Below are 72,089 nucleotides of genomic sequence, written 5' to 3' on the forward strand. Positions count from 1 at the left end.
GCATGCAACGTCTTCGCTGGGTTCCTGCGGACGGGAAGAAAGGAACGTTGACCAAGTGTGTATGCTCCATTTCTATTTATTGCCCCTACAAATAATACGCAGATTGCCGGATAGTTGTACACATCAAGGCTTTCCTTGGAAGTTGAAGCCCGCGTAAGAAGGAGTTCTGACTCCCCGGCTTGGGAGAAGTTTTCCGTCTTCAAAGAATGGTGGCAGAAATCTCCTGTGCGAGCGGCATTCTTTGGGAAAAACTATCCGACGGCATTTGCAGCTGGAAGCAGATAGGGCGTTCGGTACTTGCCGCTCGCTTCTCTGTCCCTTAACAAAATACGGGCTGACGTGAGCAAAAGATTTTCCCTCTGGCGCCGCAAAATTCCAGCCAGGCCTCTCACAGCGTCTGCAGCGGGCGGCTGCGAGAGATGACAGCACTCGTTACCGGCACAATCCACAAGACTCTTTGCCAGATTCCTCGTCGAATGAAAGGGTGCCGTTCCAGCCGCTGTTTTCGCTTCCGGTAAGGAAATGTTTTTACTTTCTCCAGGAAGGAAAACCCAAAAACCGCTTTGAACTCGTTTGCAACCCACAAGTTAGTTTCCCAACACCGCTTTTGGCAATACAACTATCTTCGCAAACTTTTATCGTATGTTTCCAACCGCACTTTCTTCTGATGAGCATGGCCGCGTTCATCAACATACATTTCTGTGCAAGTGAGTCCCAAGAAGATAGCTCAGGCGCTCGCGCATGGAAGCCAAAATTTGAGGGCGTGGCCACATCGACTTTCGCAGTGGTGCGGCACCAAGGGAGCTAAATTTGTTACAGACAAGAAGCAGGCGTAGGGAGCAACATCTAAACTCTGCGCCCCCGGGCTAGATAAAGAACCTTGTACCACTCGACACATTTTCGTGGCAGTTGCAAATGTGTTCGTGCTCACTGACGCGTTTCGCCTCTCATCTTACGTCTGCCTATTTATTCGCCTGCTGTACACGCAATACATGCAGCGTTGCAGATGTAGTTATGCATCGCCTGCGCTGAATATTTTGGGAAGCTCAGAGGAACTCTCACAATTTCCTTCGGGGCTTCAGGACTTCCAGCGATGGTGTTTACTAGAACCATGTTTCAATGCTTATTCGGTAACCCCTCTGTCAAATTTTGCCAATGTTTGTATTGCAGCACGTGTGGTAAAAAACACATCGGGGCGCAGAAGCAAAAAAAAAAAGCCTTGATGCGGAAGGTTTTGTTACAATGTTCTGTTGAGTATATGTTGCTGGTGCATCAGAAAGGTGTTTCGAATTATTCAGCGGCATTGAGGACGACAGCACTTCTTGTCATGAGGTGTATTGTATCTTAATATCCAGAGTCTTCATTTTGGTCATCACGCTTTTAGGATTGCTTGAAGTAGCGTTATCATGCTCCAGTGCCTCAAAATGCAACCTCTGTACCTCGTGCGGCCGGGTAGTCCATTTTATGTTTTGATACCGTGCGCGCTTGTTCCTATTTTTATTGGTTTTTATGCGGGCAACACGAGTTGGCATGAGCGAGCTGGCAGTCGTGAAGGCGCCATGTTGCTAGGTAAACGAGCATGTTGGAAGCAAGGCTCGTGGTTTTCGTCCTGCGACAGGCCAGCGAGGGGAGACTAGCGAGCGTCACGGGACAGCGAGATGTGCACGGACGATGGAACGAAGACCTGTCAGAAAAAGACAGAAGAAGTGCCTGTAAAAATGGCTTAGGCTCAATCGCGTGAGTTGTTGCCACGCGAGGAACAATGTTTCGTTTACAGCCGTTAGCGCTTTGGCCCTATCGCATGCCCTATTCGAGTCGCAGTGTATTTTGTCTTGCCGCAGTAAAGCCCTGACTCTTGTTCTGTTTTGTTCTTGGTCGCCCATAGTCGCGTGCTTTGACATCATGTTTTCAGCGCAGTGGTCCCTAGTGTTTTCGTTTTATTAACGCTTTCGTTTGTCCGGAATATACCGGTGTTTTAAGAGACTGAATGAAGGGGAGGCCTTCAAAATACTGTCACTTCCTTCGTCGCGTAAAGAAGTAATTAGTGGGATCAGCACATCATTAACGTTTTTATACTAACTACATATGTGTATGTGTGTGTGTGCTTCAAGGAGATGACCTCGAATTGCGCGGCAAGTTCAGTTGGAACTCAGCTACTGGTTGTGACAGAAGGTGGTGGCCATTTGGTACCCAGCTTTCCCCAGTTGAATCCAGGGTGCGGGTCGGTGTCATACGTAGCAAACAAAACAAGCTATATACACAGCAATAGACAATATAGAAGAATTCAGACTAACACCTAAAATCCACATACAAGATGTTCACAAAAAGGCAGCACAAAGTATGCAACTAAAGAGGCTTTCAATAGGCACAAAGGCTTCACAACACTAAACAATATACGAGAGATCCAAACAAACACCAAATTGTTCACCGAGCACTGACGGAGACCGAAGTCTCGATAGTCATAATGTGGCCGCCCTGCAGACGAGGGCCGCTCCTTCGCAGATCTTGCAGGCTTGCCGAACAGCTAGTTGACCCCGGCAACAGAACAGCGACGCGACCTCAATAAATATGGCGCGCCACGTGGAGCTGTTGCAAAGTGCCAAGGCTGGCGAGCATATAAACGACACTTTGGCTCTCTTAGCGTCCTCTCAACCTGCCATCGAGCCCCACATAGGCATTGGTTAGGCGATGTAGAACATTTTCGAGACAAACCCTTCTCTTTGGCCCGGGGAGTCAAAGTCGCCGCCGAGTGATGAGGAGGCGGGGATGACGCCGATGCGCACAAGGCTATATAGCCTCTCCTCGCATGGAGAGACATTTCTTCAATATTCTCGAACTGACCATACGACACAGCACTAACTGAATAGAAATGTGTGCCAATTTCGTGACACCAGTGCGCCAGACCTTTGTTCAAGTATATACATTTGGCGAATTCCTTCTTTGTTATGCTTTATATTGCGTCGATCGGGTTTCAATTTAAACTTAAGGAAGAGATTTTTCGAAGACATTCAATAGCACTTTATAATGTCTATTACAAGTTCTTATTTCGTATTCGATATGCAGTTGATATTTGGCGTCAAAAATACTTTATGCCACCAATCATCGCGAGAGCATCAACAGGCGACCTTAAACATTACAAATACAGTCACCGAGTTCTGGGCGTTTCCCTTCACCATATGAGGGGAAGATATGTTAAAAAATGGGCCATGAGCACACAACCAAATACTGAGGTCTGGGACGGAGTCTAGAAAGACTGCATTTAATGCGTTCGCGTTCTGAAGATCGTGACTCAACCATATCCTCGATCACGAGCTCACGCTATCTTCTTTCTTCCTCTCGCTGGCTCGGTATTTTCTTCCTCCTCGTTGGCTCGGTAAGAAGTACGGCGCTAAAGATTTAACAGATATGCGGGGATTTTATAGGTGCTGCAACATGCTCGTCCTGCAGCACAATCTATTTTGAGGTTCAGGTGCGTGGAAACCGTGGTGTATAATGATCGACATCTGACATTCAGCGTCCTAGAAATGTTTTCAGGTATGCAATGCGCGGGAGGCCCACAGACCGCAACAATAATTTGATCATTGAAGACAGGGTGCAGGGTATGCTTGAGACAGGAAACTCATTTTTTTTTATCTGAGGTAAACGTCTCCGCGGAAGTATCTTTCTCTGTGGGAATGGTTTTGGACGAAATAATAAAGATTTCCATGAACCTTACGCTTCCGCGCGCGAAATATTAGTGTCGGTAAAACACTTTTACTACACGAAGGTATACAAGTTTTGGCAGCACTCAAACAACAAAAACAGATATCAATTTTTCCCATTAAGGTGCAATAAAGGACATTTTTCTAACATTTCCCATCGCTTTGTTGCTTGGTTGGTCATTCTAGAAAGTGATAGAAGAAGAATAAATGTAGAGCAATGCATATTCGCTCAGACAAAGGAATAAAAGAAGGCACGGGCTTTTAGTAACACTATTACAAAAATTTATAATAAATCCCTGTGGTCAGTTTATAGTGTTTGTAAAAAACTAGTTGAAATTCTTACCTTTTGAATATATCCGTTACTGGCAATGCGCCATATTATAAGTATTAAATGTTTTCAAAGAAAAAGTTGTGACGGATATATTTTTGGAACAGTTGTGGTCATGATGAGTCCGTAAACTTATTCTGACTTCTTGCCCTCTTCTAGAGGTATTCCAGAGGGACAGAGTTCAATTAACAAAACGTATTTTTTTTAATTACGAGCATGTACATCCATTGTAAGAAAAATTTTAAAGATAAAAAGCCAAACGTTAAGACTGGTAGCTACCTATGATGTACTTTGGAAGCGTATGATATCTCTGATCTTCCATATAGGTCTATAATTTTATGCTTGAGCAAAGCATGGCCATTCCTCATCAGGGTTTGGCAGGAAACGAGGTAGCAGACGAAGCCACCCGCACGCTCTTTCACCGGACTGTTTTCTCCTGCCCAATCGATCAGGAACCCGACTTTAATCCAGTTTATAGCTTCAAAGATATCACGATGTACTACAAAAATTGTCATCGCCTTTACCCCAGCCCATGTAAAGGCTTCAAAAAGGCGGATGAGCGACTCTTTCTCCGCCTTTTCACCAATAAATTGCCGGGCCCGGCCGGCAGCCCTAAAACATTTTGACCCCTCCTTTAGTGGTAGCTCTCGGCACTGTGGAGCGGTGTCTTCTGACATGTATCACATGATGTGGGCCTGCCCCTCCAACCCGGTTATTCCCCCCATCCCCAGCCCAACCCGCGAGGACTGGGAGGCGATCCTGCTTGGCTGCCACGACTTACAGGCCCAAAAAGCCGTAGTCTGGTGCGCCAGGACGACGGCAACCGCCATCGGGGTTCCAAACTAGGGACCTCCGTCTAGTACTTGTAAACACCGGTCCCTTATGAGCTGATCCAAACATCCCTACTGGCCCTTGGGTATCCAATAAATGTTCTTACCACGACCTGCTTGCCATGACCTGCTGCCGTTGGTACCCTCACTATGCCCACATTTTCAATAAAGCGAACAAAACGAACCTGTGACCCCAACTAAATACTTCTCTGCCTCTTAGCTCCATCGCAATGTATGAAATTGTAGCGCGCGCCTCTCGCGCCGCGCTCTTATCTCAAGCCATGGCACGGCGCTGGACAAAGAAAAAGAGGTTGGCAAAGAAGTGTTGGCAACATTTTTACCAAGTGCACTTTTGCAGCGTAATAAGCTGTTTTAAATATTAATAATAATAATAATAATTGATTCACAGAAAAGGAAAGGCGCAGTATCTGCCACACTTGTTCTGTGGACGCCTGAACCGCGCCGTAAGGGAAGGGAGGAAGGTGGGAGTGAAATTGGAAAGAGGCAAATTGGAGCCGTAGGGAAGGGCTACGGAATAATTTCGACCCTCTGGAGATCTTAAACGTGCGCTGACATCACACAGCACACGGACGCTACTTCGTTTCGCGTCTATCAATACGCAGCCACGTAGTTTAGTTCGAACCCGGGAAATACGGCACAATAGTCGAGCGTCTTACCACTGCATCATCCGGCGAGGCCTGTTTTATTACGAAGATCAGATATTGGGAGACTCGCAAGGAAAGTATTTTTCGATAACATAGAAGAAAGGTCAGGTTAAGCAATAGAGAGCTGGTTGAACTTGCTGAAACGCAAAACTAGGATATTTGGGTATATATTTGGAAAAGTGTTGCGCGCTTCATGCAAGTGAAGTACAAAGGATGCCTCAGCTTTGGTAGGCGCTAACAGACAGCAGTGAAAGTGCTTATTTGTTAGGTGGTGCAGCGTAGAGAGAGACGAATGAGGATCGAAGGAAGGGATGATAACCAGAAAGGCCTCCGATTGGGTACAATACACTGGGGAAAAAGGATAAGAGGATTAAAGAGGGGAAGAGAAAAGGGACGTGGATCACTGTCAGAGTTTGTCACACATGCCGTTGGCTGTTAGAAAACGAAACAATGCCTTGTATGCCTAAAGGCTGTCGACTGCCGTGGCCATGGACCAAGGATCTAATCCGCCGTTAAGAGGTGAGGATCGAGGCGGTCCAGCACAAAACGCAGTTTGTCTTTCACTCACAACTGCAGGGCATTCACTTAAGAGATGTTCGATTGTCTCTTCACAACCACAATTTTCACAGGCTGGGCTATTGGACGTCCCAATCCTGAAAGCATACTTGTTGGTGAACGCAACATCGAGCCATAAACTGCACTGCTGCAGCGTAGCGAAATTATTAATGATGGGGATGATTGCTTTACTAGCAAACGCTGCAGACAATTGGTGAAATTAGTGCACCACCGTTGTGGAAGTTAGCCTTCGGGCTTTACGAAAATATCCGAAATATGTTAATTCTAGAAAGTCCACAGGATCAAGAAAACATGATTTCAGCCGCTTTTCAATTACAGGGTAATGTTACAAAGGCTCAAAGAAACATGACTACATCAAACTTTTCTTCTCAATGTCATTCTTTACAATGACGCTGCGTGCGTTGCTGTAAAGAAAAGATAGAGTTAATTTCATAGTTTTTCTACATTTGCCAGAAACATTGTTGTCGTACTTTTCATGACTCTGCCAGAACGGATATCAGATATCAGTTTCCAGGCTCCAGTTGGTTCATTCGAATTTTGAATTTTATATCACGAGCATTAGCGATGTTTATAAAGTTTTTCTTGATAGCTACACGTACTTCAGGTGAAATGCCCCTAGAAACAGCATAATCTTGTGTTTAGCTTCACGGCCAGTGGTACATATTTTATCTTTGTCTTTCAAGTAAGTGATTTCGTAAATAAATGGATGCCTTTTATTTACTACCGAGTGGCCTAACCTGTGTGAACGCGGTGAATACATCGTGGCTAAGTTCCCAGTTTCTTTAGAGAAGTCGACTGAGTTGATTGTTTGATTTTCAGACTCAAGGTTTGGTTTGGTTTGTGGGGTTTAACGTGCCAAAGCCACTCAGGCTATGAGAGGCGCCGTAGTGGAGGACTCCGGAAATTACGACCATCTAGGGTTCTTCAACGTGCACTGACATCGCACAGCACACGGGAGCCTTGCCTTTCGCCCCCAGCGAAAAGCTGCCGCCGAGGACGGGATTCGATCCCCTCACTCAAGGTTTCATTCCTTGCATCTAACGCATAAAAGATATGGTTACCAAGTAGCCTGTTCTCCGTACCGTCGACACGGACAGTCAAGACTGCTATTTGAGCCACGCAATCCTACCTAGTGGAATTTATACCATCAATCTGAGTCCTCAGTTTTGCAAAAAGGGCGAAGTGCTTAAATTTATATAGCCTATATTTTAATAACTAATCGTTTTTTTGTGTTAAGCTGTGCTCGATTCAATGGATTTCAGTTTGCAAAAAATGTTTGATTGTGCTCTCTCCAAAGATTTTACAGCCTTCAACACCCTATTCTTTGGATTGAATAAAATGGCCATGACTCGTTGCACATTCACACTCGTTGCAACGGTCTCCTTTTGAGTGATTACTTTGTAAACATAGCATGTGAGAAAGAAAACGTAAACGCACATTCCTGTCGAATGATCAATTTAGTTCTTAGTTTTAGGTGCAAATAAATGTTTTAATCATTTCAAGCCACCTGCCTGTGCTGTAGAAATGCAAGGGCATGTAGCACTCATTTAACTGTTTTAAAGATATGTTGTTTCTCATTGATTACGTGTGTATCTTACAAAATTAGCAAGCAGTAATAGTAATGGACATGATGTGATCGTTGCTAATAATTTCTTTCTGTATTGAACTGCTCGGGTTGCACTGTGTTTCAAGTTGAAATACATTGTGTTCTCTCAATGAGTGGTCGCAATGACCTAGAAAACACAACATACTTCCCGTTGACGTTTCACATTCTGAGCTTACACATTAACAGTTTACAAAAAAAAAAACCTTTGATTTTTCAAAACAAGAAAAAATAGCAGTTATTTATTGCACACTGCAGGCCGTGAGGCCCAATCAGGAGTGGATTAAAAAGAAATTATTACAGTGATCAGTGATGTAAAAATGCACAGAAAAACAGTGCACAAACCGCAGGAATGAAAAGCGATAATAGCAGAGCATGAAATAATGCTAAACATGGTCACTTATCAGGTCAAGAGACTAAAGGCCGGTGGCTGGCAAGTTGTTTCAATCACTAATGGTCTGGAGAAAGAGTGTTGAAATCAGCTAGTCTTTGCAAAGTAATGGGTCAGAGAAAGAGGATGGGAGTGTCGGGTTTGTCTAGTGTTCGACAGTATCTGGTACGGTGAAGAATTTATTCCAAGTCAATGATTAAATAATAAACATAAAAATTTCAATCGAAGAAATTTTCGCCGGGACTGAAGAGTAGGCATTGAATTTGATTGCATTAGTGCAGAGACAGAGACAGTCGGACTGCACTGCGAAAACATGAATAGGACAACTTTTCTTTGGATTCGCTCTAATGCGTTCATGTTGGTGATAGTATACGGGTTCCATAAAATACAGGCATACTCTAATTTAGTCTTTATAAAGGTATTATGTGCTAATCGTTTACCTTGCAGAGGTGCAGCCTTCAGTTCATGGCGCGACAAGCAAAGTTTTCGAAAAGCTTGCAAGCAAGCGTTAGAGATGTGTATGTTTAAGCCTAAATTAGTTGGTAACTTGACGCCAAGATGTTTATATTCGCTCAATTCAGCGATTGGACGTGAATCCAGAAAGAGAGAGCATTTTAATGGATAAAGGTTTCTTGTAACATGTAGCAAGACAGTCTTCTCAAAGTTTAGTTTCTTACCCCAACTACAACACCATGTAAGAATATTGTTAAGGATCGTGTTTAGTACTGCCGGATCGTCAGCTGACTGGATCTCACTAAAAATAATGCAGTCATCTGCATACATACGGATCTGCACAGGTTCATTAAGCACATCAACAATATCATATAATCTACCAAAAATAGCAGCGGTCCGAGCACACTACCCTGAGGGACACCAGATGTGACCGAAGAGCATAAGAGTCTTCTCCAATTAGTGTAACCTACTGTTTGTGTTGCATTAGATACATCGATACCGGGGCAACAAGAAAATTAGGCAACCCTATCATTTGAAGTTTCTCAATTACTTTGTTATGCGGCTCTAAGAACTAACGCTTTGCTGTAATCTAAGAAAATTAAATCTACTTGGCCGGTCCAATATGCTACGGAAGCAAGAAAGTGAAACAAGGTGACTAACATAGTAACTGCAGAAAACCCTTTCCCGAAGCCGTGCTGGTGTTGCGACAAAATGTTAGTATCTTAAAGAAATTTACGAATGTGGTTAGCTACGATGTGCTCCATAAATATGCAAAAAGAACATAATAAAGATATTGCGCGGTAGTTAAGCAAAAGCAGTGGGTCACCCCTCTTCGGGACGGGCACCACACGCGCGGCCTTCCAGTCATCAGGTATGGATGCAGTTATAATGGAAGCTCGAAATAGTAAAACGAGGAATTTGCATAGTGTTTCAGCAAAACGGCGAAGGAATGTGCCTGGTATATCATCAGGTCCTGGATAATATTTAACGTTTAGTCTAAACAGCATTTTCAATACCCCTTCATATGAAATCAAATCGGTAACATTGAGGAAATGCAAGGCGAAAGTTGAAAATGAAGGATCAACAGGCACGGAGAAAACGCTGTGAAAATATTGGTTAAAGGTTTGTGCAATAATCTTAGGATTATTTGATATTGCACCGTTATGGGATGTTCGTTGTACGCTCCTGTTCTTTTCTTTCATAAAATTCCAGAACCTTTGAGGATCCTCAGAAATAAAGTTCGGGAGAGTAGTGTTAAGATAAAAAGACTTTTCACGTACAATTACATCGGAAAGAGCTGCGCCAGCTTCGCTGAAAGCATCAGATGCTGTTCTTAGCTTTTGTAGGCGTTTGGCCTTGAGTTTTAATTATATTATGTGCATATTCATTGATCGTGTATATTCTCTCTTTGTTCTATCAGGCACAAAATTTCTCAAGCAAAAGTGACATATCTTCCAGAATTTGTTCTAAAGAACAGCAGCATCATCATTAGAGAAGTCAGCAAACTGAGCACCTAAGTAAGCTAAAATAGCATCATCATCGGCAAGCTCAAATTCCTTCACTGTTTTAACCATTGGATCATTTTTCACACAATCGGAAACAAGTTCCAAGCAAACAGATACCATTTTATGGTTGAATAAGCCGGAATCGACCGACATAACATAATCATCAATACAGTGAATAAGAAAAACCAAATCAAGGACAGAACTAGATGAACTGCCTACGCGTTAGGCACATTCACAATTTGACCGAGATTATTTTCAAACATGATATCAAACATATTATTGGAACCATTTGCTGAGTCGGCCCTGGAAATGAAGCGGTTCCAGTCAACGCACGGCAAGTTGAAATCACCTACAAATATCACCTTGTGTTTACTGTAATGCCTCATATGATCTGTGAGGTTTGTTAAAAGGGCGGAAATTGACTCTGGTGGTCTATATACTGCATACAATACTAGAGCATGCCCAAATAGGCTCATCTTTAAGCATACACATTCAACGTCTTTAACATCTCGAAGAAGAACGGTTTCTATGCCCGATTTGGTTATTACAGTTACAGCACCGCCCCTGGTTGGTCTGTGTTTACGATAAATTTTGAATGCTGACGGAATTAGATCGGAACTAGATAAAATGTCAGCTGAAAATCTGGCTTAAGGCTGTTGAAAAACACACACACAAACATTAAAGGAACACCAAGACCAAACCAGAAACTCAAAGCCGATTTTCCTGAGGGAAACGTGTTATTTTTTAGCTCTGCGTTCTTTTTCAAGCCTTTTTCTAAAACGAGGGCCGCGGACCGTACAGCAATTTCCTGAATCAGAGCTCCACGCAGTTTCATGTCGGTTGAACCTGTATCAATTACCGAGAAACCGGACGAACACGTCATTTCTGGAACTGATACCGGCCAGAGTATTTTCGCTTCTGAACACAAGCCGGGTCAATTGATGAAGCTTAACCAGAATTAGTATTCCAGACAAGCCAGAGCAATATATAAGTGTAAGTATGAATCAAACATATTATACAACTAATGCTTTCCTAACTTAGTCCTTTGTCGCCGGCGGAACCTCTGACTACATTTCCTTGCCGGCAATCTTATTATTGTCGTGACGTCTTTGGCTTCTATAGGACGAAGTTAAGAAAGCATAAAAAACTATGAAAAGGGGGAAACCAGCTGGAGAGGATCAGGTATCTATAGATTTCTTGAAGGGCGGGGGGATGATATCCTGCTAAAAATACTGGCCACCCTGTATCCGCAGTGCTGGTGTCACCGACGATACCGGAACAATGGAAGAACGCAAACATTATCTGAATTCATAAGAAAGGGGACGTTAAGGACTTGAAAACTTAGACTAGTCGCTTACTGTCTGTTATGTATGAGGTATTTAACAATGTAATCGCTAACAGAATCACGACAACGTAAGACTGCAATCACGTGAAATATCAAGCAGGTTTCAGAAAAGGATATTCTACTATCGATCATATCCATACCATCAACCAGGTGATAGAAAAATGCTCGGAATATAACCAGCAATTATACATAGCAATCATTGATTACGAAAAAGCATTTGACTCAGTGACTCAGATTTCGCAATGCCATGCTAGCATTGCGAAATCGGGGTGCCGAACATGCAGAACGTCAAGATAGTTCTGCATAAAGAAAGTAACAAAATTCATATAAAGAAAGGTGTTAGGCAAGGAGACACAATCTCCCCAGTACTATTCACAGCTTGTTTAGAGGAAGTATTCAGAGACTTGGAATGGGAGCAGTTAGGGATAAGGGTAGATAGAGAATGCCTCAGTAATTTGCAATTGGCTGATGACATTGCCTTGTTAAGTAACTCAGGGGATGAATTGCAAAGCATGATTGATGACCTAAGAGGAAAAGTAGAAAGGTAGGCTTGAAAATCGATATGCAGAAGACTAAGGTAATAATCAATAACTTGGGAAGGACCAGCAGTTCACGTTAGGTAGCGAAGCACTGGAAGTAGTAAGCGAATAGGTCTACTTAGGACCGGTAGAAACCACAGATCTTAACCATGAAAGGGAAATAAAAAGGAGAATAAGACTGGGATGGAGCGCATTTGGCAAGCACTCCCAGACTTTGACTAGCAGCTTACCGGTATCGCTCATGAGAAAAGTATACAACCATTGCATCTTATCTGTACTTACCTATGGGGTTGAAACGTGGAGGCTAACAAAGAGGGTTCATCAAGTTGAGGACAACACAGAGAGCTATGGAAAGAAAAATGATAAGGACAACGTTAAGAGACAGGAAATGTGCAGAGTTGGTCAGAAAAATAGCTCAAGTCACTGACATTCTAGTGGAAATCAAGAAGAATTGGGCATGGGCAGGACATGTAGCGCAAAGAAAGGATAACCAATGGTCACTTAGGGCAACAAACTGGATTCCAAGGGAAAGAAAGCGTAGCATGGAGGGGGCAGAGATTTAGATGGGCGGATAAGCTTAAGTAGTTCGCAGGGGTGAAGTCGATACAGCTAGCACAGTACCGGGTTAATTGGAAGAGTATGGGAGAGGGCTTCGCTCTGCAGTGGGCATGAGGATGAGGATCATGATGATGATTATACGACTATTCTGTATATACAGAGCACGCGTCATTTCACAAATGCCTCGAAAATATGAAACCATCGAAGTAGGCGCTAGCAAGTATTACACGCATCGCGTCGCTTTTGGGCATTCAACAGACACTGCAGCTCGTACGATCTTGCGGTGCGTCTTCATATCTGCGACTGAAGTTCTACCGCCTTCAAAGCAAAAGTGGGAGCGCGGACATATCGTTTCACTGCGATGAAAAAAATATGCGCGATAAAAAATAAAGGAACATCGCTGAGCATCGAAGAATGCACAGATTGCCGCACACCAGGTGACGCTTTCTCTAATGTTTACATATTGAAACCACTCAGTCGGAAGTGTATTCATTAACGTCGCTGCTCCGCTGGTAGCACGTGAAGCTAAAATGCGAAATATTACAAGTATTTGTGCACCGGATATCTCTGCAGCTATAAAAGCTTACAACCGTTCGTAGACGATAACAAGACACATCAGCACTATTAAACTATGGTATCTTGAGATTCGCCTTCAATAAAGCGACGCATTATAAAGATACGATACATTTGCGAACCCGCGTGATAGCCTGGAAAAAGAAAGATACCAGCGTGTTCAAAGAGCGATCCGTAAATTACGCCCACAAATTGTACAACCGAAGAAAATATACAAAGTACGAAACAGCAAAATTCGTTACATATTCTGAATCTAAACCACTCTAACCATAGCCCGCTTTGGAGTAGTGGTAAATCGTGCATCTCAAGGGCGTAAAGACCATGGTTCAAAGCCCGGCTTGTGACTAGAAGCCTGTTTTTTATTTTTATTTTTATCTTTAAATGACGTTTTGTATTGTATATTGTTGCATGTTTTTTCCAGCCTGGGGACGAGTTTTTTTCCGGAAACGAGGACCATCAACTATACAGAACATTCTCGTATCAGAGTTCCGTGCGGTTTCATTCCAGACTTTCTTGGATAGTACAGAAATTTCTGGAAATAGCCCACAATCCTGTATCCCAGATCATGTACAATAAACCTGTATACGATTTTGTATATGGATTTTAAACAGGATTTTTCAGTAGGAAATGCTTATGTCCGCCCTCGTTGCGCCAGTTAACAAAGCCAGCCTAGGATATTTAAATCGTTATATAAAACACGGCAATTGAGCAAGTTACAAAAATGGTAGTTCTTAATGGAAGTACTGAATATTCTTTTACGTAGATTGAGGGAGGTGAGTTCGCTGTTGTAAAATTCCTTCGTAGCCTCTTCAGAGTTTCGTGCAAAGGATTGTAAGGAAACTTTTTCTCAGTGAAGATAAGAGAGGAAAAATAAACGCAATAAATCAGAATTTCTACCATCAGGTAGAGGTCTTACGAAATAGGACTATAAGTGGATTCGATCATGAAGGGGCTTAAACTGTGCCTGCTAAGTGAAAGGAGTCGCTTTTAAAAAATGGACACTGGGGAAAATATCTATAGCACTGCGTCGAAAAGCTCGGCACTGAGTCTCACAAGGCATTTTCCAAAACGAATGAAGCTCGCAAATCCTATACTCGAGCTAATCGCATTGAAGCTGGATGCTTTCCGCTCGCGTATTAGATTAAGAGCAGATAGTTCCAATCATACTTAGGTTAACATTTTCAAGCCGGATAATGTACTTGGGGGAGGGCAGGCAGTGAAGAATTGTTCGTGGATGGACCCTAATAGTGACGCGCTAAAAGCATTTTCATTTTTCTTCCGGAGCAGCGTTCATTCGTTTGATGCGCTCAATAAATACCTAATCAAACTGCACTCCGCCTACGCGCTGTCTCGCAAAGAGCAGAGTGTAAAGAATGAAAATATGAACTCTGCTTCACATACACCAAAGCAAAAAGATGATTGGCAAATTTTATAAAATTCTATAAGTAATCAGCTGCGCTTTTATTCCTATATTATGGTGGTTTTACATTTATTAACTTTTAGCCACATTACATAGCAGTTCATACAAAAGCAAATGTTTTAATGCTGTCGTGGCATAGAGTAGTCAAAAAGTATGAAGTGCAATCAGGAGCGATAAGCTATGACGTATATAGTCTGAACAGCACTTTTTTTTTCTCTTTCAGCAGCATCATAAAAACATGATAACCAGAGCGAAAAAGTTTATCTGTTACCGTAAAAGATAAAGCAGTTTTCATTTGTGTTCAGAAGGCGGAAAATTAATTTCACACAGTACCTTTGTGCTGTTAAAATACACAACGCTCAGGAATGCTATTATACCAAATAGGGGCACAAATGTGCCTCTGCGAAAAGTCAATTTATATTCTTTCCAGATATAAATATGTATCCCAGAAACATGCTCTCAAAGAAGGTCAGTGGAGTTTCAATCATTGTTCTGCGCAATTTAAATGATAATATTTTAAATACTGGAACAAAATTCAAACTCAGTTTTCATCGCAGGACTCTGAAGGTTCGGTTCGGTTTGTAGGGCTTAACGTCCTGGAGCGACTTTCGCTTTGAGATGCCATAGTTGGAGGTCTTCTGACATTTGACCAGTTGGTGCCTTTAAGTTTCCCCGACATAGAACAGCAAGCAGGCGCCTCATTTATCTTCTTCATAGAAAAGAATTCACCTAGGGCGGGATTCGATTCCGCATCCTTGGGTGATGCAGTCTTCACCTCTAACCTCTCCACCACCAAGTTCAAGCAAGTTTGTGGAAGTTATAAAGCAGATTGTGTGCACCCCACAGTTTAAGCGTCCTTTTGTAATGGTTAGAAAATTTTTGCACCGAATACATCTACAAACATAGCAGAAAAATACCTTTGCACTGAATAAAGGGCGAAGAGTCCGAGGTCCTGGGAGCCAGAACACTAGGATTAGTGAAAAAACTAAATAAAAGAAAAATCACGGGATACTTCAGGTCCGCAATAAAAGCTGCGACGTGCTCAACACCTTTAACGGCTTATGTTTGTGGCTCCCCTTCCGTACTTCGTTCGTGTCGATACAAGTCCTTAATAAGTTACTAAATAATTCCTTAATTTATGGCTCTAGTACCTCCAGCACACGAGCAACGTGAGGTATTTGATGACGATACTTACTATCGTAGCCTAAACCATCCGTCGTATTCAATATAAGAAGGCGTGCAGCTCCTCATAGACTGGCGCCTTATTATTTACAGATCTTTCCCTCAATTGATACATTTCAAAGGCTGTGCACTATTCGCAGGTGGGCTGAAAATAAAACTTGGCATAGACAAAAACTATGATGACCTTCGTGCCTGCCGGCATGCTCAACGTCACATTCGAGGCTACCTGGATAAACTCAGTAGGCAACAATGGCAAGTCTTTTGTTCTACGGTGAATGTGCGCCAGTCAGTAAAAAAAATCTGGCTTCTCTTTCGTGGTCTAAGCACGCCGCTCCAACACCTCGACCCCTTTACGGCACTAACTCTGGATTAAAGCAAATAAACAAAAGAAATATTAGAAGAATGCTGCAGAATGCTTTACGTTTTGTCGGGGCCTTTGACACTCTACACAGATAGTCAGTCTGGCGTCGCCCAGGTGACCGTACAAGCGATGGACATACATTTCACATTACAAGCTTTATTCATAGATATCGCGTAATCAAACAGACCTACGTCTCCGTGTCATGATGTGCCCTACGAAGCCATGACAAGGTTGCCTTCTAACTTTAATCTTCGACGCCTGGAATATTGCAATTCTTTTTGGGTGTCTGGTAAGATTCCCACAGAATGGAAGCTGGCGAAAATTGCGCTTGTTTTGAAACCTTGGAAGCCTGCAACAAGTTACGCAACTTGCGGTTTATCGACACTGATCTGCATAGGTAAGCTTATAAAGCGAATGGCTTGCAAACGCATCACTTGGTTTCTCCAAAGTCGAAATGAGTATTAGTGACAAAATAACCGGATTAGCCAAAACAGATCTGCGACTTATAGTGCTATCGCCCTTTTCTAATCACTTGAAGATTGCCTTTACGCTGGTTGCATTCTGTGAGCAGTTTTACTTTACATCAAGGCCGCTTTATGCTCTCTTTTTCACCATTCAATTATCGACGTCTTGGCAAATCTAATCATCGGAATAAATCTGCACAAGTGGATAGACACTGTCTGCAAGAGCGGCGAATTTTTATGCGCACTCTAGACGGCTCAACTTTTTCAGCTGTGCACAATCCTCTTCAATTAAATATTGCCCTCACACACCTAACAAGAAACCTTCCGCGAGCAGTGCACATAATTTTTCGTCACCACATTGCAGGTGTGCGGATCAATTACAAGTTGACAATGTCCCAGTCGAATTGCTGAAAACTGCGCGAAGACAAAAGCTGCTGTCTTAGCTTAGGAAAAGACCGCAACTTGCGTGAGATAGATCAAATCGTCCCGACTCTGGGATGTATTTCAAGAACCCTAATTAAAGATTTTCTGCTAGACCCCTGTTGTCTAGAACTTATGCGTAGAAAGTTAGGATGCGGTGCATTTGATATAAATGTATAATTGGCCTCCACTGTATATGGTGGTCAAGAATGGCTGGTTATAATTGTAATAAAGACGCACGGCGTGCCCGAACTTATTTTCGGGAAAGCGTGGGAACCTCCACAGCGGCTCTCAAGAGTAGATTATTTCTGATGTATGCGTGAATATTAGTTTGATGAAGCCTGTTCTGTGCTGTCTGATCACATGCCTCCTGAGTAGGCATGACGCTGGTTTCCGACTGGAGAGGTAGCAGAGCAGCTAAGTGGTGGCTGCGAAGAACGGCCAGTGGATCAAGGGTGACGTACCCAACCGAACTCAACCAAACCTTGTTTCGGATGAGATGTGCTTATTCACAGATAATGAGAGCAGATGACGGGGAATTGATTCTAGGCACAACGCACAGTTGGCACCGTCCTTCGCACTTCGTTAGCCTCCTCTTCTAACCACACAGTCACTGTCACTTCTTTCACTTCAGTCGCTGTGTAGCACGTAACAATATTTTACCAGACCCGTTCAGCCTGGCGGAAGCAAAACTGCATCGCAAGAATTCCATGCCATAATCGCCATCTCTCTCCGTGAACCGCGCGCAAGTTGACGTGTGTTGGCGTTATATTCTTCCGGATTATTGCTTTATGAGCTAAGACTGAAAAACGTATGATTCTCATGACATGATAGAAGTCTTATGGGGAAAAACACACCTTAGCACTATCGTCTACTCTTGCTAGGCATAGCAGAATTACTGTTGAAAATAAATTATATTATCAATTGCTTCTCTAAAAGTCACCCGACACTAGTTAGACATATTACCAATTATTTGTACCTAGAGGAAATGGCATTAGACAAATTTATTTTCCAAAAGTAATGCATTTCGTATCAAATTACCTTCCAGTTATGCGTGCAAAGACTAAATGACATAACTTCAGCCTATCTCCAGGCGTCCAAACGCAAACATTCTTTCGTGTTTCCGCCAGTTTTTCTCAGAGAAGTCTACCCTTCATCTTAAACCCAACCCAAAGACAGAGCAGAGAACTGAAAGAAGGCCCAGCCGAGGTTTTTGCTGTTCTCCTAATGTGTTTCACTTCGCCTGGATTAAGATGGATGCGTACCAACTCGTCAAGTCGTCGAACAAATTTCAACTATTTCCCCCGCCTTCTTTCGTGCCGCGCTTCTTTACAAACATAAGGCAACCGCAACAAAACAATGAAAATGAAACGTAGTCAAAAACTCGTTAATATCACTGCATTCTAGACGCATACGAGCAGAGAACCCAGTGTCTTGTGGCTCATGAACATGTGTCTTCCTTTCGTAGTCATCGGAACAGATTACTTATTTTTTCTGTGGTTCCAGGAACCGATCTGAGAATCTTCCAGCCTATAATTTTTATCGGCCAGTGTGCCGGAGAGTGTAAGGAGGCCTCTGACCTTAGTCGACGTAGCGGATGGAGTGGCAGTGTGCTCTCCTGACTTTATTTTAACTCCTCTTGCGCCATCAGCCTTTACGTCCGTTCCTCGGCCCCGTTCATCTTACTGCTTGGGAAGCTGTTGTGACTATCATTTTCCTCTGAGTAGTGCAGTAATACTAAGATCACTACTGGCCGTTCATTCGTGCTGGCGTAGGTTTGACGCACATAGGTTTTGAGTGGGAGGTATAATGCCGGGTGTACATTTTTTCGCCTGCACAGAGGACGAGGGCGCATATAAAGTAAATTCATTTCAAGGAGAGTTAATTACTTAACCTGCAAAATTATCTGCCCTACGTTTTTCATTGCATTACTAAATTACGAGAACGGCAATTTATTTCAGCATATTACATAATATTACAATAAATAACTGACAGTTTTTACCGAGCCTTAAAGACTGTCCACGGCAATCACATAAGAAGAAACAGTTAGCAATGAGCATGTTTCCGTCGTCTTCCTTGCGAAATTTGAATGGCGTGAGAACTAAAGCCATGTAATATCTATGAGCGACTAAAATGATAACACCTGTTATAGAAATGATCTATAATAGAAACTTAGGGCGGCGTCTAATACGAATATGGAATGGAAAGAAGCGCGCACAATAGTGTGCGGACATTGGCGTGTTCAGCCCCGCTATGGCCACTATAGGACCCACTGCAGCATTGATTCGGCAGCTCTATTTGGCCTAGTGCTACATCTCGTGACAGGAGCCCGAATTTACGTTGTGTTAGCAATCATTCTTACCAAATCTGACGAACATTCGGAAGGTCGAGTTTCTAGCCCCGCTAAGGCAAACGTGGCACCTGCAGCAATAGCCCACTTCCTGTGGCACGTGCTTTCATATTCCCCACAAGGGACCTATTGTGGGGAATTTACAGCCCGAATTACAGCCGATGTGGGTTTTTTGTGGGCAGCCCCAGTTGGGCTGGGTTTTACTTTTGAACCTAGAGACCACTAGTTATTGCTCGTGCCTTCAAATGTCCTACGAGAGGCGATTTTAGAATTGTGCAGGCCTGCCCACTTTCTAGCCTCATCACGGCCGACGTGGGACCTAAGCGGTTTTGTGTGGGAACCCCCAACTGCGCTGGGTACTGGTTTTGAACAGAGATCGTTTGCTGTTGCACATGCCTTCAAATTCCTCCCAAGGGACCAATTTTGGTATCATTCGGGCGCGCCTAACTTCAAGCCCCATTACGGCCGATGGGGACCTAATGCGGATTCTTCGTTTGGGCTTCACCAGGCATTGGCAAACTGAGCTCACATTCAATTTCATCTGCCCTCAACTAACCTACAATGGGCTGACTGGGGCAGTATGTGGGCATACCGGATCTTTTGTTTCACTACGGCCGATGTAGGTCCCACAGATATTTATTGTGGGCTGACTCATTCTGATCTGTGAGGGTTCACCCATAAAAAGCCTTATTTAGGTTGGATCTTTCCTCAAATATCCGACAAGGGACCCTTGTGGTCTGGATGCATGAATGTGATCTGCACTAGCCCAAACAACGGCGCTATGGAGCCAATGTAGCAAGAATAGGGGCAAGCCTAAAAGAGGCCTGCCCACGTTTGCACTAGGGGACTGATGCATGTTTTAGGATGGTTGTACCAGCCCTACTTGCCTATATCGGACTTAATGGGGCCCCACGTTTTGTGCTACCTGTTTTGCACTTCTCCATATCCTCGCTACAGTCAAGGGGAACTCTGTGTTACTGCCGCTGATAAGCTTCAGCAATTCGGCCCTAGGCTTACACCTGGCATATGCGTGGTGACGTTCCCCCCTTTTTGCTCCTGACAAGTTGCCTCATTGGACCACGAACTTGTCCCGGCTTCTGCAGACCCTGCCCACGATCCTAATCCGACACGATCATGGTAATGATGCCCTCCGATTTACTCCCTGTACAATCTTGTCAGCAGCATGCGCTTCTTGAGTACTATTCGGCCATCTTGTACCTTCATATCAGCGCCTCCGAGCAAGCTCTTAACGTCACGCACAGCAGCAACGCTGGCGACGCTCCTCCTATATGCTGCCGACCATATCGGGTCTCTCATGCAGAGCGACAGGTAATCTAGGCGGAAGTCGCAACGATGCTGGAGAAGAACATTATTCAGCCCTGCCACAGTCCGTGGGCTTCGCCCGTCGTCCTGGTTAAGAAGGATGGTTCGTGGCTCTTGTGAGGGGATTACCGTCACCTGAACAAGATCACTACAAATATGTTCGTCCGCTTCCTCGAATCGACGATGCCTGGATTGGCTTTGTGGAGTCAAATTTTTCTCCATTGAACTACTGTCTGGCATTTGGCAAATTGTAGTGGATGACCAGGACCGTGAGAAGATGTCACTCCAGATCGGCTAAATAAGTTTAAGTTTATGCCTTTGAGCTTATGTAACGCCAATCCCACATTCGAATACATACACTTTGAATGCACTTTGCTGAAACATTTAAATAGTCCACTGGCCTGTGCTGCTTAGATGATGTCATTGTGTTTTCATCTACTATTTTCATTCCCCATGGCAGACCTCTCTTAAGTTCGGTCGCTTTCCGCCATGCCGGGATACAGCTCAACTCTTCAAAATGTCGTTTACCCCGTCGTCAGGTCAATGTCCTAAGTCATGTCGTACATGCTACGGGGGTTCGTCCCGATCCGGTCCAGATCCGCACAGTGAAGGACTTCCCAGTGTCCCGTTCGAGGAATGGCGTCCGAAGATTTTGTGTCTTTGTTCTTACTTTCTTAGCTTCATTCAAGATTTTGCCGACATTGCACAGCCGCTCACAGATAGATATTCTTAAAAAGGATATGATTTTTCTGGGCATCTTTCCATGTTTAAGCCTTTGCCCAGCTGATAAGAAAACTTACCAATGCTCCGGTCTTGGCCAAATTTGATGTGCCAGCTCCCACAGACATCCGCACTGATGCCAGTGGCCATGGAATCGGGGCCATCCTTTCCGAGCGCCAGTCCTGGACTCATCGTGCAATTGCCTATGCCAGGTGCATCCCTCGCCTTCAGAGAACTACTCCATTACCGAACGAGAGTTCTGGGCTCTCGTCTGGGCTGTTTGAAAATTTCGACAATACCTATATGGCAAGCCGTTCACAGTTGTCACCAATCATTACGCAAAGCGCTTGCTTTCTTCTCTGAAGGATCAGATTGGTCGCTTCGGGAGTTGAGAGCTAGGACTGCAACAATATGACTAAGCTCCTTTCCATCACTGATCGCTTAACGTCTCTGTCTGCCCAAACCGACCCTTCACGGAACCATGTTGCTCTAGTTTATGGCATTTTATACCGCAAGAATCTTCGGCCTACTTGTCTTGACCTTCGTCTAGTTGTCCCCGACCACTTACAACAGTCGTTCTCAACGAACGCCATGATCTCCCGAGAGCTGGCCATCTTGGCGTTACTCGCACGTACGACCGCATCTGTCATCGGTTCTTCATGCCAGTCCTTAACCGCTCAGTGCGGCGTTACGTTGGTGCTTGCGATGAAAGCCAGTGTCGGAATCGGACTGCATCTCCTTCCGCTGGCTTTTTCGGCCCATTGACATCGCTCAGGAATCGTTCTACTGTGTCAGCTTAGACTTTCTCGGCCCTTTCCTTAATCCATTTTTTGGCAATAGATGGGCTGCAGTCGCTACAGAATATGCCACATGGTACGTTCCCTCCGTACGTTTCCCTCCCATATGTTATATGTGTGTATGCCTCGTCCCATCACAGCACTGCCGGCGACTCTTCGTTTTACCCTTGTACGGCCGTGAGCCTTAGTTGCCGCTTGGCACATTGTTTCAAACATCTGGTTCCCCACACTCTGAACACGCCCATGAAGCCATTGCCCATGCTAACCATGCTCGTCAAGCTTCCCGTTCCCGCTTGCAAGCCTCCCAATCATCTAAGCAAGAGCACTGCAACTGCCGCCGCCTCGGCAGCTCTTTAACACTTGTCCTGTTCTATTGCTCTGGGTGCTTTCTCGCCGTTTTGGGCTCTCGGAAAAGCGTATTTCTCGCTATGTGGGCCCGTATTGTGCACTGCGTCGTCACAGCCATCACCTATGAGATTGAACCTTCCTTTCCCGAGTGCACTTCCCGTACCGTACACCTCGATAATGTCCACGTCTCGCGCTTTAAGCCCTACAATCTCCTTTGTTCTGACACTCGCTAAGCAGCCCCGCCACGGGGTTCTACGTCTGGGGGCCATGTTGAGGTCGAGTCATTTAAGATGAGGGAGACGAGGAGTGTGTGCATATGGCCTATGCTCTGGTCCCGAATTTTACTCAGCGATCTTCACCTTGTGCTTTGTCTGACTAGGTGTGAGTGTATCAGTGTTTTACATGGTGTGAACGCCTCCTCCCTCGTAGTATTATTCATACAACAATCCTTTTCGCCGGGCAGCCCCAGCGTAATTAGTATCTGGTTAGAAGGCTCTACTTTCGTGCCGCAACCTCTGATTCGACCCACACTACGAGAGCCGCTATTTCGTAGAGGCGAAAAGCAAAGCGCCTGTGAAATGACATTTAAAGTTAAAGAACGCCTGGTTTGTAATTATATGGAGGTCTGTTCTACGGAATCCACGTAGTCGGCGTCATATTAGTATTTTTTTTGTGTGTGTTTCGTCACTCAAAATGTCTCTGTCAAATGATCAATACACTTTAAGGTCGTTTATATAATTAAGTAATTATGTTCCGGTTTTGCGTACGCAACCGCCAGAATGAAGGACGTACACGGAGTCAAAGCTAAATGAACTTTGGCTATGAACGCCTTGCGTGCAGTGGTGGTGTGGGAGTCGAGTATGCGTCAAAGACATCGCCTCTAGAATACGCTACGCGTGACAGTGAGCGTACCAGGGAGTCGCATTTACTAGTAGCGTCTGACTGAAAACACTGGTGCATTCTAGCACCTATTTCATCCCGAGAGATTGCGGTACGAGCGGATAAGTATGGGATATAAAATAAAGGAATAGACGCATCGTAGTGACCCGTTCACTCCCGTATAGATTGGCCCTTTCTTCATTCTTGCTTTTAGCTAGTTGTCATGCCGCAGTAACTTACATTAAAGGATTTTACCAAATCAAACCTTGCTTAGCGCATATAAACGTGTGCTTGAGTTCAAATAGAACACAGTGCTAGAATTCACACATTATTTACCGTTATATACACACACACACACATATATATATATATATATATATATATATATATATTATGACTAGCAGCTTACCGGTATCGCTTAAGAGGAAAGTATACAACAGTTGCATCTTACCTGTACTCACCTATGGAGCTGAAACGTGGAGGCTAACCAAGAGGGTTCTACTTAAGTTGAGGTCAACGCAGAGGGCTATGGAACGAAAAATGGTAGGGGTAACATTAGGAGATAGGAAGCGTGAATAGTGGGTGAGAGAAATAACTCAAGTTGCTGACATTCTTAGTGGAAATTAAGAAGAAATGGGCATGGGCAGAACACGTAGTGCGAAGAGAGGATAACCGATGGTCGTTTAGGTTAGCAAACTGGATTCCAAGGGAAGGAAATCGTAGCAGGGGGCAGCAGGAAGTTAGGTGGGCGGATGAGGTTAAGAAGTTAGCAGGGGTCAAGTGGATGCAGCTAGCACAGAACCGGGTTAATTGGAGAAATATGGAAGAGGCCTTCGCTGTGCAGTGGGTATAGTCAGGCTGATGATGATGATGATGATGATGATGATGATGATGATGATGATATACCTGCGTATATTCTAAAGTGGAGCACCAACCTCAAATGTCGTTTTCCGAAATGTCCAAGCCATACAAATTCTAAAGCAAGCAAGGCAAGACAAGCACGTATTATATACAAAGTCACTTATACGGCACTTTGTTCACTACGGCGTTCCATTGAATTCGCTTCACCTGAAACTGAATTCCTTACATACACATTCCTTTTACGGTCAGTCATTGAATTCAACATAATATGCTAGTTTCGTCGCAAAAAAAAAATTGATTTCTAAACTGGGAGGAGTGCAACGCAACGCTATAAGGGGTTTTCGCCGCTCGATTCCCCACCTGAACTTCTAAGACGTTCTGGACATCCGACTATTCGTTTTCGCGCGAAACGTATCAGTCTAAGCTTTCATTACACTTTTTCTCCGGAGCACTAAACTTTGCCCTAACCAGTACGTATCGTTTTCGATAACAAAAAATGCTGGGACACGACATTTTAAGCACATAACCGAATGTCGAACACACAACGATAATTTTAAATTCCCTTTTTTCTGCGAGCAAATCGAGATTGGCATTCATTACCAGATAATATTGTAATTGCACATCTCTGAATTTCTTTACTTCACAGTTATCTAGCCTTGGCTGAAAACATAGCGCTCTTTTCTCTTCGTCATTGTTCTTTGCTCTGAATTTCTTTTGATTTGTTTGCTTGTGATAGGGCTATTGCGGCTTCTTTTATTCTTGTTAATTCATGTATACTGTGCATCCCTTATGAGGTTATTTTTCTTCGCCCAATCCTGCAACTTCCTCGTTGAAGCTAGCAGTATGTACTAAAATATAAAATAAATTTTTGTCGCCTATACTTTTTAGCGACCAGCATAGAGTCCACGAAGCAGTAACCAAAAGTCTGCTTTTTGTATTCCACAGTTATAGCAGCCGAATTCGTTTCTTGAGGCACTGCTTAGGTTTTATGCCCTCCGATCACATGGGGTAGATATAAAAGGTATTTATATCAAATACATGCCGGCTTGTCCAAGCCATCGATTTAACCCTCTTAATACCCAGAAATGTGGCGCAACAAACACAAACACATGCTAAGAGACACAACACACGCGCAAGTGCGCGTGTGTTGTACGTCTCTTCTCATGTGTTTGTGTTTGTTGCCCCACATTTCTGGGTATTATGCCGCACCAACTAGCCCCTCAAGCTGTCATTTTAATCCTCTTAACCTTCCTTTTCATACCCGTACATAGCGCTGTGGGTCTTAGTTTTAGTCTTCATGAAGAAACACTTAGAGTCGACTTTATAGAGCGCGTAATAAAACATACCCGTTGTAACAGCACCCATCAGCCTTTTAATTTAATCTTTTAATTCAATGAAAATGACAGTCTACAACACAAGACTCATGCTCGTGACACATGCTCCCTGCTTGTGTGATTTAACAAAAAATGGTAGAAACTAGTGCGTAGCAGCCTCGTTATTATTTCCATCACCTTCAAAAAACAAAAACTTAAGTCATATAAAAAATCTATTTTCCTTTTCCTCACTTGCACATAAAAAACAATCACTCGTATTTTTTTCCTAATTCCTCCCACATATGCGCAAGTATATTGATCAAGGCTCCCGTGAATACATGGCATATCATGCTTTACAGTCAACGAGAAAAGTTTAGCACCTGATACCAGTGGAAATTTCTATAGCCAATGTAGATACCCGAGAGTGTTTAGATTGCCCTGCTAATGTTTTTCGAACATTCAGTTTGCCTCAACCCTGTTTCCAGGATAAATATTGCACAAAACACTATGTGCCCCTATGTCCCTTTGGATGTCGCGAAGCCACCGACTGCGTTATGTGTAAAAGCACTGCAAGTCTGTGGTGTCACTGCACGAAATTGCGGCTTGGTATAATTATCATTTGTGCTGTTATATCTACGCTGAGTGACTACCATTCCTTCTAAAACATATGAGAAAAAAAAGGCCAAAGATGTCTTTTCAAATTGACACGTTAATTTATAGCCGACGGAGAACAAATGCTTAGAGAAACATCAAGATAAGAAAAAGTACTGAATTTAGGAGTTACCATCCCAACATTCAGGGAGAAATACGCGTCCATTATTGCTCAAGATATTTTCAAAAATGTCATATTACCAACTTGTTTGAAACATATAAAGAAAAATATATGTTTTGTTCACTACTATTTATGTACGAATTTTGATATTTTGATTTTTAAACAGCAATTCATAGTTAACAATTTTTTACTGCACAGGTTATATAAAGATTTATCGATCATTATTATAAATATATTGTGAGCACTGTGTGGCGCTTCATCTTCCACACTGCTGAACGTGCTGCTTCATCTTCATCCTGCTCCCTCTTGTAGATACCCATCGTCATCGCGGAGTGTGTTTGGCTGCAGTGTGCGACCAAGGCTTCAGGTCTGTAATAAAGCCTGATTCCCCAAGTCCGACCTTCGCGTTACCTTACACGTGGTGGAGGTGCGCCTTGATTTCCCCGCTGCTTCGTCACCTGCATCCACCTGGAGCTTCGTTCTGGCCGCCGTTTGACCCCGACCACCATCGTCATGACACAAGAAGGCCACTCCGCTATTCCGGCTGCTACCAACTCGACTCCAGCTCCCCTTGCCACTTGGACTGTCAGTAGCCGTCAGCGCGACCCGCAGATGTTCGCCGGTCTCCGCGGCGACGACGCTGATGACTGGCTCGACAGCTACGACCGGGTCAGTGCTTTCAACCGATGGGACGATTCTCTTAAATTAATTAATGTGTCCTTTTATTTGACGGATGTGGCCAAAACGTGGTTTCTAAATCATGAGTCGACGATTCCGGACTGGGCTACCTTTAAACAAAAGTTACGCCAGATTTTCTGCGCTCCTACTGTTCGCACGGAGTCCGCCAAGAAGAAGCTAGAAGCCCGACTTCAGCGGCCTAATGAGACCTACGCCTCTTATATAGAAGATGTACTTTCACTTTGTCGGCGCATCAATGACACAATGCCAGAGGCCGAGCGGGTTCGGCACGTCCTTAAAGGTATTGGGCCACTCGCCTACAACGCCCTGGCCGTGCAGAACCCTACCACAATCGATGCCATCATATCCACTTGTCAACGCCTTGACGAACTACAGTCAATACGCCTGCAGCCTGATCCCACTTCATTTGGTTTCACTGCCGAAGCTGACCTCCGTGTGCTTATTCGCGAATTAATTCGTGAAGAGCTCTCGGCTCAAGGTAATTTGTGCCGCCCTGCATCTGAGCCACATAATTCAAGTGCCGGCCTGCGTAGCATTGTTAAAGAAGAGCTGGCCTCAATGACCTATTCCCCGCCAACATCGGTCGCTCCTACCATTTGTCAGGTGCCAACGTACGCCCAGATCACGTCCTTGCCGCCCGCAGTTGGAGCGCCTACGCCACCGGCGCCTACCACTGCTCATGTCGCTGCATTGGCACCACCTGCCGCAGCGCCGACATACTACCCCAACTGGCGCCCAGCCCGCCCTGTGTGTTATTACTGCGGGTACCGAGGCCATATTTCCCGCTTCTGCCGTCGCAGGCTCCAGAATGAACGCCGCGGCTACGAATCATTTGAAGCAGACTACCCTCCTCGCTTTTCCGGCTCTAACCACCGTTCATTCCCCGATTATCCCCGACGTTCATCACCCCCGCCAGAAAGCCCCGCTCCGCCTGCTGGTTACAGGCCTTCAAGACGCCGTTCTCTTTCGCCTTTTCGCCGCTCAGCCTCGCCTCTCCGTCAAGCTTCTCTGACGACCCCCCGCCTGTCGGAAAACTGACCACTGCAGTTTTAGGAGGGAAAACTGCACTCTTCGGCCATCCCAAAAATCCTCCGGAACGTCCCTGGAATATTATTTTAGTGCGGGTTGAAGGATTATCTGTTGAAGCTTTGGTTGACACGGGCGCCGCTGTTTCTGTGATACACACTGACTTGTGCTCCCGCTTGCGAAAAGTGAAAACGCCTTATGATGGACCTGAACTCCGTGGAGCTAATGGTGCAATAATTCGGCCTTCTGCTAAGTGTACTGTGCGAGTTTTTGTTGACGGTGTCCGCCACCATGTACAATTTGCCGTGATGTCACCGTGCGCTCACCCAATTATTTTAGGCTGGGATTTTCTGTCTGCCGCATCAGCCAGCATTTCGTGTCGCGACAGGATCATTTACATGAACGAGAGCGATCCGTCTTCTGAACATCCCGAGCCCCGTTATCGCCTGCTTGCCGCTACTAACTCAGTGTTGCCCCCTGGATGCGAACAACTTGTCGCGCTTACTTCTGCTGACATTGATAACGGAGATGTGCTAATCGTGCCTTCTGATCGCCATCTGACCCGCGGAATCGCGCTACCACCAAGTCTTGTTCGGTTTGAGCATGGCACAGCGCTTGTCGCTGCTTCGAACACTTCCCCAGAGCCCATTGTGCTGACTAAAGGGACATGTTTTCCTTGTGTCCTGGACATTCACCCGGTGTCCCTCACCACCCTTACCGCCCCCTCTTCCTCACCAGCAGCTTCTTCCGATGCTTCTCTCTGTGTTCTCTTTGGCACCATCAATCCTGACCTTCCTGTGACTCACCGCCAAGCTTTGCAGGAATTACTTCGAAAACACCAAGCCTCCTTTGATGTCACTTCTCCGACCTTGTGCCGAACGTCTTCTGCACAGCACCGCATTATTACAGAAGGTACTTCTATTGTTAGCCGCCGCCCTTACCGTGTTTCCTTATCAGAACGTAAAATCATAGAAGATAATGTGAATGATATGCTCCGGCGAGACATTATTCGGCCATCAGCTAGCCCCTGGTCATCTCCGGTCGTCTTGGTCAAAAAAAAGGATGGGTCCGTGCGTTTTTGCGTTGATTACCGCGCACTTAACAAAGTCACTCGAAAAGATGTTTACCCTATGCCACGAATTGACGACTCCCTCGACTGTCTTCAGGGCGCCGAATATTTCTCCACTTTGGATTTGCGTTCCGGTTACTGGCAGATACCGATGCACGAAGCCGACAAAGAAAAAACAGCATTCGCTACTCCCGATGGGCTTTACGAATTCAATGTCATGCCTTTTGGACTTTGTAGTGCCCCCGCTACGTTTGAGCGCATGATTGACACTGTTCTTAGAGGACTTAAGTGGAAAACATGCTTGTGCTACCTGGACGACATAGTTATTTTCTCTGCGACTTTTTCTGATCATTTATGCCGCCTTGATCAAGTATTAACGTGCCTGGCATCCGCCGGTCTCCAGCTGAACACAAAAAAGTGTAATTTCGCCAAGAAAGAAATCAAGATCCTGGGCCACCTCGTCAGCCGCGATGGCATTCGACCCGACCCTGACAAGCTTGCTGCAGTTTTGAACTTTGCACGCCCTCAGCGGACTAAGGAACTACGCAGTTTCCTTGGCCTGTCTTCGTACTTTCGCCGTTTCATTCGAAATTTCGCTACCATTGCTGCACCGCTGCACCGCCTCCTTACAGACCGTACTACTTTCAATTGGTCCGAAGAATGCGAAAAAGCTTTCCAAACCCTAAAGAATGCCCTCACTTCGGACCCTGTTCTCGCTCACTTCGACGACACTGCTGCCACCATTCTTCACACCGATGCCAGCAGCCTCGGTATCGGCGCCATACTTCTGCAACGTGATACCGCTTCTCGGGAAAAGGTAATTGCGTTTGCCAGTCGAACTCTAACACTAGCGGAACGCAACTACACCATCACTGAGCAAGAGTGCCTAGCCGTCGTTTGGGCAGTTCAGAAATTCCGCCCCTACCTCTACGGCCGCCATTTCACGATCGTTACCGATCACCACGCTCTGTGCTGGTTATCAACCCTCAAAAATTTGACTGGACGCCTGGGCCGTTGGATTCTGCGTTTGCACGAGTACCACTTTGATGTCATATTCAAATCGGGACGCAAACATCGAGATGCCGATGCTCTTTCCCGCTGCCCGCTATCAGAATCGCCACCTAGTGCTTCCTCGAGCCTTCCTGCGTGCACCCTCGACGTCCCAATGTCGTCCAGAGCCCCAACCTTAACCTGTGCTACTCTTGCCGCTGCTCCAGATCGCTACGCCATTATTTCAAACCAGCGAGCAGATCCCTACTGTATTTCCCTGATCAACCTTCTCACCGGTGCTTCTCACCCTCCTACCGCTAGGATGCGCAGGCAACTCCAAAAGTTCAAACTTGACAACGGCGTGCTCTCCCGTTATATTTATTGCTCCGAAGGCACCCGTTGGGTCCCCGTTATTCCGAGAGCGCTTCGCACCCGTATCCTGGCGGCTTTCCACGATGATGCTACAGCCGGTCACTTAGGCTTTCATAAAACTTACCACCGCGTGAAAGCCCGTTTCTTCTGGCCAGGCCTCGCCTCAAGTGTGGCAAAATACGTCGCCTCTTGTCTGCCATGTCAGCGCCGCAAACGGCCCACTTCTCCTCCTGCTGGCCTACTACAGCCGCTACCTTGCCCTGCTACTCCTTTTGCCGTTGTTGGCATAGACTTATACGGGCCACTTCCATTGTCCGCACGAGGTAATCGCTGGATCGTCACCGCCGTCGACCACCTAACACGCTACGCTGAGACCGCTTCCCTGCCTAATGGCTCAGCACATGAGGTCGCGACCTTCTTTTTGGAATCGCTCGTACTGCGCCATGGGGCCCCTCAAGTGCTTCTCAGCGATCGTGGTCGGACATTTCTGTCGAAGATTGTAGCCGAAGTTATTGAAGCCTCAACCACACATCACAAATTGACCTCCAGCTATCACCCGCAGACCAATGGGTTGACTGAGCGGTTCCACCGCACGCTTTCTGACATGTTGTCTATGTATGTCGACCAGGACCACCGAAACTGCGACGTAATACTTCCTTTTGTTACGTTCGCCTACAATACGTCTGTACAGCGGACCACAGGTTACACCCCGTTTTTCCTCGTTTACGGCCGTTCTCCCGCTACCTTTCTTGACGCCTCTTTTCTTTCTACACATGCCAGTTCCTCATCCTCTCTTCCTGACCAGTTCCTTTCCCGAGTGGCCAAATCACGCCGGCTTGCTCGCGTCAACACGGAAGCTAGCCAGGAAGACCGCAAGTACCGCTATGATGCAACCCATCGCCAAGTTTCGTTCCGTCCCGGCGACGAGGTGTTACTTTGGACCCCATTACGCACTCCTGGCCTTTGTGACAAGTTACAGCACCGTTACATTGGTCCTTACACAGTTCTTGCAAAAACCTCCCCGGTCAACTATCGCGTCTCCCCTGTTTACCCTCCTCCGGACTGTCGTTACCGTGGCACTGAAGTTGTCCACGTTTCACGTATGAAACCTTTTGTTCGGCGCATTCCTGCGGACTAATTGCGGCCAGGCTGGCCGCTTGAACTGCGCGGGCGAAATAGTGTGAGCACTGTGTGGCGCTTCATCTTCCACACTGCTGAACGTGCTGCTTCATCTTCATCCTGCTCCCTCTTGTAGATACCCATCGTCATCGCGGAGTGTGTTTGGCTGCAGTGTGCGACCAAGGCTTCAGGTCTGTAATAAAGCCTGATTCCCCAAGTCCGACCTTCGCGTTACCTTACAATATATGGTTTAAGGGGCTGAACGTCACAAAGATACATGGATGATAAGGCGTGCACTAGTGGGAGCGATTTATATTATTTCCACCAGCTGGGTTTCTGTATTGAGCCAGGATCTCGACCAGTACACAAGCGGTTTTTCAATTCGCCATCATAAGAATGCGACTATCGCTGCTTGTAAGGAACCGCTAAGTGTCGGTGGGGAGTGTAGAAAGAAAATAAAAGATAAACATTTGAGTTAGCGTTTTTCGTCCTTTTCGTCATCATTTCCTCAGCGCAGAATCTAACTAGTTAAGCACTGAATAGCTAAGCTCATATCAGATGTCTCAAATGCGCTCGCGTCTAGTCGGATACAAGTCTTTTTTTATTTTACAAACTCCTTCGTAGGCATATCCTGTCTTGTGTTCCGGATGGCTATTCATTTTCATTTTTCGCAGAAATAGAAGATTAATGACTGTTTCAGGCTTCGGTGTCTATACAGACCCGTTCCGCCCTGCAGTGCAGTACAGAGTTTTTCAGTTTTTGTGGTTTTTGTATGGGTGTTCTCAAAATTGCTGCCGTCTTCTGAAGTTCCAGTTCACAGCGCTTCATTTTGAGAAGATGATTTTTATTATATGTACCTTCGTCGACATGGGGCGCGTGCTCTGTTTCACTTTAATTTTTTTTTTTTATTGTAACGAGAGATACATTCACCACAGTCTCGACATTTCGCCGTACCTTGGCTTGTTCGTGCCAGGCACAAACACGAACTTGCACAGTCAACTTGGTCTATGAATGTACTGAAAGACAACTTGCTGGAATCTTTGTTTTAACAAAAAGAGGGGTAAGAGCAGAGCAGCAAAAAGTAATTGAATACTATCTACCTTCTTTTGGAACCAGCTGCATATATTAAATTTTTTTTTAATTTTCGGAAACATTAGGAGACTATGAAGGAATTGTTGTTTTTTGCATAGAACAGTAGTTTATTGCAAAATATAAGAGACGTTTATTTGATGAAATGGTTCCTGTGATTAAATGGCCTAACACGGCTCTCTCTCTTGACGTGCAAATTTTAGCCAATGCACCATATATATTGGAAACATCACTGCTAGTGCGACCTGCTCTCTGTTAAGTAGGCGCCTATTTTTTAACACTCAGAGTAACTTGATCTTAGACTATGGAATTGGCATCTGTCTCTTGTGCAGGAGCTATATTAAATAAACACAGAATCTCAGCCCATAGATATGGACGAGAAAAACTATAACACCCTTCCATTGGCCCCTCTTTACATGACGATATTAGGGTGGAATTCAATCGTTGTCAGTTTAGCTCTTATTAAAAGTTAATAATCCAAGCTTTACTTGTAATCTTCTTAATAATCTTGGTAGTTGGTCGAGCTGCAGTTAGATAGTGGTGTGAGTAGCGTCAGATAAAAGGCTTTTGCGCAGCTCCATTATAGTCTGTCCTATGAAAACTATGAATGTCGAGAAGGTTAGCAGCTCCCGTCACATGTAGCTGAAAGTGCACATTTTCTACTGTCTGATTTATTGTTGCGTTAACTTTGCGAAGGAACAGAGAACAGTGTTTCAAACAAATTTGGAGCATCGAATAGCAGGCCGTGATCAGCTATTGTAGCTTTGTAAAATTATGAACGAGTTTCAGCAATGTAGATTGCAATTTCAATCCATCTAAGAGTACTATTGCAAATACAGGGCGAGAACCTCGAAGGCAAAAAGACGTGGGCTGACTATCAACAAGCTTTTAATTTCAAATTCAATTTCTTTTCTACGTATGCACGGTCAGAGTTGAAGAAAAAAGCCAGAAATAGTGGCTTGACATGCCACTCGGCTCCTACATTGTAGGGCAGCACGCAACATGCAAATTACTTACACAAGTAACATCGCGAAATGCAAACAACGTACGTGCATTAACGGCTGGCAGCATTAAAGAGAGGACAAAAAACAAGAAATAAAGCATACACATAAAATGATAACAAAACCCAACAAAAACACAATCCAGAGCACTTTGATTATTCAAAGCAGGTCAGTACTCTAAGGAACGAAAAAGATAAATAAGTAAAGAAAGCATGGTGAAATCTAAAAAGCAGCACATACATCCTGTATACCTTTGCGGCATGCTCGTGATATAACAACATTTGCAGCATGAAACTTGTTCAAAAGACACGGCAACGTTTTTGGAAGCTACATGTACCGTATGTTCTGCGGCATGTTGGAATATGCCACGGTTCGCCGTGTCTGCTAGGGTAAAATTGCACATTTAGCGAGAGGTGTGCCGTGTCACCCAAGTAATTGACATTTTGTTTTATATTCTTCTGATACCTTTCAGCCAGCCTAAAAGTATATATTTAAGATACTTTTACGGCATTGGAGTGGCGGAATAAATCGCCTGTGTTCATATTAGAATAGACATTTAGTATTGCACGGAGAGATTTCTTATGTAAGATGCATATAAAATGTTCTGTAAACGCATCTTTATTTTTCTTCATTCAATAAATGCATTATCATTATTGGTTAGTTATTTATTAAATTTACCAACACCGTGTGCCCAATTTTTTGTGATGCGATAACAATCTCGGTCACCCTCTCTTCACCTTTAAAATACTCTTGCCCTCAGCCTTAGTGAGTACCCCTTGCACATCAGTATGACATTATTCTTACGCTTCAACACTGCTGCTGTGCTCTGGGTCAATTTCGAATGTTTCTCTGCCGAAAACAATAACAAAGGTTCCCGAGGTAAAGCCCACTGCTCCACGTGAAAGGGTTGCTGAGCAAGTTTGTTTGCTGGGTAATTGAATTCGCATCATAACTTTTGAAAGCGTTGCGGTAGGCATACACGAGAGAAGTGGACAGGGCAAACGCTGCTTGCACGGTTGCGAATAGCGTTTGTCTGCAGACGGACCCCTGAAAGGCGCAGGACAGCCGCGATGGGACGCTTATCCGTACAGAACACGCTTCCCTATGAAGGGATGTAATACTTGATGAACGTTGTTATGTGCCTAAGGGGAGACTGCGGACGCCTGCAACGATCGCCAGTTTCTTGAAAGCTGCCATGACTTTTCCGCATTCAGAAAGAATGGTAAACGACAGATGAAGGAAGATCACCCGATGGCCAGGCGAAGCGGATTTCATGGGAGATAGCGACTTCAAAGAGAGCCGATCAATAGTGGAAGGCACCGACAGGAGACGCGCTTTGGAAGCCGATACGAGTGGCTCACTACGAAAAGTCATGCCCCAAATTATGTATAGTGAGCTTGCATGAAGCGATGCATGCTGGGTAATTCGCCATGATGTTGTCGTTGACTGCAGACGACGGAGCACGGCACTGCGACACCGCCTCGTTTACATGGCGGCGTAGGGCGCGCAGATGATGCTGGCTCGATCGAACAGGCCAATTGCGGGTTCTTCGCGTTTCCAAAAATATGTCAGCACGAAGGCGAGATAGCAAAGGAACCCTTCCCTCTGGCGACGCCTACGTGAATGGCTCGCACAGGCCAACACACCCCAGATCGACGCCAATCCGGGCAAAGTATCAAACTGCTCTCAAGAACTGAAATCATGAATGTCGGCAATGTAGACGGGCGGCCAGGTCATAGCCCAGTCAGTCGTTGGCTCTTGAAGAGGCGTAGTGTAAACAGGTCCGCGTCGAACTGCTTTGCATTTCTCCATAGCGCGCCCAATTCTTCGGGCACAGCTTCGTCGACGCGTACGTTTTTCGGGAATCTGCCAAAAATGCACGCACGTAAGCGCGGCGCACGAAAAGCCGTGTGTTTGCTTGGTGAACCGCCGAAAACGACAAGGCACTCGTTCACTTCAGCCTGGCTTCGCTGCCCGTCGTCTGCTGCCAGCGAAAACATCATGGCCGATTACATAGCATGCATCGCTGCATGTAAGCTCCCTACAGGTGGCTGTAAATAAGCTGTAGATATCCTGCGATTAGAGGGCGAGTCCATGTTTTTCGGGAAAAGAGTGACTTGCGAAAAAGAAGAAAAAAGAACCTGCTGTTGAATCTGATTTAATGTTATCCAATCCACAAAAACTGGCACACTTGCGTCAGAAAACCTGACATGTATCAAACCGATAATGAAATTTCCTTTACGGACAGAAGCTGATGAAATTGCGGAATAAGTAAATTCATGCGGGTTCGTAAAGCTTTCGTTTCTTTCATAATCCTGTGATTGCAGGCGTTCAAGCACATATACAGTTTGTCATCATCATCTTCATCAGCCTGAATATACCATCGCAAGGCGAAGGCCTCTCTCGTAGGTTTGCAATTAACAATCTGGCCATGTGGTAGCTGCACCAACTTGACACCTGCGAACTTCTTACCCGCATCCACCCTCTACCTTTCTGCCGCTTTCTGCTACACTTTCCTTCCCTTGGTGTCCAATTTTTTGCCATTAGCACCTATCGGTTATCCTCTCTTCGTCCTACATGTTCTGCCCATTCCATTTTTTTCTTGATTTTTTACCAATGATATTTTGATTCAGTACATGAATCAAGGTGGAACAGGCAACCGGCGTATGAAGACGCGTGACAGAGGCCTGTCCTCCTGAGCATCACAGGCAATTGGCAGAAGCGAAATCACAATGAACACGACATGAATATACAAAACGAAATTATCTACACGAGCCTGCCTATACATATATCATGTTAAAAGTAAGCAACAGAAAATCATTTATGTCTGAAATGCATCAAACAGAAAATAAGATTACAGATAAGTATACATAATTCAGGTCAGTTGCAGAATGATCATGTTGTGTGAAGTTTTCTTCTATTTTGGAACGGACGCATTTTTCAGCGCTAAAGAAAGAAGTCTTGGGTAACAGTTTAAAGTCTACTGCAATAGAAGAGACATCTGGGCGAGTTGGTATGGTGACATGATGGAAAAACACGTGTCGGGTGAAGCATGACTTTTCCTATGTTAAACGTAAAGTAGCAGTGATATATAAGATTCCGTTATCTTGTGATAAAGTATGTGGGTCAAACAGGGAGGTGTATCAATGTCCGGTTACGAGAGCACGAGAGATCATTAGAGATTGGTGGAGGATCTAATCTGGTTGTACGCTGTAAGGGGTGTGACGGCTGCCATTCTTCTCTAACACAGACAGTTATTTTAGATGCCCATCCGGCACAGATTAACCGGGAAATCATTGAGGCTAGGCATATCATTCGATTGGGTGAAAAATGTGTTAGTGAACTGTCAATCGCTTTAACAGATAATGAGGTCAAGTTTCTTGAACGCGGTGTGTGTGGGGGGTCATCATAATGTTTTTTTTGTTTAATGTGCGGTTTGGTGCTGCTTGGCTGGGTTATATATACTGTGTTTTTTCAATCAACTTCAGTCGCGAGTTCAGCGCCCGTCCTGTTTTTTCATTTTTTCATTTTCATTTTTTTCATTTTATTACCCTCAAGCGCATACGCATTACAGAGGGGAGTGGTACATCATATATGATAGAAAGCATAGAACACTAAATGAACAAAACATAACAAAGGCTAAACGAACAAGGGAATACAGAACAACGAAAACAATCTTACAATAAAGAAAGTTATACAAGCGGAATAAATTGAAAACAATCATAAGCGGTGAGAGAACAGCATTATACAGCGAAAAGAACAACAGCACTGGGAGCAAACAAGCATGAAAAACCAAAAACGGAAATAAGATAATAGTCAGGGGGGAAAAAGTGTCACGGATCAGCTTCAAGATATTGCATCAGTGATGAGCGAAATGAATCGTGATCTTGGATTAATGCGATATCGGGCGGAAGGCGATTCCACTCTACTGACGTACGAGGTAGAAAGGAATGAAAAAGGGCATTAGTATTGCAAGTTATGACATTTACTTTGTAAGCATGATCAACGCGGGAGGAGCGATACGATGGCTGCGAAATGAAAGTATGCCTCAATTCGTTATGATGATAAATTTTGTGAAAAAGGCTAAGACGTGAAATTTTCCTTCTAAGCTCGAGAGATGGCAAAGATAACGTTAGTTTCATTGAAGTTATGCTGCTAGTGCGACTGTAATTGGAAAGAATGAAACGCGCTGAATTATTTTGAACCATCTCAAGTGAGGATTTCAAGTTCGTGAAACCGGGATCCCAGATTGCAGAAGCATATTCAATCCTTGAACGTACCAATGCTTTGTACATAGTCATTTTAGTCGAAACAGGTGCCTTCGAAAAGTTACGGCGCAAATACCCAAGCATGCGGTTACTGTTGTTAATAATGTAATCAATATGTTGCTTCCAGCTGAGGTCATTAGTAATATGCACACCCAAATATTTGTACGAAGTTACAGTATCTAAAGGAGTGTTATTCAATGCATAGCAAGCAGGGGGGAAATTACTGCGCGACACTCGCATAGCTTTACATTTTTTAACATTTAGGTCCATACACCATGTGCTGCACCATTTAGTTATATTATTGAGGTCAGATTGTAGAGCAGAAACATCGGCGGGTTCAGCAATCTCGCGATAAATAACACAGTCATCGGCAAATAAGTGAATAGGGGAAGTCACACAGTTAGGAAGGTCATTAATATAAACTAAAAAAAGAAGAGGGCCCAAAACGGACCCTTGTGGTACACCTGACGTAACAGGTGTTGACGGTGAATTATTGTTGTTAGCAAAGACATGCTGTGATCGACCGATGAGGAAAACTTCGACCCAGGTAAGAAGATGTCTGTCAATATTAAGACACTTGAGTTTAAGTAGTAAAAGATGATGGTTGATTTTGTCAAAGGCCTTAGAAAAATCCAAGAAGATACAATCAGCCAAGGAACGGTTGTCAATAAGGGTTAGCATGGAGTTTGTGAAACAAAGTAGCTGTGTCTCGCATGAGTATGATTTCCTGAAGCCATGTTGCGCTGGATTGAAAAAAAAGGTTCGAGTCAAGAAAACTAGCTAGGTGTGAGCAAATGACGTGTTCAAGAATTTTACATGGTATGCTAGTAAGAGATATGGGGCGATAATTAAGGGAAGATTGCTTGTTACCGGATTTATGAAGTGGAATCACCTTCGCCTGCTTCCAATGTACAGGTTGTTCGTCACCTCCGTCCACGTCTGTTGCGCTGTTTTTTCCATCAAGTTTAAAGTCATTGTAATAAAATGTGTAAGATTTTGATGTCCATAATTGCTACGGGATTTCGGAACATGAAACTGTATACTTCAAAAATTATATTGTGAGCTTTACTAAATATGTGTTTTCAAAGTTCCCTTTATTCTATTTTAAGGGTTCTGATATATACTGCTAGTTCCTTTTTGTAGGCTAGTTCTATTTTAGGCATTTATATTGCTAAATGAGCTCTATAGTGCTATCAAGGTACGATAAGTTACCATTAGCTTGTACAGCTTTTTTCTGCATAGCATTTTTTTCTTTAATTGGCTCTGTGGTCGTGCCCCATACAAGCAAGCAGTATTGATTGCGCGATTAAACAAAAGAGTAATATAGCTTTAGCTTGTCTTTTAACAGTAAAAGAGTAAGCGTCTTGTTTAGAATACCAATAGAGGAAGAAATTCTTTTACATAATGTAGTCTCTTCATTCATTCTAATCAGAACTTCCGATAGATTGTCATTATTTTGAGTTATTTTCTGACCTTCTCTGGACGCTTTCTATCATTTAAGGTAACACCTACCATTTTTCGTTCCTTAGCTCTCTGCTTTGTCCTCAACTTAAGTATAACCCTTTACGTTATCCTCCACTTTTCAGCGTTATAGGTATGTACAGATAAGATGTCACAGCTATATACTTTCCTCTTGAGCGATACCGACAAGCTTCTCTTTATAATCAGCGAGTACTTGCCAAACGAACCCCACCCTAGTCACATTCTCCTAGTTATTTTCATTTCAGGAAATAGATCTGCGGTTATCATCTGTCCTAAGTAGACATAATCGCCGGCCACTCAAAGCCTTTACACCAAGCTTATATCAATTTGCAGATAGAACTAGTGCAGTTCCTAGTTTGGCTCTTTTGCCTTGTGCCCCAACTGAGGGGGGAGGGGGTGCACCAGATACGGTATGTGTTGTTGCGGCGGATCCTTGGGCCAGAGGTGCGCGTCTGGGACGGTATATAACGATGACTTGAGTACAGGTGTGCACTAACTGAGGGGGGGGGGGGGGGGGGGAGAGGGTGCACCAGATACAGTATGTGTTGTTGCGGCGGATCCTTGGGCCAGAGGTGCCCGTCGGGGACGGTATATAACGATGACTTGAGTACAGGTGTGCACCAACTGAGGGGGGGGGGGGGGGGAGGGGGTGCACCAGATACGGTATGTGTTGTTGCGGCGGATCCTTGGGCCAGAGGTGCCCGTCGGAGATGGTATATAACGATGACTTGAGTACAGGTGTGCACAAACTTAGGGGGGGGGGAGGAGGTGCACCAGATACGGTATGTGTTGTTGCGGCGAATCCTTGGGCCAGAGGTGGTGCCCGTCGGAGACGGTATATAATGATGACTTGAGTACAGGAGTTTGCGAGAAGATTAACTGAACAACGCTCACAATATATACAGTGAAGATTTACAACATTTACAACAAAGGTGGAACGTGGAAATGAATAACAAGGAAATGTTCCCACCTCGGCACAGCCGAAGATGAAGAGCATCTCCACCTAGCCCAGAATGCCGGACTGGGCCCTCGGGCTCGTTTTTACACCCCATGAGGTCCAGCCCTAAACTCCACAACGTCCAGTCACCACAAAGGTCAACAATATTTGTTCGTTGCGACGTACAACTCCCACTTCAACCTTAACAGGACTTGACCAAACCAAAGAAGCACACTCCGAAAATCACCAAATTGCTTACAGAAGAATGTCAACGGGAGTGAAAGCTAGCCAAGTTGATTGGGCTGCCGAATCACGCGTCCCGCTCGTGCCTTCGGCAGCGTGATTGAACCCTCTCTCACTGATAGAAAACAAGGGGAACGTAAACCTCCGATAATCACATCCTTCCTACATTCCATTGTACACCTAGCTGTTACAACGTTAGAGTCAGTGAGTAGATTTGCTACACCCGGCCGACAGCCGCCATTTCTAATCGCTCGCCTTCCGTGACTTGCAACCTTCACGACCCCTGAGCTCAAAAAAAAAAGGAAAACGCAGTCAGTGGTCCTACCAAAGCTCGCGTGTCGCCAATAGTGCACCGCTTTTGTTCAATACTCATCGTCCCACATCATAGGGCGCTTGCGTGAATGGGCGCCTCACCTGCGACTGCGGGTTCGATACTGCGCGCGCAAACCGGTGTACACAACGATGTCTGTCTCTCCTCGGGGACTCACTGACTGTAATTCGCTAGTAACGCTCGTCATCTTAAATGGATTTGCTCGCTCCGCCCGGCGTCTCACATCGCTCTCCTGTCAGTGCACCGCCAGCTTCAATTCATGCTACAGGACTGGCAAGAGACGCTGGGCTCATAGCCACACATTTTCCCCGACTTCTCGCGCTATTCTGTCTTCTTTCCGTCTTCTTTCCTTCTGTCTTTTTCTTGACGTTTTCTGAATCATCTTGCTTGCAGTCTTTTTATCCCCTTCTACTGGGCGCCTTCCGAAGCTTCTCGCTCAATTTGACTGGCTTCTTCTCCAAATAGAGGGGCTTACCACATGTAACCATTAGTAATGAAGCTTTTGCTCACGGTTTGATGAGCTAAACCATCAGCAGTTTTGCCTTGTGACTTAAAATTGTATAATCATGTGACGTATCGTTCATCCAAAGCCTCCTGGGTGCTCTGCTCCCTAACATTGCTCCCTAACATTTTCTTCCCTTGAGGCGAAATTTCTAGCATATATGACACTCTTGCTTTCGGTGCTGGAGTATCCTATCGTGGCATGGTTACCAAATATTAAAAAAATCTAGCTAAATTAGAAAACACTCAATGAAAGGAATTTGGATTCCTGTGCGATAAAAACAGTCGTTATGATTCGTCCACAGTCCTCATAATGAAAGAAGGCCTTTTAACATTCAGCAATACACATAAATTCTAGCGCCTTCACCTTCTTTCCTTTCTTCTGAACAATACAGTCACTAATTTGATGATGTCACTAAATATATCATCTCATCTCGGACTAGATACACAAGATTTGATCGCTCTAGACGCGTCTCAGAATACCGCTATAACACTGACGCTTATAAGTTTTGCTTTCTTCCACTTTGGCGTTAGAGACTGAAACACGCTTCCCCATGACATTAAAATAAGCAGCTCTCTTAATTAATTTCTCTCGCATTGCCGATCTCCTTCAGAGTTGGATGTTGTGGTACAAAGTGACAGTACATTATGTATGGGCAAACCGTTCGTGATTGGAAGCGTTAATTCTGACGGAATGTGCTCAACAAACAGCGTCATTTTCGTAACTGCCACTTTCTCTCACTTTGATGTGCTGTACCTCCCTAAGCTCGTGTGGATCGTTTTCTTTTTCTCTATTTCTCTTTTTTTTAAGCAATAAGCGACAAAGGGCTTATCCATTTTTGGATGAATTCTTCGGCATATGAAACCTAATTCCTCTTTTATGCATCGCATTTCTGAACGTCGCTGGGACTACGCGTCATTATGATCATTCTGTAACCAACGATGCGGGATAGAATTCCAGCCGTGGTGGCCAGTTTTGGGTGGAGGTGAAAAGTAATGCACGCATGTGCTCCGCGATGTCATGCACGTTTGGAATCCCAGGTAGTCGAACACTCTGGAGCTCTCCACTACGCCGTCTTTCATAGCCTGATCTCTTGAGGATGTCAAACCCCATAAGCCAACCAACCATCGCTTTTTGTTTCTCTGTCTGCATCGACATATATTCTAGCTCAAACCAACCCAAGAGCTTAAAAAAAAAGATTGAACATGTGGCCGGACCGTCTAGGCTGCCGTGCTCTGAGTCGCTGCTGCGGATAAGAGCACTGTTTTGAAACTAGACTGCCCTCTGCACTCGCATTCTATTGATCCGAGACTTCTACTGGTTTGTATACAATTCTGCGTCAAATTACAATCAGCTGGCGCTGATTGATTAGCTATGCCGGTAAGTTTAGCTTTAGTTTTTTTCTTTCAGATATTTTTGGGGGCAAGACAAAACCTCCGTTACCGGCCCCTAGTTTTTTAACATCGCACCCATGCAACTCTATAGCTTCCATTTCCTGCTTTGCTTTGATTGGTGACATTTGACCAACTCCGTCCTCGCGATGGAAGAAAATGCGTTCATTATGACAGCTCACAGCGTACTGATAAACACTCACAATGTAAAAGCAGATACTGCAGATGCTTGTTTAACATGGCAAAGCCACTCATGTTATGAAAGACAACGTGCTCTAGTCCTGCGATAATTTCCACCACGTGGAAATTTTAATGACCAGTGATACTGCACAATACAGAATCGCACTGATTTTCACCTCCAATGAAAAGCAGCAGCCCCTCAGGCGAGAAGCATACTGCCGCCGCGCATCACTCAGCGTTATCTCATTGATGTTTGCAACTGCAATGCCTGGAGTGGTAGAAGGCTCGGGGCCTATACTGGGATTGCGGAATCTGCACTTTTAATCTTTGCTGTTTCCTTAAACAGCAGCTGGGAGTAGCCCAAAGAGTCGATAGCGTGTCAATGCGGAACGGGTTTCCAAGTGAATGCGGCCACACGTTTAAGTTCAGCTTGCAAGTGCTCATGGAAAAACAAGCCTTTCCACAGCTACGATAATAAAGGACGGTCATTTTTCGGCAAAGGACGCTCAGGTTACATATCTCCCCGCTGAGGTTACATCTCTCCCCTGGAGCCGCAAAAGCCTGCGGCGCTTGCTTACAGCAACGCTCAAAATTACTGCATTAGCCAACAATGTCAGCTTGAACATTCTCACTAAATATGAACTAAACTTGGTGCATGCAGTGAAGTCACGTTTCGTCACGCTAACAGATATGGCGTACAACCTAAAAATAATTTTTCTTTGGGAATGCTTTCAATTCAGGCAAAAAGGAAAATTCATGTGGATTTTGAGGCACGAATTAATTATTGCAGTGACAATTACATAGTGGGACGCAAATGTTCAAACGTATTATATTTGCGAAACCTCCAAATAACTTCAAACAAAGAATTTTTAGTACCATAGTTTCTACCGAAAGGTTTATTGTGCAACCTTAAGCGACCTGGGTTGAGACTGTTCAACTCCCTGCTCCACTGCAGTCTTTCACGGCATATACTTTTGAGTAAAATGTTTCACGTAATGCGCGTACAACCACTGTATATCCCTGGATTGAAAAAACACGCCCAAAGCAACTCTAAAAATTTAAGTACAAACCAAAAATACAACCTACCGCTGGATATATGCGTTATTATATAGGATGGCGCTTTGAAAAGAACAAAGCAGACGTATAGCATTGAATTGTGTTCAATAGGTACCAGGTTCGAATACGACAGGTACGTCTGAGTGAAATTTTTAAGCGTACGAAAGGCTGTGGTGGTCCTTGATACGCGAGTGAACATGGCAGGAAACTAAACATTTGTTAGTTCCCGCATAATAAACTGCCTGGTATTCTTTCAAAGATCCACCAAGTATGAAGAAAGAAAATGCATAATTCAACAATTCCTGACAAATGTCGACAAGCTATCTAAATATCTGAATTAAAACTTCAGCAACGGCTGCTATAAAAGGAGTGCGATAAAACATAACCCAATTTCTGTATATTTCGAAACGCAAGAAAATGTCATATTTGCTGGAAATGTAGGATCAGTTATTTTAAATCTACAATTTGAAGTAGTAGGACGCTCATTTCCAAGAAAGAAATTTTCCTTATATAAAACCAGACCTGACAAACAGCACCTTTCATAGTGTTTTTGGTATTGATTTCCAGGTGTGTAATGATAGCGTCACGTGTGAGTAGAAGCCGTCGCATCTGGAACAGAAAGAAGAGACCATCCTAAAGATAAATGAAGAAAGTCTGAAAACGTAGCATACGAAGCAAGCACCACCATACGTGGGACCGGATTGAGGCAGATGGCGTAACATCCATGCGTACGCTCGCAAGCAATAGTTATTGAGGCGATGGATTTTGTAGAAAGCCAGAATGTTGTGGTTACACGAACGGTTGCTTGGCGGGCTAGTTGGTTCATATCTAACTTGTATTACAGCGCGAACCACGAGAAGGGACGACGACAGACAGAGTGAAAAGAGCGCAGTTTGTCACTTGCGACGAAGGTGTTGTATATCGCGTTCCGTTGTCCTGCGGACGCGAATACATTGGACAAACCGGCAGGTGTATAAATACCACATTGAAAGAACACAACAAGAATGTAAATGATGGTGACCAGGGCCATCTTAGCACGCACTGTCGTAATTGTGGCGATGAGTGTACACGTCGCCGCAGAAAACCTTGCGTGCCCGAGTTCCAAAAAAGCACAATCGTAGCTCGACACAATGATCAGTGTGTCAGGGAGATAATTGAGGCGGTGAACATTGCTCGTACAGAGGAAAGGTGTGTAAGCATGCTATCAGTCGCACTAACCAAGAAAGAGCTGCAGTTTCTGGATCGATGGTGATTAGGGCCTTGTCCTATCGCCTATGCCTTTCATGCTGATTGCTTTTCCTGCTCTTTCCTGCTGAAGCTTCAAATGTGTATAAATGAGTGGCATATCAGAATTATAAACAGTTGGAAGTCAGCGCTCTTTTCACTCTGTCTGTCGTCGTCCCTTCTTGTGGTTCGCGCTGTAATACAACTTAGTTGTGGTTACACGGTTACCCGGACCACGAGTTCCCGTCAACTCACGAAGTTCATGGCCGTGGAGATATATAGGCGCAATGGACCTCGAGGTGAGGAGGACGAAATAGGCTACGACACTTGCTGCCCGCCCCTGCCGCATGGCTAGAAAAAGCAACTAGAGCTTTGGAACTGGTGCGGGAAAACGATTATATGCCACCCTCGTAGACTGAAGCATCGCGTACCTGTCATTGGGATTGTCGAGACACACCTTCGGCTACACTTTGGAGTCCCTAACGAGACCACCTCGAGCGACATCCTTCATCAAAATTTCTAAGAAGAGTACCGAATGAAATATAATCTATTCCCACTGATTCCTTATCTTGAAGTACTCTAAAGACTCCAATTAAGATCATTTCTTATTATCGTAAAGCCCACCTTGCTCGTAGAATTGTTGGATGCGTGAATGACAATTGTTGCCATGTAAGACCCTTGGTTTTTATTATTATTTTCTTCATTGTCGTAAGCTTTGGTTTTTGTAATGTACACCTCTCTGTTTTTTTTTATGCTCGTGTTCTAGACAAGTGATAGTGATTTTAGCACGTGATTTAAGGCTGAGCCCAATGTAACCAACGAACAGAACATATGGTTGGTTTGGTTGGTTTGTGGGGTTTAACGTCCCAAAGCAACTCAGGCTATGAGAGACGCCGTAGTGGAGGACTCCGGAAATTTCGACCACCTGGGGTTCTTTAACGTGCACTGACATCGCACAGCACACGGACGCCTTGCTTTTCGCCTCCACCGAAAAGCGGCCGCCGAGGCCGGGATTCGATCCCGCGTCCTTGGGAACAGTAGTCGAGCGTCGTAACCACTGCGCCACCCCGGCGGGGTCGAACAGAACATATGATTGTCTTTAGACGTTGCCTGGAGTCTGAGTACTTGAAAGGGTAGGTGCGCCTTTGTTTAATATTCCTTTAATATTACTATGTATTCTTAGTAGATGATGCGAAATGGTCCTTCCCAAGCAGTCCGTGCCATTGGCCAAATATTCCAACCATGTGGGCCAAATCGGCACTAAGGTGGACCAATGTTTTGCCTACGTACTCCAATATTCGGCCGAAGATTTGTGATTACTGGGTTGGGCGGCGGAGTAAATGAAGTGTTACTCTGGCTGCTGAACGGCACAGGGTGTTACGCCTCACAGCTTGGGTTTTTTGAGGTTGTCTTAGGGCAAGAGGTAGGCTGGCCACACAATTGTAATGGAGTGTACGACACTTAATGCATGCCTTTCAATGAACTCGTGGCTGCTGCTTGCAATGAGACAGACGAGATGAAAGATCTGGTTGTCCTGGAGCTCTTTGGAGGTCTATAATGTGCCTTGCTCTCATGTCCCAATCAATGTGACGAACCAAGAGTCGATGTCATGGTACTGTTTTATCGCATGTTGTCCAGCATAACGATGATGGTTGGGATGCGGAGAAGGGGGCTGGGGTTTAAGACGAGGACACCAGATTTAAGTGACGCGGCGGGGAACCCTACAGCCTATTTTGAGCGGAAAGCGCTCGCAGCGAGTTCGAGATTGAGTTGACTGTGCCCAAACCAGTCTTTGCAATTCGAGAGTGAAGTCGGCCCGCGTGAATGACTTAGAGAATGAGATGTTGTAAAGGTCAATAACCTTATTCTTGGTATTTTCACAAAATCATAGGGAACGAATGTGTCATAGTGGTTAGAAGACCAAACTCAAAGAACTCAACGAACAATATGAATGGGTGGTACCTAGCTACTTCAACAACGGTTATTTCTATAACAATTTGAATTCTTTGTTACGTGGTCAATTTATATTTTTTTAGGAATCTCCATTTCTGTGACGAGGTATATAAACTGTCTAGTTTCTTGTACGCGACTTAGATTGGGACATCAGAAGCACTGTTAACTTTCTGATAGCTCTGGAAGTTTCTCCAACAGTGATTCAAAAGTATAGCGTTAAACAGACAGCCAGTACAACTGCCAGTCTGCCCAGACATTCCTAGAAGAAGTAAACTATTTCTCGTAAAGATTTGTTTAAAAATCTTTCACATAATATAAATATAGTGTAACAAGCAATATTAATTAAATACATTTCGGATATTTGGCAAGAAATTCATTTGTTTTTACACAATGATGTTTCAGATAATTCAAATATTTGTCCTGAATAATAGATTGCAAAATCCCCAAAAGAAAGTAAAGAATGACTTGTAAATTTAATTTCCTCTACATTAAAGTAAAGCTCACACCTTGTGGCACTTTTCCTCTCCTTCTCAGTCCCTGTTTAGAATATAAGCGCCGAATATTTCTAGGTTTCATTTGAAAGTAAAACTTAAAATCTTTATTCATTTTCCGTGATGCCCTAGTAAAGACAATATTTCGCATGCTAATATAAAACCATGTGCTGTTTTGACTCTGATATTATCGAAATCACGGTATCAAAGTTTATTAAACATAAACAACATTTTTCAGACCATTTGAAAACAACTTAGTGCACTTATGCATGTCGTAAAGGAAGAGCCAAATATTTTGACTGGTGCCTCCTGTACTTAATAGTTGCGAATGCTTGTTCTGACGGCGAGTTGCGCTTCGCAGAAAGTAAATGGAGCAGATCGCTACGGGGCACAGCGCCAGGCGTAATCAAAATTTCAAAGATTGCCCCCTTGGAGGAGTCCTGTCATCCTGACAGGGCCGCCCCACATGAGGCGTCTACCCTAATTATCACTTTCCGAGCTGGAGGAACAGGAGGTGTTGACAGGAGAAATGTGACACGTGTTGTAATGAAACGCTTCGCACCGCGCATGTTCTCTGCGAGAGATGGCCCCGGACAAAGAATGCCCGTGAGGATTGTTTGTCCGGCTTGTTGTTGCGTTTTTGCTTTTTACAATATGGCTGTACCGCTGCTTCGCACAGTTCAGCAGGTAGCTGGCCGGCGCCATGAATGCGCGTCGTCGAAGAACCTGCGCCTTCTTTTTGGAAATAAAATAATTATATGAAGGCTGGAACCCTAAGGGGCGTAGTTTATGCAACACTCGCACATGAGATTCTTAATTTCGGTGGAACAGTTGTTTCGAGACTCCTGTGCTTCCTCATAATCTCACCCATGAAATTCTGTCAGCTGCATTGCACACCCGGCCTTTTATACCACGTGGCTTCATTTGTTTGCCTTTATTCCGGCTGCTGCTTCTTCTCGCGCCTGTTTGGAGGCCAAGAGGGTATTTGCTGTTTATGACGACTTCGCCACATGTCGTTGAATTTCTGTTCACAAACCATTAATTGCTTTTTTAGTTGATTTTCACGGAAGAGCTTAAAAGGGCACGTTACGCAGAAAAACAGGTGTCGCTATAAACCTTGCAGGCGAAAAATAAGAAAATGGCGCTGGCAAGCGGTAGCTAGCACCCGAGCAATGTTTCTTGGATTGTTAGTGCCCCTTAATAACACCCCTACCCTAGCCTAAATGGAATAATTCACAAAATAGGAGCAGATTGAATTACCCAATCATTTTCATTTTACCGTTCTTTTCGAACTCTGCCTCCTTTCTTTTCGGTTGTCTGTTGTGGTGACCTCATGTCGAGGCAAGTAGGGCAAGGAGTTGTTAGAGGGCATTCGCTGCTGTCACTGCCTGGCAGCTGCTCTCGCAGCGTTCGTGTCTGTGCTTCATTCCTGTCGTCCCGTGGTGTCGTGCTGTTTTTTTATAACGTCCATTTCCATTTTGGAAAAAGCATCTTTAAATATTAATCTAAAGTACTGTTTCATTCCCCTGCGTTATGTATTGTAATATTTAATATACTGATACGAATATTCACATCAACGATGAAAACATTTAAAGCAGTAAAATTCAAATCTATTTTAAAATAGTTACCTTAAAAAACTGCTTATTCATATATACTGGATATTTATTTCATTTTCGAAGTTTAAGTAATCCACCTATAGCCCTATTAGATAGCATAAAGGACTCTGTAAAACATATCAAAAATAATTCTAGCTTTAGTTCCCTAGCCATAATACGGCACAGCGCAGGGCCACAAAGGGCGACATAATACTCTCTGAAAACAATAGGCTATTGTTTAACTTCGTTGGCGTAATTCAGTACATAAAGCAATATCAAAAGAAAGGAAGCAAAAGGATAAAAGTGAAAACTGGAAAAAAGGGGAAACAATGCTGTTATATCTTTGATGATGGGTTGATTATAGGTTATTTCAGATTGAAACTCCAATCATCTGGCAAACATGAAGTAATATCACCTTCAAAGCTCCAGACCTCCCAAGAACAAGAGAAATAAAAACCTCCAGCACCATCCACCACTTCGAACATGGTCTGAAAAAAAGCTCTTTAGGGTAATAATATTATTTAGGATCATGTTATTCAAGAAACAATAGGAAGCAATATCAATGAGACAACAAAGACATCAACTGAAAATTAATATCTCTTTTTGGCAAGCAAGCAAAGCGTTAAACATGTAAACAACAAAACAATAAAGAATAATTTGCCAACATTTAGCTTACTTCCTAATGCGAAATTTTAGCGCAGCTCATCAGCTTTTCACATTTTTCGATAGACTGAGGCAAATATTTTGAGCAATACATGTAACTAAATTGCAGACTTTTTAATTTTTCACATAAATTCCTTCAAGAAACACTCCACTAACAGTTCTTGACTGTCATGAAGGAAGCTTTGTAGACGGAGAAATGAAGAGAACAAACAAGTTATCGGGAGTCGCGGCGAATAAATAACAGCGACGGACTGATGCCGCTGACGTCGATAGCGACTCAGAAAAACGTAGCTTAGCGCTCGGGCTTGCCATGCATCCACCGTGATCCGCTGATAGCGAGCTGGCGCTTCGACAACCGGAGAAAAAAAATTGGTCTGGCTTAGCGTATGGTTGAGCCTAGGATGTGAAGCATACTAGCCTAAAAAATTAAACATTACCTGGCTATACCTGGTTAGCCATTCATAGAGAAGACATTACCTGCCTATACCTGGTTAGCCATTTCATAGACGAGAACAACTCATGTGTTACTCTGCTTCTTCCTTTATTGTTCTCAAACCAATGCACTCTGATGATCAGTCTTCAGCACGCATTTTCCGTTTGGTAGCATTTCGTCTCTCGAACCGATTAGAAGTACTCGAAGCTTCATCCTTCACCTCGGCATCGGTTGTCGAACGCTGCCGTCTAGCTGCATACTGTGCACGTCGCCTGGCAAGCAGTACTTCTCGTTCTTCTCCCGTTTCCGTGGCTGTTTGTAACTTGCGCTTCGCGGTCTGACGAGCCGCCCTCTCCCTGGCTGACATCTCGCTGCTCAACTGACTCAACGAGTGCGTCGCCTTTTATACAACTGCGTGACGTCAGTATCTCCTAGCGGTAGGAGCGGGAGTTAGGCTACCGGCGGAGGCTGCGCGTCCGCAAGCGAGCGCACGAGTTGAGCCCCAGCTTTCACAGCTGTTGTGACGTCATATCACGTGGGGCGCCGATGTAGGTCAAGTGGTAGCTACGCGGCCGCGCGCGGCGCAGCAAGGAAGAGCTCGGTTGTGCGGCTAGTATGCTTCGCATAAAAACTGATTGATATATGGGAAGGGAAAGGCGCGGTAACTAACTTATTTTCTGTGGACACCTCAACCACACTGTAAGGGAAAGAGAAGAAGGAGGGAATGAAAATAGAAAGAGAGAAAGAGGAGCCGTAGTGAAGGGCGAAGGAGTAATTTCGACCACCTGGGGATCGTTAACGTGCGCTGATATCGCACAGCACACGGACGCCTCTTGGATTTGCCTCCATCGAAATGCAGCCGCCGAGGTCGGGTTCGAACCCGGGTACTCCGGCACTGTAGTCTGGCCTCTTACTACTGCACCACCCCGGCGGGGCTCGACAACGGGACCAGAGAATTATTAATTGGTTCACAGGAAAGGAAAGGCGCTGTATCTGTCACACTTGGGGGCGTAGGAGCACGTGGTGCCCCGGCTGCGGAGCGATTTGCGAGGGAAAACGTCGAAGGCGACGGCGACGGTTGGAAATGCGGGAACTGGCGCCGAAACGCTGCGCTCTAAAAAAACCTAGGTAAGAAAGGAAGGCTACAAACGGTCCTTGCTTCGGCTCCGGATTCACCGGTGATAGACAACGTAGTTTTTTAACGTTATTTTTTGCCCCATAGCAAAATATTTTATTTGGAATTGGTTACTTGACTGATATATGTATGTGATGTAGACAAAGGCTGTTCCTATATATATATATATATATATATATATATATATATATATATATATATATATATATATATATATATATATATATATATATATATATCGTGGAAGAAGGCCAGGTCGAGACGGCAAGGCAAGGGATGCCGTGTCTGGCGTTTATTCCGATGGACAAACCCCAAGCGCGTGCCGGAGCCGGCGCCGCGGGATGATGATGATCGTATGTACAAGAGGAAGAAGAAGATCATGGTATGTACAAATGAAATAAGATCCGTGGAGGGCTCACAATATATATATATATATATATATATATATATATTTATATGTATATATATTGATTTATGTAGTGGCCTCACAATGATAAAAAGATCATAATCAGAAAGTTATAGGAAGCTGTCCGGGTTGCTCATTCGATGTCAGAACGTTGAAATATAATCAACCTTCCAGTGTCCTTGAATGCCACGTGAGAAAAGCTATCATTAGATTACGCAGGCACGTTCATACGCCTTGCTTAACACGATGGCTTTATACATCTAGCATAGCCTATGCTATCGAGTAATACACTTAAGGGTGGAGCTAAAGCATTCCCCCTAATTTGCCAACCCTCTTTCGCAACACAATATTTCTCATGGTGAGATAATAATGATGCACTGTTTAATGCACTCATCTTATCAATTGTTGGGGATTTCTTCCTCCATTGTAGTCTAACCAAGCGTGTGTAAATATTCAATGTTTCGTACAATAAACTTCTATTTAGATCCGGATGTCAACAATTTCGCACGACGTGAAACACAAGTAAAAATGACGTCTGCTTTCTGAATTGTTTTGTCATTACAGATGATGTGCCAGTGGAGTGCCTGAAGTTGACCACTCCGACGCATGCCACTACGTATACGGGGGCTGTAGATGAAGCGTGAGGATGCGCCGACACCATGAACATTGCCAGAGCCGAGCCAACGGCACTGCAGGCGCAAAACCCGGCCCCAATATTGAACACGAAAAGTACCATCAAAAGTCTTTCTCCGCTGCAACAATGCTGACACCCACTTATCAGCTTAGTCGGCCCGGTGTTAGTTGGTTTAGCCTTAGTACTTGTGCCAAGCATAAAGAATTAACGATGGGTTTTATACCCTCTGCAAATTCACCTCTGTAGCTAATAGTCTGCAGAGCGCGAAGTGTCGTGGGGGTTATTTCTGTTGTCTGGCAACGGCTCTGGCCACTACTGAGGACAAAAATTGGCTGTGGTTTCACCAAAGGCCATCCCGAGTAGAATTGCTGAAGCACGCTTCTCGTTGTTCCGATGTCGCCGTTCCAAGCTCGGCTTATCTCTTGTCTAGCTTTCTCCCATCTACTGCCCTTTGCCAGGCTGCGACTTCTGGATCTGACGAATTGCGAAGATTTGCTTGTCTAAGGCGCTCAGTCTCTGACCGGCTCAACTTCCCTATGGCTGACTGTTCCGGTACCGGCCCGATGCCACATACATACAATCGCTTCGGCGCATCGGAAGAGAAATGACGTTACCTCGCATGTGCCGCGAGGCAATCGCAGCGGTGGCGGCGGCCCCTTTGAGTCACTCGCGTACCGGAGGAGTTGGCGGTGGCCCCATCTTTTGCCTCTTATCGGTGTTTGTTGCAGTGGTACAAATATTTATAATTGGTTTAAAGGAAAGGAACGGCGCAGTATCTTCACACTGTCTTCGGCAAGTTTGTTTGGACGGTACACTGCGGCTCCTGTCGCGTGGCATTCCTTGGACGCGTGCAAGTCTTCTCCGGAATGCAGACAGCGCCCCAGACTGCAGCGCTCCGTTTGGCCCTAGCGGCTGTCACGCTCGAAGGGCCAACCCTCTTCATGGAAAGCGCATCGCATTCATCACATCTGTCGTTCTAGCCACCCTACCATGGTGGAGGGCTTCGGAGCAATTTCGACCACCTGGGGACATTTTACGTGCACAGACGTCGCACAGCACACGGACATGTCTCCATTCTGCCTCCATCGAAATGCAGCCGCCGGCGGTCGGGTTCGAGCCCGGGTACTCTGCCTAGAACGTTGATGAACTTTGATGCGTTGAACGGAACGCTGGTTACACTCGATCTAACGCTGGATCGCCTGAAGCAATAACTTTCGCTCCACATTCGGTTCAGCAGCGTTTACACTCCCAAATGCACAGCTGCGCAGTGGCGACGGCATCTCGGAGTCACCTGCGCAGCGGAGGAGTTGGCGGCGGCTCCACGCTGCTCTCCAGACGTGCGTTATGTGACTTCACTCGCTCCTCGAGTATGCGTAGTTGGCGCCCTCCGGGGCTCAGCGAAATCGCTCAGACCTATCGTAGTGTCGCATCTTGAGGCAACGGAGGCGAGAGCTAATTATTAAATATATCACGACCGGCCCACTGCCAGAGACTTCGGGTGTTTGCAAAGTAAACATATTCACACGTAATGGAAGAAAAAAAGGCTAGACACATAAGGTAGGCAACTCAGGCGATATGTAAAATAAATCTGTGAGGAAGTTCACAGAGAAGGTTCCAGGCGGTTTACGTTTTTAGACATGAAGTGATAGCGCACTGTGCATACTACCAGCACATGCACACTGCTGGAGCCCGTTTCTAAGAACAACGCGAAAAAACTAGTCCTAGGCAATCACTATTCACGTTTGTTCGCGCCTGTAGTTTCTATTGCATCCAAAGGTTGTGCCACTTAACGATTCATCTTCTGTCTGTTTTGACATCTCTCCACATCGTTCCAACCCTTCTTGCATGTTAAAGTTTTGCCCAGATACGTCCTATTAGCATCTATTTTCTTGCATATCAAGCACTCACTAGTCATTTAGTATTCTTACACCTGTCTAACAGATATCTAAAAGCTTTTATTACTTCATGTGGCATCAAAGTGAGAAGTCTCGCCCATTTTTCTTTATGTGTTTTCTTCTCAGCCACAACTTCATTTCTTAAGCGCACGATGGTTTTAATGTTCACGGTGGCAACTGTTTTGCTCAAAATACTAGGCAGCATCGAGACATTCCCTCAAAGGGTAGAAAAGTTTAGTGGTATTCTCATGAATCTTCCATGCACTCCACGTCATCTCCGTTCGTTGTGTGCTCGTCGCCACAGCAGAGGCAGCAGATACCGCGCGGGCGGCGGCATCTGCTGCCTCATTTCCTCCTAGCCCAGAATGGGCCGGAGCCTAGACTATGAATCGGCGGGATGGACTTTCCACGTACGAGCTGTTTTGCAGAACAGTCGATGGATACTTGAACGGCATTGTAAGAGAAGGGGTTTGTAAAGCAAGAGAGAAACAAAGATGTCATTGTGGAGTGCAGACGAATTATTTTGACCCCTAGGGATCTTTAGCGTCCACTGATATTGCTCAGCACGCAAACTCCCTCCTGTTTCGTCTGTATTGAGACGGAGCAACGCGGTCGGAACGTACTGCAGTACCAAGTACAAATTTGGTGTCCTAAGCCCGCAACACTTCTCCGACGGAAACACTATTGCTATATGAATCTCCAGTTTATTAATTCATTTAGAGGCTTCGTCGTGTTATAATTACGAGGCAGTGCACGCTTTATTTAAAGAAACTTTTTATATTATTTCCACACTGAACACTCTCTACCAATCAGAGAAGACAGTTTCCTATGTGGCGGCTGCTGTCAGGTAGTGCCTCTTTAATTTCCTTCGCGGACACGCTTAAGGTAAAATCGATAAAACTCCAAACATTTTCTGTTTTCCAGGTGTCACGTCTGCTCCTGTTTAAGTAGCTGTTTCGTATGTCTTCAACTGAGCGCTCTCCTATTACGCCGAATTTCTTCAGCTTCCCTGAGCAGACACCTTGAGCAGTTAAACGCAATATGGAGTTAGATCCTGCTTTTAATAGCTAAAGCTGTCTGCTCATAGCAGCTGGAGAAATGCGACATAATAGGAGAGCGCTCAGGAGAAGACATAATAAATAGCCACTTAAACAGGAGCAGACGTGACACCTGGAAAACAGAAAATGTTTGGCGTTAGATCGACATTGCCTTAAGCGTGTCCGCGGAGTAAATTAAAGAGGCACTACCAGACAGCAGCCGCCACATAGAAAACTGTCTTCTCTGATTGGCAGACAGTGGTTAGTAGGGAAATAAAAAAGAACCGGCGAGACTGCTTTCAGAGAGCGCTTCGTTCCTTGACAACCTTTGCTCATGTTACGAGGGCGATCTGTTAAGTTCTTCTGGTATATATATATGAAGCGAAGTGTACGCTTCATTTGACGAAACATTTTATTGGACTCGACGTTTCGATCGACGTTTCGAAGAGAGCCGTCCCCCGACCAAAACGTCGATCGAAACGTCGAGTCCAATAAAATGCTTCTTTCAATGAAGCGTACACTTCGCTCTCTCTCTCTCTCGCTCTCTCTCTCTCTCTCGCTATATATATATATATATATATATCGAGACAGAGAGAGAGAGAGAGAAAAAATTATCACTGATCGCAAGGAAGACCCAAGTCTCTTCATCTTAAACGTGTACAGCACCCCCCAGCAGAGAAAGGTACGTTTCCGCGCCCATTTCCGCAAAGTGATCAAAACAGCAGGAAACAATACTCTTATAATTCTAGGAGACTTCAATGCCGCCCACCAAGAATGGGGCTACAATGGACATGACCGCAAGAGTAGGCAACTGTGGGAGGACGTACATGAGCTCGGCCTCACCCTCCTGACGGAACCTAGCTGTCCGTGCAGGATGGGAAACAGCGTCTGTGCAGACACCATCCCGGACCTCACCCTAGGAAAAAGCACGGGAGAGGCAGTCTGGAAAAACACAGCTCAAAAATTAGGCAGCGACCACTTTGTTCTGCCTCTCACCCTCAGCAAGGGAGTCAAAACGCGTCGCTTCAAAAAGCCCAAAATCACCGATTGGGACAGGTTTAGGCAAATCAGAGAAACCAGCGATCGGGAAATGGAATCCAAAACATAGAGCAATGGGCAGAGACGCTTAACAAACAAGTAGAGACAGCAACCACGACCCTACGGGAGGACGATGCGCCGGTGACGGTTGACAGCAAACTCCTTCATATGTGGGAAGCGAAATGCGGCATGGAGAGGCGTCTCCGGTTGCAAAGATGGAACAGAAACCTTAGGCGAAGGATAGCAAGATATAACAAAGAGATTGAAGATTACGCAGTAAACCTTTGCGCACAAAACTGGCTTAGTAGGTGTGACGAGATTGAAGGGAACGTAATACGTAATACGTAGAGCCTACTTAGACACCTACTTGATACTGACAATTCGAAAACTCAATCGGGCATAACACTGACGGAAGCCAGACACGCGTTCGAGGGCACGGACGGGGAACTCATGGCGAAACTAATTAACATGTACGTAGGCGACACAAACCTTACTCCTGCCGGATTACGAAAGACCCTTAAACAAGGCCCTAGACGCGCCGATCACGGAGGTGGAGGTTCGCGCCGAAATATTAGGCCTAAAAACAAAATCGGCTCCGAGCCCACAGAATCACAAACAAGGTTCACGATAATTCTATCCGCACACTCACAAAATACATGAGAATCGTATGGGACAGAGGCCGCCTCCCACAACAGTGGAAGACGGCAAACGTAATTTTGATACCGAAGCCAGGCAAACCCCCAAAACTAGAGAACTTACGACCAATCTCTCTAACATCCTGTATAGGGAAATTGGTGGAACGTGTAGTTCAAACGCGACTAACGCGTTTCATGGTGCTTAACAACCTGTGGCCGCACGAAATGGTTGGGTGCCGGCCCGGCCTGTGCACACAGGACGTGATGCTCCGCTTGAGACACGACATCATAGAAAGCGAAACTAGGGACGCGAGGGTACCACTAGGTCTAGAATGACAAAAGCGTTCGATAAAGTAAAACACGCGGCAATTTGTTTTGGCCTCCAAGAATTGGGGGTCGGAAAGAAAACGTACGACTACGTAAAAAACTTCCTGTCAGGTAGAACGATCAAGTTTCAAGACATTGAATCCTCCACCGTCAAACTAGGGTAGCAAGGGTACGCCACAGGGCTCGGTGCTGTCCCCGTTCCTCTTTAATGTTGCCATGTGAAACCTCCCGGCAGAACTGCGGAAAGTGGAAAACTTGAAATTCAGCATGTACGCGGACGACGTAAACCTGTGGGAAACCCAGGGGAGTGACGCGAGCATCTAGGAGCGCTTGCAAGGGGCGGCGGACACCGTGGTGTCCTTCGTGGTGTCCTACGTAAGGGGCCTCTCGTGCTCTCCACAAAAATGGGAACTGTTTATCTGCAACCAGAAGGCGCTCAGGTGCAAACGCCAAACATCAGCGTAACAGTAGACGGCCAAACAGTGCCAAAAGTCGAACAAATTAGGATCCTGGGGCAGTTTCTGCAAGCAGATGGGTAGAACGATACAACGGTAAAGAAACTGAACGCGTACGCCACACAAGTCACGGGTCTGTTCAGGAGAATCGCACTCAAGGGTCGGGGCCTCAAGAAACGAAGCCTCCTGAAACTAATGCAGGCTTACATCACTAGCCGCATATGTTACGCCACACCATTCTTAAACATCAGATCAGACGAAAAGCAGAGAATAGACGCACTCATCAGACGATGCGCGAAGAGGGCTCTGGGACTACCCGTCTCGACCTCGACTGAACGCCTCCTCGAAATGGGGGTGCACAACAGTTGGACGAAACTAGCGGAGGCTGTGCGCATGGCTCAACTAGAAAGATTGAGCAGAACCACCACAGGCAGAACACACTCTCCGCTTGGTGGGACTGCAGTCAGAGTGCACTCAGATAGAGGAACAAGCCACAAAGTAGACATGCCACGAAAGTGTCGCGAATATATAATAGTGCCCCCCCCCCCCCCCCTACCTAAAACATGCACCCTACGTAAAACAAGGGGAGGAGACAAAAGAGGGCCGAGACTCTCGCAAAGAAAGCGGGGGAAATGAAGCCCGGGGAGGTCGCCTACGTGGACGTGGCTAGCGGGAAGTCGGGGGCGGCGGTGGCTGCGGTCGTCAACGGCCGCGGCGTACCCGCCGCCGCCGTGTCTGTTAGAAGCCGAAATGTAGACACGGCTGAAGATGTTGCACTAGCGCTCGCTTGCGTTGGAACGGAAGCCAGCATAGTTATTAGTGACAACAATACAGCTGTCTGGAACTTTGGAAAAGGGAGGGCCTCGAAGAAGGCAGCCAACATTTTAGAGAAAGGAAAACTTGAAAGAAGGATTCGAATTATTTGGACCCCCGCGCACGAGTCCGTCCCCGGCAACGAGGCGGCGCACGATCTAGCCAGAGCTCTCTACTTCCGGGCAGTCGTAGAGCCGCCTGACTGCGATGGGATGGACGAGAGGATGGAAACGTATAAGGAAATTTTAGAACACTACAGACTTAGCAGAAGGCCCCTGCCACCACCGGACTGAACGCTAACTAACAAGGAGGCTGTCGCTTGGCGGCGCCTGCAAGCTGGGAATTTTCCAAGTCCCGTCTGGCTTTTCCACACGCAAGTGGAGGAAAAGGCAGACGATAAATGCGAAACCTGCGGAGAAAGGGGTACTCTGGATCACATAATCCGGCAATGCCTTGATTCCTCTGGCACCAAGGAAAACATAAATAATAGAGAAGCCTGGGAACTGCTACTGCGGAGCGAGTCCCCCGCCAACCGGCAGCAAGTTATCTGCCTGGCGGCTGAAGCCGCGAAGAAACACTGTCGCTTCGCCTGTCTTTAGTCGCGGAAGCCCCGGCCTCCATCCCATAGGAACTTTATTTTCCCTCCGTCGGAGGGAAAACACTTTCATAACAACAACAACAACAACATAAATGGGTCTCGGCTCATCGCAGTAGTCGGGGCGCCGCCGCCAAACAAGGCGCAGCCAAGAGTATTTTGCAATCTTCCAAGGGCTTTCGCAATCTTCCAGGCTTAACCAAGGTAAGCCTTCAACCAACTTTTTTGTTCCTTCTTTTTTCTTCTTTCGTCCTCTAAATCCTGGCCGAGCTCTCGGTTTATACCACGTGACAGTCGCTATGCAACGGTCACATGGCACGGAGCCATTTTGCGACGCTGAGGGCTTGAAAATCTAGCGCAGTGTAGGTTTCGCTACAAAATATTTTGTCAAATGTTTCGCACCGATCTGCAGTTATTTGGAAATCCTTACCATTACAGTTTTCGATATACTTTCAATAAAACGAACTTCCAGTTTAAGGGGTTCAGATAGTAAGGAATTCTAAAATATTTTGTCTCTAACTTAAATGCAACTCAAGACCTTAAAAAATTATTTACAAATCTATACCTTCCTGTGCAATCATTTAGATTAGATTGTCCATATGAATATTTTCAATACCAATAAAAATGGTAATTATTAACCCTGAAAGAGTTTCTTTGCCATGCGCAATCACATCGGAATGAGTGTTATGAGTTGAGCAGTCGTTAAGGAGTTCAAGGCGTTTCGTCAGAACGCTTTACTGAGGTCGGACGTGATATACCTGATATACGCCAAGTCAACAAAAACATGGACAAACCATTAAACAAAACAATCGGAAATGTACAACTACGCGGAACCCATATGCATGAGCGTAAGACATCAGCTCAGCTAGTGTCGCTGCTATATCTACAAACTTGGCACGCTTTTGCTATTATCAAACTTCTTCGCAACAGGATAGCATGTCGTTTTGTCGTTCCGAGATCTCGCTTTTCTGCCTCGAACAGCGGCGTACTCTGTCTTTATCGAGTGGCTTACTGCCGAGCGGCATCCGTTGGATGACCGTAACCGACCGGCCGCTTGAGCGGAAGCGAACGCATAGACGGCACAGCCGCCGCACCAATCATAGCAAGAATGGAAGCTGCGCTATTTCCGACGTTTTATGTGCGCGGCCCTGAGAGAATTGCGGTCAAACATGTTAGGTTGGCAATGCCGCGTGAGGCATAAATTTGTCCCCCCATGCTGTAGCCACGCAGAAGAAGGAAAGGCTGCGCTCGACGACTAGCTGCGCGCATGCGCAGAACTGCATTCGTCCGGCACGGCACCTGTCGTGAGTTAAACGAAACAATACCCCAGCGGAGAACGTTCTGTTTTCCTAGCGAGCTCAAGCTCGCGGCAACGGAGATGATTGACCTTGGGAGACTCGAAATGTTTTCATCCATGCTCGCAGGTAAAGCTTAACAACAAATATTTGGCTTATTTGGTATTCAGAGCTTCACGGTGGTAGCAAAGCGCCATAGAGGTTCAAATGAAGCGCTGTGTTAACACAAAGCGCTTGTGTCGTCTCCTGTTCCTTTTAGTCTTGTGTTTTCGTGCTGCTTTAAAATGAGTGTTAACTCTTGTGGTGCTGTCAACCTTATCACACGAAAACCTACTAGACAGAGAATAAAAATTTATTCCTGATCTTCGCAAATTTGAGCGACTGGGATGACATCAGCTAATCCTTGTATAATAAAAGGGTGAATCCATGTAAGATCGAACAAGGCATGGCAGGTCGATCTTTTAGAATAATTCGAATATTTTTTATATTGTTGCCAGATGACTGGAAAAAAGAGATTTGCAATTTGTTTTCTGCAAAAGTGTTTTTCGATGACGAAAAGATGAGTATAGCGCTTGTCTTCTCTGCTGTTTATGGCCAAATTTGGTTATGAATGCACAAAATATAATAACGTTCGGTAGCTGAAAATTCTTCGAGTAAACAAAGGTGTATTTTTATTTTTATTCAGTTGCTTTCGTCCCTTCTGGGCAGTGTCGATAATTTTATAAAATTTCTCGAATTCGGCCCAGGAGACAATATTTTGCCTAATTATCAGCTGTTTAGTAAAGGTTTGTGGCAGATGGGCAATGATTACGTAGTATGTTCTCAGCATAATTATATTTCAAACTGCCAATGCTTATAAAACGTTTCTAAACAGATATACGATCACGCAAATTTTAAAAATACAGCAAAAAAGGAAAATTTCAACAGACTATCAAAAACATTTTAATCTTTTTTAAACCTTCGCCCACCTGCTCTACTCTACTTAAGCTTTCGAAATTATTCATAACATATTCATAATATTGACGCACTAGTGGTGATGTCCAATGGAATAAGACCCTTACAGAAGCACTAGCAATTGTTGCGGATTACACTTCTTGCCCGCTAAGTGCATACATTAGAAGCATGACTAGATTAGATGTTTCTAATGAAACCCAGCAGTGCCGAAAAGATTTTGGCGGCACTGACGATGCTAATTTCGAGCCGACTTATTTGACCGGGAAAGTCGTGAGCACGGGAGTGCATCGAGCTGGCGCAGCAGTGAAAGCTTGTTTTCGCGTCCTCGGACCGATAGAGTTCGAAACAGTAGCACCTCGCGGGTAGCTCTTCAATGCATGGGCACTGGAACTATTATACCCACCTTTCGGTCTAATCGCAACGAGACGCTGATAACACGGCTGGGAAGAAAGCGATATCAAGCTACCTTCGCGGAGCTTTGAACACCCGCTTCACACGTGTGGGCGACAGACGCTGCGGCATGAGAAACTGTGCGGCGCCAGATGCGATCGGTGACAAGAATGAACCTTACTTTACAATAAAAATGCAAGGTTTCGAAATTAAAAACGACTAAAAAAGAAAAGCAAAACTTTGGATAACCGGATGCCCTCGCCTTTCTATGATTACGGCATCCGGGCTGAAATGGGCATTTTGCCGTGCGTTCAATCAACTGTTCACACTAGAGAAACTTGATATCGTGGAGGAATTTACTATCACAGAAGAGTAAGAAATATTGCTAGCGACGTCGGAGTGAGGCGACCTTATGAAGAAAGTTTTGGAAGTTAGCAATTTTTCGGAATCATCTTCGGTGTTAGTGACAAAATGGATCGTGCAAAACCAGGACAAACATTGCACGCAGCGTGGGAGCATTGCATTGCACTTTGATTTTGCCGAAAACAAATCTGCTTTAAGTTCAGGCATACCACTGGTGAAAGCAGCAGGTGTCAGTTTTTACATGCGGGGTCAAAGCGAGAAAATCAAAAAACAATTTCGCTATTTTGTTAGTGACGACTGGAACCGCAAGTCCGCTCACGTCTGCTGGGCTCTAAAGAAAGTAAGAGATTGGTTGGACGATAACCTAGCGATACACTCCAAGATGGCATATGGGAGTGATGGCGCCGCCAGTCACTTCAAAAATAGATACTACGTTTTCGAGTTTGGGGATGAGACCTTAAGTGCCAATTTTAAGTGCGAAACGGCGACATACCACAGCTTCAGGGATGAGCAGGGGTGGCTGCTCCTGGCCCTGATGGGGCTGATGCAGGTAGGTCACCGCCGCTTGCGGCTGGGGCTAGCCTGACACCCGTATTTTACATGTTGTAGGCCGTCATTGCACCCGCCACCGCTTTAGTGGTGTACGACGGCAGTTGCGGCGCGCGTCTTCTTCTCCGTATTCTATTTCTTTCTCATCTATTTTTTCTTCTGTCTGCACGAGGCAGCGGAGGTGGCTCAGCTACAGAGCCAGTAGCAGGCCCGTGCAGTTTCTTTTCCTTCTTCCTAGAGCCACAACAACAACAACTAACATGGTATGAGAACAGCCCGCACTGTTCAGAATTTCTCTGGACTTTGCTTCCAGGTCATGTAATATCAGTTAACTGCATGACATTGCTCAAGAACTTATTACACAAATTGAAGTGCGTCTTTCTTGGATTCAGAGAGTGAACCTTTAGGATAGGAACTCATGCTGCACTGCATGCAGCATTTGCTACTTCCATTCTTCCTGCGCTGGTTTACGCTATAATTTTTCAGATGCGAGGCTAAAGCAAGCGCTTTCCGTTATCATGTGACAATGCGTTCAGCGAAACTCATGTCATATCGGAAGTTCAGATTCCAATGTGACCCTTCAGAACTTGGAAAATGAGGGGCAGTATTCTAAATGTGGCAAAATGTCACCCCTTAAGGCACTTTAAATATGTTCATAGCAGTTGACGTGCAGTGATATCTCACTCGAAGGCATTGAAAACGCTGTGGAGGAGAAATATACATCCTAGTCTATTGCTTCGGAGCATGTTTCAGCTGCCGTGATTGTTTACATGCGCTGACAGGGAACAGCATGTACGGTCCGCGTTGTTTCGTCTCCTGCACAGTTTACGGGTGGCTACTTCGATCAAAACTGCAATTTTGTTTTTCTGGAGTATTGTTTAAGGTCAGTGCAGCGTTATAAACATGGCTGTTAAGGAACCGTAAAAAAATGGAGAGATAGACATTATAGTTGACGGCTTCAAACTATGTTCGCTTAGAGGGCACAGAACAAGTGCGTGTTTCTTCGCCCTCAGTGCACTTCACAAGCTGTTGCTTCGATCAAGACTGCCATTTTTCTTTTCTGGAGCGTTGGTTAAAGTCAGCGAACCGTTATGGATATGTTTTAAACGCTGCAGCTGTTGATGTGAAAATCAGGCCCAAAAAGAGAAAACTATCACTTTTTATATTCAGTATCAATGTATTTAACACATCCTTTTCCTTACAACATGTGTGCCATCTGGCGGCCCTGAAAACGAGCAGAAAGTATTTATTTCTGGCTTTGGGAGGCTAATATTGTAAGTAACTGTAGTGTGATCATACTAATGATAATGGCTGATGAAGAATGGCACGAGCAAGAAACACACAGTATTAAGGCGAAAGCCTACAATGGCTCATACTGTCGTGGATAAAATGTGTCGTGCTTTTGAGGCGTTCTGATTGGCAGAGGCGGGATGGCGTAATAGAGGTCTAGACCAATCACAAAGCACCACCTCAGTATGCGCGAATGCGTGTCTTATATGGCCATATGTCAATCATATATGAATAATAATGAATTTATTAATTATTGTTTAAAATTGGCTGAGCAATATTATATTCTCTAATTAGTTATTAATTACCTAATAAAATATTTAAATAATTACTATCAGTGCCACTTGCGTAGCAGAGGCTGAACTTAGGCTTTCGCCTTTCACTACTTTAGTCGCTAAAGTTCCTCGTAATATTTGGGGGGGAGGGGGGGGGCGTACAGGACACACTCTAGACATGCAACTGATAATTACTTCAGAAAGGTATTCATGCCCAGTATTTTGCGTTTTTTTTTCTAATTCTGTTATTCTTTTCTATTTGCAGCGAAAAAGAAGAGAAGGAAAAACGAAAAGAATACTGCGTATAAATACGTCTATTCCTCTGTATATTTCAATTGCAAGTCCAGCGTGTGTCCCGTCTCCCTACCACAATATCCATGCAAATTGCTTTGATATTTATCTATGCTATCAATAGGTTATATTAAAATAATGAAAGCGCAAAAAGAAATACCCCTTACAAAAATATCTATGATCACTTTATGCGATGTCTTTAGACAATATGATCATAGAAGCTATCGACCACCAAAAGAAAGTCTTTAGAACACGTATGATCTATGTATGACCTCCCTTCCGACAATTGACCACCATGATTGAATAGAATGTATTTACATAGAACGTATTTATACCTCCTATGATTAGCCTATTGATAGCGTATATGGACACTGTAACGACTGTGTTCCGATAATTGGCCACCGTTATTTTAAAGAATCGTGTTCATACAAAGTATTATTATCTTGTGTTATGCTAACTATATTTCAAGTGTCCAATAATAATGTGTATTTTACTCACTGTTCACATGCGTGTAATATTTCGTGAAAAGTGAGAGTAGTGAAAGAAACAGATGCAAATTCATACCTTCATTTATTGCACAAAAAATTATCATGGTGTTACCTAGAAAAGAAATATACATGCTCAAAATTTCTCTGCCAATTTCACGCGCTTTGTGCTAGCATCACACACATCTCTCTTCACTCAGATGCCTCTTTTTCCTCAAAATATGCTAACAGGTTTCCAACCACTTTCTGTACAAACTACACTGCAAAACACCCCAGGAGATAGAGACTATTGCTGTGTTTAGTTGTATTCGTTTTGATCCTCTATATCATTCGACATTAGTTTATCACAATAGGGGCCCAGTAAACAAAGGAGTGAAATTTACACGCCAGTATGCTTGGTCATCAGATAAACTCTCTCCTCTGCCATTTGCTACATCAAGCAAATACACATGTTGACCAAAACTTGAAGTTGGGCTAGATGGTGCATTGTAACTTGACTAAAGATAAAGCGCACGGGAAGACACACACAAGAGAAGAAGACACAGGACACGCGCTAACTCACATCTGGTTTATTTGCAGCAATAACAGCAAATATATGCTGAAAAGGGGTCATGCGCAGTACATAACAATCACATAAAGACAGAGAAAAAATATAAGGAATATTACAAAACATTATTAAGGAATATCACAAAACCCGATCAAGAACACTGATCTCTGCCTTCCAGAGCCGCACCGACGTATCGCTGACACACCTATCTCCCCTTTTCCCAATATGGAATGCCTCCAAAAGCTCACGCACTGTCTTATCACGCCCTCTGCCCAGAATCTTAATGCCAGCCAGTCGCGGCTCGCACGCAGTGCAGTTCGCGCAGTGCGCTGCCAAATTTGTCCCTCCACTCCTTAAAGCCCGCAAATGATCCCCTGCTCAATCATTAATACAGCGCCCGGTCTGGCCAATGTAGGCCTTCCCACAGGTCAGCGGGATCTCATATACGACCCCCATGCAGCAGTCGACAAACCGCTTAGAATGTTTTTTCTCACAACCGCTCGATTTTCCAACACACTAAATGCGTGAGCAAAGCTCCGCCATCTTCTTCGGAGCGGAGAACACCACCGGCACGCCATGCCTGTTCGCCACTTTCTTCACGTGGTGCGTATGGGGGTGTTACTCCCGCAAGAATGCGCCACGAGGGGACTAGACGCTACAGTCGCCTTCTAGCCCCGACGTGCAGCCCTAGCAGACAGAGCTGTGACCCCCAACCCGCGGTGCGAGAAGTCGCTACTGCGGCGGGTTCGAGCCAGAGGGGACAGAAACCGAGTTCGTACTCGAACAGTTTATTGTGCTCGAGTACACGGCAAAGGAAAACACACTAAAGAACAACCGCCGTGTAGCGAGCGAAAGCCGCGTACGGGGGTGAAATAGAACCACCTAAGGGAGAAGCACGCACGAGGAGGGAGAGGTACTGCTCACCTGCGTGCGGCTTCGTGCTCACGGCCCGCGGCAGTCAGTGCGCGCTGGACCGGGAGCAGAGGGTGAAGGCGGCGGTCTCCCGACGGCAATGCTGAACCGTGCGTGTGCACGCCCAACCGTCAAAAGACGCCGAGGGAGTTGCGACAGACGCGCATCTCACCTCGGCTCGGGGAGAGGAGGTTTCCTGGGTATCCGGTAGGAAAGAAGGAAACCCGTGCGGTGTCGCCGCGGGAGCCTGGGAGGATGGGAGGGTGGCCAATGTGCCCTCTCCTCGCGGTCCTCCCCAAGAGCGCACGTAATCACGCGTGGTAACTACGCGCGGCCCTTTATAATGGGGGCAGGGGATTATGAATCCCCACATCCCCCCCTCCTTAAAACCGCCGTATCACCTTTTCCGAAGTGGGGGGGGCTGTTGGTTCTACTCTCCCATCAACTCCGCGAAATCTATCAGCGGGTCCGCCGATGATGTCGTCGAGGACGATGATGGGGTCCATTCTGGCGCACTCGGGGACAGTCGGGACCGACCCGGCCGCGCGGGGGAAAGGCCACCAGGAACGCCGCTGCAGGCAGGCTCCTCCGCTGCTCCGGTGACGCTCAACTGGCTCGGCCCCGGCAGCGGTGACGCCGACGCCCCAGGACCGGTGCGAGCGATCGCCAGCAACCACTGCGCGTACGCCGGGTCCTCGGCGAGCCGACGCATCATCTCCGCCGCCGCGGGGCCGAGTTGTGACGCGAATGATGACGGCGGCGCAGCAGGCTCCGCCCGGTTCCTCTCGTCCCAGCCGCGGTGAAGTCTGGAGCCACGGTGATTTGCGCGGGACAACACCAGGCCTCCGCATACACAGAACACGGAGCCGGGCGCCGGAGGCAGAGAGGCGCCGTTAGCGCGGCGATCTTCATCTTCCACGGTCCGGCCCTGGAACATGCTCAGCAGCTTGTGGTCGCTTTTGCTGCGGGGCGCTCGTACTTGCACTCTCCAGGGCCGGTCCGAGAAATAACTCACCGGCGCCTCCGTGCCCCTCTGGTGTGTCCATGTTGCGACAGTGCGGGTCTCCGGCGCGGCGACCGCCGTCGCAGTACCGGAGCGGCCCGAGCGTCCCCCAGCATTGAGGGTAGTCGTTCCCGGGCGGGCGCTCTTCTTCGGGGGGCCTCCCGGTGTTCCGTGCTCCGGATAATAGCGCCTCTTTGGAGCGGGTCCCGTACTGGCCGGGCGGTGGCAATCACTGCGTCCTTGCCCCTTATGGCCGATGGAATTGGGCTTTTGGGCCTGCATCTCTTATGGGTTTAAGTCGAGCAGTTAAAAGTTGCCTCCGCTTTGCCTAACGGTCTCGTGACAAGTGCGCTGTCCGCGGGGCTTGCTTCGCGCGCTTTTCCCCCCTCCGCCAGGCACACCCTCTCCCTCATCCCGGCGCTCTCCGCTGTCCGCGTAACGAAAACATTGGAAAAGGAGTGCTGACCTTGGGGTTTGCGTCGACTTGCACAGCGGGGCACCAGCTCTGCTGCCCGCGAGGCCACAGCCACGAGACTCGAACGGCGCATGGCGGCCCCTTTCTGCAGCAGCCCTCGTCATGGTAGTCGCAGGAGCCCGTTCCAAGAACTCTGGCTCGCCTGCTCCGCGGTCGACCGGAAGCCGTCTTTCTTCGTGGCCTGCTCGTCGGTGACAGCTCGCTCCGGGTTCGGGAATGTGGTCCCTCCTTGGATGGTTTGCTTCTCGATGCTGCAACGGTCGTCGTGGCCTCCGCCGGCTCCCCTCTTTGCTGGATGCAATGCTATGTTTTCCCTAGTTACATTTTTTTCCTTTTTTTTTTCTCTCTCTCTATTTTTTTTTTTTTTTCAACCAACCCCCACTCGGACTTTTCCAAAGAGAAAGCGCGCGCTTGCTCTGGAAGCAAAATGTACTGAATATCGACAGGACGTCTCGTCCGTGTTCAGCACGATAAATTACTCCCTGCGCGTTGGTCAGAGTTACGTCTGCCGTGGGCGCAAGTTGTAACGAGGCGCGATGTTCAAACGACGACATCGGCCTCCCGGTACAGCTGCCTGCTGGCGAGGGAGTGCGTCCTCCTCGGGCCACTCATTCCCTCTGTCAACGTAGGGTTTGAGATCACAGACATGCACCGGTCCGCCGGCCGGTCTTAACTTCAAGTCCGCCAGCCTGTACACGAGCGAAGAGACCTTCTGCCAAACTCGGTACGGTCCTGACCATTTCGGCGCCAGAGAAGCGGAGAACTTCTTACTGGCGTCGCTCAGGACATGACTGCGCCTCAACACGAGATCACCCGGTTTGTAGTGAATTTCTCGGTGAGAGCGGTCATACTGCGCTTTCTGCTCTGCACGAGCAGTGCTCAGATTCCGTCGTGCTTTGTCCAAAGCCTCCGTCATCTTCGCGCGCAGCCCGGTCGCGTAGTCGGCGCGTACCGATCGAGCGTTCGGGTTGTTGCTACGAACCTGTAGAGTACGGTCTACGGGGTTCGACAGCTCCCTGCCGAGGTTGAGGGCGGCAGGTGTGTACCCAGTTGAGCGATTCACGGTTGATCTGAGAGCAAACCCAATCTCGGGGAGACGGGTATCCCAGTCACTGTGCGTCTCCGCAAATGCAACTAGCATGTGCTTGATGTTGCGGTTCACGCGTTCCGTGGGATTCGCCTGGGCGTGGTACGTGGTTGTTCTCTTGTGCTTAATGCCGAGGGCAACACAGGAGTCCACGAACAGTTGAGCAGTGAAGTACGACGCATTGTCCGTTATCAACTGCTCGGGGTAGCCAAACCGTGTAAACACCTCAACCAGCTTCCCCATGATTACGCGTGCCGTCAGCTTTCTCAGTGGGAAAAGCTCCACCCATTTGCTGAAATGGTCTGTGACAACGAGCAGAAAGTGGTTCCCGCTCGGGGTCCTGGGATAGGGTCCCATGACGTCACAAGCCGCAATCTGCCAGGGAGCCTGGCTATTGATCGGCTGCATAAGCCCAGGTGTGCGTCCGCCACGTGGCTTAACCCTTTGGCACACGTCGCACGAGCGGGTGTAGCGAATCACCTCCCGCTTCATGCCAGGCCAGGTAGCGAAGCGACACAACTTAAGAAAAGTCTTAGGGCCGCTCGCATGCCCAGCGATGCACGTGTCATGAAAGTAGCGTAACAACGCCTTTCTCAGCGTGCGTGGGATCACCGCCTTGAAGGACTCGTGGGTATCCTTCTCGGAGGGGAAGTATCTCAGCAGGACGCCGTCAGAGTCAAGCAGATAGGAATCCATCGCGCTCACAGCATTACCAGCTGTGTTCGAGCGCCCCGCACGGGCAGCAATACCAGCTGCCTCCATGTGCGCCGCGGCCGCGCCGCCCGGCTCCCTGAGCCCGTCAAACACTTTCTGACAAAATGGATCCTCTCGCTGAGCCTCTAATAGCTCCCTTCTGCTGAACACGCTCCCCACTGAACTGATGCAGTCCAAGTGGTTAACGCTTTCGCCCAGGGAAGGCGGGTCGGCCGCGCTTCCCTCGGAGCTATGACCGAGCGTAGCTGCAGTCGCGCTGCTCCGACTGAGGGGCGTCGCGGAGGGGGTAGCAGGGGTACTGCCCCCGCCGCCAACGGGTGCGCGCGAAAGCGCGTCGGCTACCACGTTGTTTTTGCCTCTCCTGTAGCGAACGGTAAAGTCGTAACGCTGGAGAAGTAGCGCCCATCGCGCTAGGCGTCCGCACGGCTCGCCTAGGCGTCTCAGCCATGTGAGTGCCATGTGATCTGTCTCAATCACGAAAGCGACTCCATCGACGTAGTAGTCGAACTTCCGCAGAGCGAAGATAATCGCGAGACATTCCTTCTCTGTCACGGAATAATTCTTCTCTGCGGGAGTTAATGAGCGGCTGGCGAACGCCACCGGCCGCAGGCTACCTTCGTGCTCCTGAAGCAGAACTGCTCCTAAGCCCAAGTCACATGCATCCGTGTGGATCACAAATTCCCTGTTCAGGTCAGGCAGCCTCAGCTCTGTGGTTTCCGCGAGCGCATTAGTGAGGTCTCGCAGTGCAGCCTCTTGCTCGGGATCCCAATGCCACTTAACACCTTTCCTTAACAAAGTCGTCAAGGGGGCTTGCAGAGCGGCGCAATCTGGGATAAACTGGCGATAAAAGTTCACCATCCCCAGAAAGCGTCTCAGTCCGCCTACATCTGTCGGCGAGGGGAACTTCCGAATCGCCTGAAGTTTTTCCTCGCACGGCAGAAGGCGTCCATTGTCTAGCGTGAACCCTAACAAGGTTATTCGGGTCGCCGCTATCTGAGTCTTATTTGGGTTCAAAGTGATTCCCGCAGACCTCAGTCTTTCCAGTACGTCCCTGAGATGGCGTAAGTGCTCATCAAAGGTTGCCGAATACACCACAATGTCATCTAGGTAGGCAAGAGCGTAGTGCCACCTTGCATCACCTAGGACACGGTCCATAAGACGCTGGTACGTCGCCGGAGCTCCAACCAGGCCAAATGGCATTCGGGTAAACTGGAAAAGACCCCGGTGACAGGTGAATGCAGTCTTCTCTCTGTCACCGGGATCCATCTCCACCTGAAAGTATCCTCTACTGGCATCGAGCGTAGTAAAGTACTTCGCTCCGCCAACATTGGACACGATCGAGGGAATACTCGGAAGTGGATAGGCATCCTTCCGCGTCACCTCGTTCAGGCGGCGATAGTCCACACAAAGGCGGGTAGTTCCGTCCTTTTTGGGCACCAGCACCACTGGAAAACCCCAGGGGCTGTTTGAACGTTCCACGACGCCTGTATCGACAAGTTCATCCAGAGCGTCATCAAGCGCTTTCCTCTTAGCCAAGCTGACTGGCCGGGGATTGCACTTCCAAGGAACGGCGTCGCCTGTCTCAATTTTGTGCCTTACTAGTGTAGTACAGCCAGGCCGCTCAGTGAATACTGTATCGTACTCGTTCAAGAGCTGAGACAAGCGCGCTTTTTCCTCCCTTGACAAACTGCTCACGTTGTTCAGCAGAGGGTGGGGAGGCCTGCCTTCCTCCGCGGCGCAAAGTGCAACCGCAAAAGAGGCAGGGGGTCGCGCGGGAGGGGAGTCAGTCCCCTCCGCGCCTTTTCTCTCGGCGCGGTTGACCGGCGAATTTGTCTGCCAGGCCGAAGGCGTTTCGAGAAGCTTTTTCGGGCGCTTGTTGCGTACGTCTGCGCGCGTAGCATCTGATAGCAAGTGTACTTCTGATGCTTTTTGAGGTTGAACGAAAGGTTTCAGGGTGCGACATGCTCGCTCCCTATATCCTCCGTTGCAGACGTCAATAACAATGCCCGTCTTAGCGAGGAAGTCTCTGCCAAGAATGATTGGGACCGACAGGCCGGGGAGGTGGGTGAGGCGCTGGCGCCTGACTCGTTTCTCCCATTGC

The sequence above is a fragment of the Amblyomma maculatum genome, chromosome 11 (genome assembly GCF_055883805.1).
Source record: "Amblyomma maculatum isolate TAMU_Amacu chromosome 11, ASM5588380v1, whole genome shotgun sequence".
In the NCBI taxonomy this organism is placed as follows: domain Eukaryota; kingdom Metazoa; phylum Arthropoda; class Arachnida; order Ixodida; family Ixodidae; genus Amblyomma; species Amblyomma maculatum.